Source organism: Bombina bombina, chromosome 9 (genome assembly GCF_027579735.1).
Source record: "Bombina bombina isolate aBomBom1 chromosome 9, aBomBom1.pri, whole genome shotgun sequence".
Classification (NCBI taxonomy): Eukaryota; Metazoa; Chordata; class Amphibia; order Anura; family Bombinatoridae; genus Bombina; species Bombina bombina.
In genome coordinates, this window is record NC_069507.1 from 246,923,618 (window position 1) to 246,995,706 (window position 72,089).

Consider the following 72,089-nt stretch of genomic DNA (forward strand, 5'->3'; position numbering starts at 1 on the left):
AAGCATTTTATGTTTAAATGATTTTTATTAAAATTAGAAATAAGTCAGAAAAAAGGGGAAACAAAAATAACAATAACAATAATATCCTTCCCTCCATTGACCTCTGCAATAGGGTGCTCCGTAGAACAGGCTTACATTAATACATAACTATGGAATGAATGATTCTGAGAAGAAGTTATAACAATCTAACATATTCTGATTATAAATGTACTCCTATTTGAGATCACCGTTATTAGAGTAGTAGCAAAGTCCTGAGATCTCCAAAGTCTGGTGATATTTAGTCTCTCCGTATTCTTCTTTGGTGAGTGTAATACCTAAGAATATTGCACCTTCTGAATGAATGTCCCTTTAATTATTTGTATTAATACGTTTTAACAAACGTTCTTAGACATAATTTTCTTTATCTATAAGTGCCATAATCTAGAGAATACAATAATAAGAGGAGGTAAGGGTGGATAATTTAGACAGGAGGGGGGTAACAAGAATAAGGGAGGGAAGTGACGACACCTCTTAATTTGAATCTATATTATATGTGCATCAATAAATCTATGTTGCTATTGTTGTAGTGACCAACCAGAGCCGGATCTCTCAACAGTCCTATAAAAATAAGACCTATTTACTTATCCAATAAAACCACACCCTTTGAACCACTTCTTTATTATCTAAAATGCCTGACGCTAGCTCATACATGGTATATGTGTGTTGAATTTTATTGTATATCTCTGTCCAAGTAGGAATACCAGTTTTCCAGTGTCTGGCTATGCACGTCCTCGTGACCGTGCACAGAATTCTAATAAATGTGTTGATATGTTTATTATATATGCTGACATGTTCATGTAAAAGGGCCTGTTGAATCGTGAGATCAATAGTTTCATCTAGGGTCTGACTAAGAAAGGAAGACAATTGTCTCCATATCCCTGCGACTTCTCTACAATCCCACCACATATGCCTATATGTTCCTATTTCCCCGCAACCCCTATAACATAGTCTTCTTCCTTGTGGGTACATATGTGCTGTTCTCGTGGGAGTTAGATACCATCGATAAATGGTCTTAGTAACATTTTCCTTAAGATCCACACTTATAAGACCTTTATCTGCATTCTGAAATAGAGCCTCCCACTCCCTCATGTCTTTACAGATATGTAGTTCCTTTTCCCATGCTAACATAGTTGCAGTTTAAGTGGAATTCTGAAATGATTGTATGGCCACATATAGGATAGAGATGGTATGTTTATTACGGTCTTCTGATTTACAGAAAATCTCTAATGGTGTAGTAATTTCCCCCTCATGGGTTTTTCAAGTAGGTTTGTATAGCGAGTTCACCTGTAAATACATGTACCAGTGCAGTTTCAATGGGTCTAATCTTGTCTGTAATTGGTTGTATGAAAGTGTTGTTCTACCCACCATATTGTCTGCCACTCTATATAAGCCCTTATTTTCCCACTTCTTAAGTTGAGCCCAAAGGTCGCTAGGTAATATATATCGAATCGGGATATATAAGGAATGTTGTGGTAGAAGATTGTATTTAGTTTTTGCTGTCTTCCAAGTCGTGACCATAAGATCTGTAGTGTAAGGCCCAGGTGTCTCCTTATTGGTTTGTACTTTCCCGGGATCCCAAATAATTGAGTCTGTCTCGCCCCAACCGCCTAGTCTCGCTTCAAGGGTAGGCCAGACAACATCTCTAGTTCTTTTCAGAAGCAAGATGTCTTGAGCCAACCTGGCAGCATTATAGTAATCCATTAAGTTTGGAGCCCCAATCCCCCCAAGTGTTTTATGTCTATTTAAAATCGATTTTGCTATTCTAGTCATTTGTTTTGCCCCTAATGTATATTAGTATCTCCTTTTATAATGTATCTAGATCCGCTTTTACTATTTTAATGGGTAGAGTTCTGAACAAATATAAAATCCGTGGCAGGGAGTTCATCTTCACCACAGCCACTCTACCCAGCCATGAGAAATTAAAGCTCTTCCACTTCAACAGGTCATGCTTTATTTGTTGAAACAGTGGAATATAATTAACCTTGTATAATTGTTTGGAATAAGTCGGAAGGTAGATTCCCAAGTATTTTAGGGTATGTTTCATCCACTTAAAATTAAAGTTTGTTTCTAATAATGTCTGAGTCTGTCGGGGGATCGCAATGGGTAGAACTTCACACTTTTCTTCATTTATTTTAAATCCCGAGATGGCTGAAAAAGTCTTTAATGTATGATAGAGATTAGGTAATGATATCAGTGGGTTAGTCAAAGTCAGTAAGCTATCGTCAGTGAAGAGAGCTAACTTGTATTCCGCCGCATCTATCTTGACCCCTGTTATATCTACCTGTGAGCGAATCTTGGCTGCAAGTGGTTCTATAGGGCGAAAAGTAGTGGAGACAGAGGGCAGCCCTGTCTGGTCCCGTTGCGAATTGGAAAGGGTTTAGATTTATAGCCCGCTGATGAAAACTTGTGCTCCCGGAAAAGAGTATATAGTTTTTAATGCTTTTATAACTGACCCCTCAAACCCCATCTTATATAACATGTAAATCCCAGTCGATTCTATCAAACGCCTTCTCCGCATCTAGAGATAGAAGCAGAGAAGGCGTTCGTTTTCTCCCCCAAGGTCTAAATAAAGCTCACTTGATCTGGGTGAACCAGATGGGGTATAATGTGCCTTGAGTCGATTCGCTATTATTTTTGTAAAGATCTTGAGATCCTGGTTAATTAGGGATATTAGGCGATAGTTTTGGCATTTCCTATGATCCCCTCGCTGGTTTAGGGATTACTACTATTTTAGCAGCCAATAGTTCAGGTGGGATAGTCCCTCCTTCCATAATATAGTTACAAAACTTGACTAGGTGTGGGACCAATGTTGTTTTAAATAATTTATAGTATTCGCCCGGAAAACCATCTGGACCCGCTGCTTTTCCCAATTTGAGGTCTTTAATGGCCCCTATACTTCTATAGTAGAGATAGGTGCATTCAATACTTCCCCCTGTTCTTTGGATATAGTTTGTAGCATGTTAGGAGTAAAAAAAGCTGAAGCAAGGGACTCTGTCTCTGCGTTGTGTGTAACTTTTCTCCCATCATATAATTCCCCATAATAGGCAGCAAAGGTGTCTAATTTCCTGCGGGTGTGAAGTCACAGTGTTATTTGGTGTTTCAATTGAAGGAATCACGGAGGCTCTACATCCGTTCCCTAATTTTGTACGCCATGTATCTGTCCAGTTTGTTCGCGAATATAAAATATTGTGATTGCAATTTTTGAATTGCCCTAGTGGCCTGTGAGTGAAGGAGGGCAGCTAATGCAGTTTTTTTAGAGTGAAGAGCTTGTTGGATGGTTTTTGTTCTGGTGAGTTTATGTCGTCTTTCTAAGTCTTCAATTTCTGTGTGCAGTTGTGTCAGATGTTGCCTATATTTCCTGTTCTGTAATGCTTTTTCCCTTGATAAGTATCCCCCGTAAGACCGCCTTGTGTGCTGCCCATGTTATCAACGGGTTGGTCGTGGTGTCTGTGTTTATATGCCAGTATTCGGTTAATAGTTTGAGTATGTTGTCGTGTGTTTGAGGATTTCTAATATACGATGTTACCCGAATTATACTATTCGGGTAACAAAATCCCTCAACCTGTAAGGTGATGATTGAGTGATTCAGACCATACACAGGCATTAATCTGAGAACTACTTAATAGAGGTTGTAGGATCTGGCTTGCATATATGTAATCTAGTCTAATATAGGATTTGTGCGCTGCCGAATAGAATGTTGTATCATTGGTCAAGCCATATAAGGTAGTCCACATTTCTATCAGTGAGTGAGGTAACAGGCACTCCTTATTGATTTTACAATACGGTTATGCCTTATTTGTTTGTTGGTCAAGGGTTTGGTGTCAGTTGGTTAATAGGCGTCATGGTGATGTTGAAATCCCCTGCTAATAATATTTTAGTGTGTGAGCATTGCGTAAGTAGGTGTGAGATATGCTTAAAGAAGCTATGTTGATTCTTGTTTGGCGCGTATATATTGCATAGAGTGATTTCCGAGTCTAAATTTGGCCCATTACAATCAGGTATCTCCCTTCAGTGTCTATTATTGTATCTTCATGTATAAAGTTAAGTGAAGAGTGTATAAGGATGGATGTACCTCTTTTTTTGGAGGATGCTGTTGCATGGTAGTGAGTGTTAAAGTGTTTTGCCCAATATTTTGGAATGTTATCCTTAAAGGGACAGTAAACCTTAAAAATAATGTTATATAATTCTGCACATAGTGCAGAATTATATAACATTATTTAGGTGCTATAGCCATAAAAGCATTTTTTACCGTTTAATTTGCTAAAATACGGCGCTTTTACAGACCCGCTCTCTGCTCTCTGCTGAGCGGGTCCGTTATTTTTAGTCAGCGCATCGGGCCAGCTGTATAGTCACAGCCCGGCCCGACCACGCCATACCACTAAGTGCAGCTCGCTCCTGTCACAGTAAACTGGAATGTAATATATATATATATATATAAAGTGCATATCTGCCAAAAGGGCATCTAACATTTGTGTATTGAGGAGGTAACATTTCTGCATGGTTTTAAATATAGAATTTCTACAGTATTGTCAAAGAATCATAAATACACTGCTGCTAAAAAAAAATTGTTTTTATGGACCCCTAGCCCCACCATACAACTACTACCACACTGAAGTTACAATCCAAAATTGCACAAAGAAATAAAAAACATTTGCTAAGTAAGTCCTACCTCCTCTTTTAATGAAAGTGATCTGCCGTCTGACTCAGGCACACACTGTACAAAGTACCAAGTCTGTCTCACACTGAGCATAGTGGTTTAGTGCACACTAAGAAATCATCTCAAATGATAATACTTTACTCCTTGTAATAACATTTCCCATGCTCAATTAGCACTCTGCTGTAGTACCCACTGGTGGCTGCCAAAATTGAAAAAAAAAAAAAAATTTTTTTTTTTTAGTTCTTTCCTCCTGGGGCCCCCTGGCTCATTGGGCCCCTGACAGGAGTCACCCCTGTCACCCCCTGATGGCGGCCCTGCTTGCCGCTATGCACGATATTTAATGCTCGTCATACTATACGTCACTCAAACCTGCAGACCCGCTTTATCTAGATCAGACAGAGCTGATGACCATGCTGAAAATAGCAGGTAATAAAGGAGCGCTGCGCTGCAAGAATCTCCCTAACAATAACTAGCATTTGCAAAACATTGCCAGTTAATGAGATGCACAAATTCTAAATACTATTGGAAAGTGAGTTGGATCGTGCACGGCCCATATTTGAGGGTTGGCTGATATGACGTCATTGTAGAAAATAAAATAAAAAATTTCTAATGTTACGAAACTTCGTTTGACTGTAAAAATAGGTATGTGATGATATATGAACGTGTAGTATATGAAATATGCAAAAAAAAACAAAAGTGTTGGAATCCTTTAAAGTCTACACGGGTTTGCAAACACTTTGTTGGGATTGTTGTGCCGCGGGTACCCCACGCCGTCCAGTGGCACCTCATACAGGGCAAAAGGGAAAAGTATTTTAAAAAATACCTTCACATTCGGCCGTTGTAGGATGGCAGCATAACTCCTCCCAGAGAATCCGTGGTCTATTGTGTAGCAGTATCCAATGATCAGGCTCTCACTTGTAAAATTGATGACACGCACTGTAGTTTTGTCACTAACACACACACTTGGCTGCCTAATGATTCTTGTTTGCATAGCTTTTCTTTATATAATACAACATTATTTAATTTGTCAGTATAGATGGTGATTTTAACAGATAAAATTAGATATTTCAAATGACACAGCATAAGTAAATGATCTATTTGTAAACCCTTTTTTTACACTCTTGTAGATCAAACAGATCATTGGGAAAGGGGGGAAATTGGACATTACAATGTCCCTTTAAAGAGTAAAAAAATACACATGCACACAACACATGCACTACTCGTGCATGCACACACAATAGCTATCAGACAAACAATGGCATTAATGACATCATTCAGCCCTTTGTGTTGCTTAGGGAGAAAGAGGAAACCTCTGTAAACACATAGAAATACTCACGCAGGTGTCTGAAGTTATCTGATGTTAGCATTTCACCAGGGCCGCCACTAGAAATTTTGGGGCCCCTGACTTAACCATTGATCAGGGCCCCCCCCCCTCCTTTGACATGTGCAATTTTTTCCAAGTGACTAAAACGTATATGCACTTTTTTCTTAATTGTCTATTTAAACTTGGAAATGTTTTAAAGGTAGAAACATACACTGAAACACACACACACACTCACACATAAGGATTCACATACAGACTCTCTAGCAAACACGCAAAGAAACTCAGACACAGACACCCAAACAGACACTTAGCACTTGTTTACATTGCCCTGACAAGTAATGAGGTAAACTACAGTTTTGTAAAAAATGGAGATTTAGAAAACAAAATATGGAGTTCTGATTATCTTTTTGTAAAGGAAGATGCCAACTAAATGATGACAACATCTTTACAGTGGCTGAAAGGAAGGGCCCTGAACTGCATAAACAATAATTTAAAGGTTAAATGGTAGATTGGTGACTTCCGGAAAGGTCTCGTTAGTCTCAAAGTCTGTAGAAAGATGTGAATAATCAGTAGTAAGGTCAAAATGTCCTAAAAAGGAACATACAATGGACACCCACACACAAACTCAAACTTGCACATGCACCCAAGGAAACACCAACAGAGACAGCCTCAGAAAACACACAAAGACATACACACACACAGAGACACCCACAGAAAACACATAAAGACATACATACACACCCTCACGGAGACATCCACAGAAAACACACAAAGACATACACACCCTCACAGAGACACTCACAGAAAATACACACCGTCACAGAGACATCCACAGAAAACACAGACATACATACACACACACACACAGAGACATCCACAGAAAACACAGAAAACACACCCACCCTCACAGAGGCATCCAGAGAAAATACACAAAAGACAAAAACAAGCCCACCCTCACAGAGACACCTATAGAAAAAGCTCAAAGACATATGCACACACCCTCACAGACATCCACAGAAAATGCACAAAGACATACACACCCACCCTCACAGAGATACCAACAGAAAAAAAATACATACACACTTATAGAGACACAAACCAAACCACAAAGACATAAACACATACACCCACAGAAACACTCACATGAGGAAACATTTATGCACCTTGCATCCCCTAAATCAACAGTGTGTGACATGCATGATAAAAAAATGCAGAAATTAAGAGATCACTTTTTAAAGAATCATATTTGTAAATGTGCAAACAAAAATAATTCTGTGAATTCAAAATTGTACATTAATGATCTGGGTAGATGGCTAGATGAAGAAAAGTACTTTTAAAAGGTTGACATATGTTTGTTTGATATTTTCCCCATTTTCCCCAACCAAGAGCACCACTTCAAATATAGTGTTCAAATGTTCCCATCTGTCAGCTGTACTTGTGGATTTTGAAAATTCTGTACTCTATATGGTCTTGGTGGAACCATAAGCTGTGGTACTCATACCATTAGATCTGGTTAAATGCAGGATTTAAGCTTGTTGGTATGCATTTCAAAATTAAGTCAGCTGTAGAGTAAACTGAACACTGAGCAATCTTAGGCCTAGATTTAGAGTTCGGCGGTAAAAGGGCTGTTAACGCTCCGCGGGTTTTTTTCTGGCCGCACCATAAATTTAACTCTGGTATCGAGAGTTCAAACAAATGCTGCGTTAGGCTCCAAAAAAGGAGCGTAGAGCATTTTTACCGCAAATGCAACTCTCGATACCAGAGTTGCTTACGGACGCGGCCGGCATCAAAAACGTGCTCGTGCACGATTCTCCCATAGGAAACAATGGGACTGTTTGAGCTGAAAAAAAACCTAACACCTGCAAAAAAGCAGCGTTCAGCTCCTAACGCAGCCCCATTGTTTCCTATGGGAAACACTTCCTACGTCTGCACCTAACACCCTAACATGTACCCCGAGTCTAAACACCCCTAACACTTACACTTATTAACCCCTAATCTGCCGCCCCCGCTATCGCTGACCCCTGCATTACACTTTTAACCCCTAATCTGCCGCTCCGTAAACCGCCGCCACCTACGTTATCCCTATGTACCCCTAATCTGCTGCCCCTAACACCGCCGACCCCTGTATTATATCTATTAACCCCTAACTTGCCCCCCACAACGTCGCCGCAAGCTACTTAAAATAATTAACCCCTAATCTTCCGACCGCAAATCGCCGCCACCTACGTTATCCCTATGTACCCCTAATCTGCTACCCCTAACATCGCCGACCCCTATGTTATATTTATTAACCCCTAATCTGCCCCCCACAACGTCGCCGACACCTACCTACACTTATTAACCCTAATCTGCCGAGCGGACCTGAGCGCTACTATAATAAAGTTATTAACCCCTAATCCGCCTCACTAACCCTATCATAAATAGTATTAACCCCTAATCTGCCCTCCCCTAACATCGCCGACACCTAACTTCAATTATTAAACCCCTAATCTTCCGATCGGAGCTCACCGCTATTCTAATAAATGTATTAACCCCTAAAGCTAAGTCTAACCCTAACACTAACACCCCCCCCTAAGTTAAATATAATTTTTATCTAACGAAATAAATTAACTCTTATTAAATAAATAATTCCTATTTAAAGCTAAATACTTACCTGTAAAATACATCCTAATATAGCTACAATATAAATTATAATTATATTATAGCTATTTTAGGATTAATATTTATTTTACAGGCAACTTTGTAATTATTTTAACCAGGTACAATAGCTATTAAATAGTTAAGAACTATTTAATAGTTACCTAGTTAAAATAATTACAAATTTACCTGTAAAATAAATCCTAACCTAAGATATAATTAAACCTAACACTACCCTATCAATAAAATAATTAAATAAACTACCTACAATTACCTACAATTAACCTAACACTACACTATCAATAAATTAATAAACACAATTGCTACAAATAAATAAAATTAAATAAACTATCTAAAGTACAAAAAATAAAAAAGAACTAAGTTACAGAAATAATAAAATATTTACAAACATAAGAAAAATATTACAACAATTTTAAACTAATTACACCTACTCTAAGCCCCCTAATAAAATAACAAAGCCCCCCAAAATAAAAAATTCCCTACCCTATTCTAAAATACAAATATTACAAGCTCTTTTACCTTACCAGCCCTGAACAGGGCCCTTTGCGGGGCATGCCCCAAGGAATTTCAGCTCTTTTGCCTGTAAAAAAAAACATACTATACCCCCCACCCCCCCCAACATTACAACCCACCACCCACATACCCCTAATCTAACCCAAACCCCCCTTAAATAAACCTAACACTACCCCCCTGATGATCTTCCTACCTTGTCTTCACCATGCCAGGTTCACCGATCCGTCCTGGCTCCAAGATCTTCATCCACCCCAAGCGGGGGCTAGACATCCACTGAAGAAGTCCAGAAGAGGGTCCAAAGTCTTCCTCCTATCCGGCAAGAAGAGGACATCCGGACCGGCAAACATCTTCTCCAAGCGGCATCTTCTATCTTCTTCCATCCGATGACGACCGGCTCCATCTTGAAGACGTCCAGCGCGGATCCATCCTCTTCTTCCGACGACTAGACGACGAATGACGGTTCCTTTAAGGGACGTCATCCAAGATGGCGTCCCTCGAATTCCGATTGGCTGATAGGATTCTATCAGCCAATCGGAATTAAGGTAGGAATTTTCTGATTGGCTGATGGAATCAGCCAATCAGAATCAAGTTCAATCCGATTGGCTGATCCAATCAGCCAATCAGATTGAGCTCGCATTCTATTGGCTGTTCCGATCAGCCAATAGAATGCGAGCTCAATCTGATTGGCTGATTGGATCAGCCAATCGGATTGAACTATATTCTGATTGGCTGATTCCATCAGCCAATCAGAAAATTCCTACCTTAATTCCGATTGGCTGATAGAATCCTATCAGCCAATCGGAATTCGAGGGACGCCATCTTGGATGACGTCCCTTAAAGGAACCGTCATTCGTCGTCTAGTCGTCGGAAGAAGAGGATGGATCCGCGCTGGACGTCTTCAAGATGGAGCCGGTCGTCATCGGATGGAAGAAGATAGAAGATGCCGCTTGGAGAAGATGTTTGCCGGTCCGGATGTCCTCTTCTTGCCGGATAGGAGGAAGACTTTGGACCCCTCTTCTGGACTTCTTCAGTGGATGTCTAGCCCCCGCTTGGGGTGGATGAAGATCTTGGAGCCAGGACGGATCGGTGAACCTGGCATGGTGAAGACAAGGTAGGAAGATCATCAGGGGGGTAGTGTTAGGTTTATTTAAGGGGGGTTTGGGTTAGATTAGGGGTATGTGGGTGGTGGGTTGTAATGTTGGGGGGGGGTATAGTATGTTTTTTTTTACAGGCAAAAGAGCTGAAATTCTTGGGGCATGCCCCGCAAAGGGCCCTGTTCAGGGCTGGTAAGGTAAAAGAGCTTGTAATATTTGTATTTTTAGAATAGGGTAGGGAATTTTTTATTTTGGGGGGGCTTTGTTATTTTATTAGGGGGCTTAGAGTAGGTGTAATTAGTTTAAAATTGTTGTAATATTTTTCTTATGTTTGTAAATATTTTATTATTTTCTGTAACTTAGTTCTTTTTTATTTTTTGTACTTTAGATAGTTTATTTAATGTTATTTATTTGTAGCAATTGTGTTTAATTAATTTATTGATAGTGTAGTGTTAGGTTAATTGTAGGTAATTGTAGGTAGTTTATTTAATTATTTTATTGATAGGGTAGTGTTAGGTTTAATTATATCTTAGGTTAGGATTTATTTTACAGGTAAATTGTAATTATTTTAACTAGGTAACTATTAAATAGTTCTTAACTATTTAATAGCTATTGTACCTGGTTAAAATAATTACAAAGTTGCCTGTAAAATAAATATTAATCCTAAAATAGCTATAATATAATTATAATTTATATTGTAGCTATATTAGGATGTATTTTTACAGGTAAGTATTTAGCTTTAAATAGGAATTATTTATTTAATAAGAGTTAATTTATTTCGTTAGATAAAAATTATATTTAACTTAGGGGGGTGTTAGTGTTAGGGTTAGACTTAGCTTTAGGGGTTAATACATTTATTAGAATAGCGGTGAGCTCCGGTCGGAAGATTAGGGGTTAATAATTGAAGTTAGGTGTCGGCGATGTTAGGGAGGGCAGATTAGGGGTTAATACTATTTATGATAGGGTTAGTGAGGCGGATTAGGGGTTAATAACTTTATTATAGTAGCGCTCAGGTCCCGCTCGGCAGATTAGGGGTTAATAAGTGTAGGTAGGTGTCGGCGACGTTGTGGGGGGCAGATTAGGGGTTATAAATATAACATAGGGGTCGGCGATGTTAGGGGTAGCAGATTAGGGGTACATAGGGATAACGTAGGTGGCGGCGATTTGCGGTCGGAAGATTAGGGGTTAATTATTTTAAGTAGCTTGCGGCGACGTTGTGGGGGGCAAGTTAGGGGTTAATAGATATAATACAGGGGTCGGCGGTGTTAGGGGCAGCAGATTAGGGGTACATAAGTATAACGTAGGTGGCGGTCGGCAGATTAGGGGTTAAAAATTTTAATCGAGTGGCGGCGATGTGGGGGGACCTCGGTTTAGGGGTACATAGGTAGTTTATGGGTGTTAGTGTACTTTAGGGTACAGTAGTTAAGAGCTTTAGAAACCGGCGTTAGCCAGAAAGCTCTTAACTCCTGCTATTTTCAGGCGGCTGGAATCTTGTCGTTAGAGCTCTAACGCTCACTGCAGAAACGACTCTAAATACCAGCGTTAGAAAGATCCCATTGAAAAGATAGGCTACGCAAATGGCGTAGGGGGATCTGCGGTATGGAAAAGTCGCGGCTGAAAAGTGAGCGTTAGACCCTTTCCTGACTGACTCCAAATACCAGCGGGCGCCCAAAACCAGCGTTAGGAGCCTCTAACGCTGGTTTTGACGGCTACCGCCGAACTCTAAATCTAGGCCTTCGTCTGAGAGTATAACATGTTATGCAGATGTAAAAATCTTAGATAAAATGCCTCCTTGTATCTGAAAAGTCCTTGCATAAAGGGGCAGTAAACTGGAATGCAATATATATAATTTGTGTATTGAGGAGGAAACATTTCTGCATGGTTTTAAATATAGAATTTCTACAGCATTGTCAAATAACCATAAATACACTGCTGCTAAAAAAAAATTGTTTTTATGGACCCCTGGCCCCACCATACAACTACTACCACACTGAAGTTACAATCTTAAATTGCACAAAGAAATAAAAAACATTTGCTAAGTAATTCCTACCTCCTCTGCAAATGAAAGTGATCAACCGTCTGACTCAGGCACACACTCTACAAAGTGCCAAGCCTGTCTCACACTGTGCATAGTGGTTTAGTGCACACTCAAAAATCCTCACAAATGCTAATACTTTACTCCTTGTTATAACATTTCCCATGCTCAATTAGCACTCTTCTGTAGTACCCACTGGTGGCTGCCAAAATTTAAAAAAAAAAAAAAAATAATAATAATATTTTTTTTGTTTTTTTTGTTTTTTACTTCTTGCCTCATGGGGCCCCACTAGCCCATTGGGCCCCTGACAGGAGTCACCCCTGTCACCCCCTGATGGCGGCCCTGCATTTCACTAAGTGCTTTTTCTGTGGTCGATTCACAAACTTATTCAGGTTTATACGTAAAAAGGCATCACGCTGAGACATAAACTCAGTTATAGAGAAATAACCTGACAATTGGCTGATATTTTCATTGATTTATTGATTGTTCCCAGGAGTGGCTGCACTTTTATTTCATCTCAATCTCATACATAGCAGTGCCATATAAAGCGCTATTATGTATAATCTCATACATAGCAGTGCCATATAAAGTGCTATTATGTATAATCTCATACATAGCAGTGACATATAAAGCGCTATTACGTATAATCTCATACATAGCAGTGCCATATAAAGCGCTATTATGTATAATCTCATACATAGCAGTGCCATATAAAGCGCTATTATGTATAATCTCATACATAGCAGTGCCATATAAAGCGCTATTACGTATAATCTCATACATAGCAGTGCCATATAAAGCGCTATTACGTATAATCTCATACATAGCGGTGCCATATAAAGCGCTATTACGTATAATCTCATACATAGCTGTGCCATATAAAGCGCTATTACGTATAATCTCATACATAGTGGTGCCATATAAAGCGCTATTACGTATAATCTCATACATAGCGGGTGCCATATAAAGCGCTATTACGTATAATCTCATACATAGCAGTGCCATATAAAGCGCTATTATGTATAATCTCATACATAGCCAGTGCCATATAAAGCGATATTACGTATAATCTCATACATAGCAGTGCCATATAAATCGCTATTACGTATAATCTCATACATAGCAGTGCCATATAAATCGCTATTACGTATAATCTCATACATAGCAGTGCCATATAAATCGCTATTACGTATAATCTCATACATAGCAGTGCCATATACAGGGAGTGCAGAATTATTAGCAAATGAGTATTTTGACCACATCATCCTCTTTATGCATGTTGTCTTACTCCAAGCTGTATAGGCTCGAAAGCCTACTACCAATTAAGCATATTAGGTGATGTGCATCTCTGTAATGAGAAGGGGTGTGGTCTAATGACATCAACACCCTATATCAGGTGTGCATAATTATTAGGCAACTTCCTTTCCTTTGGCAAAATGGGTCAAAAGAAGGACTTGACAGGCTCAGAAAAGTCAAAAATAGTGAGATATCTTGCAGAGGGATGCAGCACTCTTAAAATTGCAAAGCTTCTGAAGCGTGATCATCGAACAATCAAGCGTTTCATTCAAAATAGTCAACAGGGTCGCAAGAAGCGTGTGGAAAAACCAAGGCGCAAAATAACTGCCCATGAACTGAGAAAAGTCAAGCGTTGCAGCTGCCAAGATGCCACTTGCCACCAGTTTGGCCATATTTCAGAGCTGCAACATCACTGGAGTGCCCAAAAGCACAAGGTGTGCAATACTCAGAGACATGGCCAAGTGTCACACCCGTATGCGTATCTGAGGAATACAAAATAATTTCGCTATAAATGGTAAGACATCAATTGCCGAGACAAATAAAATCAAAATTAATGTAGCAGAAAGTTACTGAAGAGTACAATGAGTGGTTGTATCTTCATTGTAACACCAAGCTGTGATTTCTATAATGGTGGTGTAAATAAGATTACCCTATAGCTGCCACATGTGCATAGGAGTGCACTGAGGAAATGCAGCAGGGAAATTGGTTTACACCCCAGAGGTCAGATAAAGCATATAGGGCAGAACTAAATAAAATAAGAAGCAGAAACTTCTATGAATAATAAACAATTGTTAGTGCAGGAAATATAAGCAGATGAGGTGTAATTGAACCTATTAAAAATAAAGTCTTATAGAAAAATATGAAGGTTGTATATTGTCCCAGTAGCATAAAATCTCAATAGGAGTGGAATTTAGGTGCAGGATACCACAAGCATAATACTTATGAAGTTTAGGGCTTACCGGAGATCAAATCGTTGAGAGAGCTGTGCGATACAACGTGTGGTTACAGAGCGCTGTGTCAGTCCGACTGTGCTGAAGTCGGCGTGGTGACGTCACCGCCGCCTGGCTTGGATGAGCGTGGTTGAATCCCAGCTGACTGCCGATGCAGTGTAATCCGGAGCAGAGAAAATACAGAGCAGTAGAGATGACAAAGTGTTAGAGAGCGCTGTGGATTAATAGCAGAAAGTAATTTTGTCAAATGCTGAATCGTAGGAATGTGAACAGCGTTCACTTTGGCAGTTTGTGATCAGGTCGCGTGGATCCGTCTGTTGAAACAGAGTACACAGCAGGAGTTGGCTTGTAGTGTATCAGAGGTATAACTTCAATACTAAGCAACTTGTGAAGTGGGAGGCAACCTTAAATAGGGTGGAGAGGATAAGGTGAGCAGAAAATTAAAGGAACAGTGATTACTGACAGGTAGTATGAGAGGAATCCCCTGACAGAATCCCCCATCTAATGAGCAACTCCCGGGGCTCATGGTCCAGGACGGTCAGGGTTTCTTTGATGGAAACTGGAAACCAGACGCGGTGCTGAAATGTTGCTGGCAGGTTCCCAAGAGTTTTCCTCCTTGGAGTAACCCTTCCAGCTGATGAGGTATTGTAGAGCTCCTCGGTACAGGCGGGAGTCGAGAATAGATCTTATTTCATACTCGACATTTGGATCAATGGTAACGGTTGGAGTAGACCGTTGATTTGAGATGCGTCTTACCTCCCTATAGGGTTTTAATAGGGAGACGTGAAATGTTGGGTGAATCTTTAATGTGTCAGGTAACTTGAGGCGGACAGCATTTGGATTGATCACTTTCTCAACTGGATATGGTCCAACGAAAAGAGGGGAGAGTTTTCTGGAGTATTCATTCTCAGGTTTTTTGTAGAGAGCCATACTAAGTCGCCTATTTGGTAGACTGGAGGAGTTCTTCTGTGTTTGTCATAGTAATGTTTTTGTATGTCTTTGGCTCGTTTTATGGAGGATTCGATAGAGCTGAAGTTTGAGGAGATGGAGTCAGACAATTCTGAGATGCTGGGAGAGAGGGACTGTGAAGTAGGTAACAATTGGAAAGAAGGGTGAAAACCATAATTTGCAAAGAACGGGGTTTGATTGGTAGTGGAATGTAACGTATTATTGTAACAGAATTCTGCATAAGGTAAAAGTTCAGACCAATGGTCTTGTTGTGTTGAACAGAATGCTCTCAAGAATTGCTCAAGCCACTGATTACATCTTTCCGTCTGTCCGTTTGTTTGCGGATGATACGCAGTGGTAAGTCTCCTGTCGATGTTGAATATTTTACAGAATTGCGACCACAACTTGCTGGAGAATTGTGTGCCCCGATTGGAAAGGATAGTAGTGGGTATACCATGGTATTTGATAACATTGGAAATAAGTAAACGGATAGTCTCCATAGCAGTAGGTAGTTTGTGAAAAGGAATAAAATGACACATTTTTGTGAACAAATCCACAACAACAAGAATGGTGGTGTTTTTTGAGGAAAGAGGCAGGTCAACAATAAAATCAAGTGCAATGTCGGACCATGGCCTCTTTGGTGTAGGTAAAGAAAGTAGCAAGCCATAGGGGGGATGTTTTTCCTTTTTTGAAACTATACATGTACTACAAGTCTGAACATGGTTTTTTATGTCAGTGGTCATGTGAGGCCACCAATAGTTCCTGTTAACTAATTCTAAAGTCTTGGTAATCCCTGGATGCCCAGCGAGTAGAGAGTCATGTACAGAGTGGAGGAGAGTAGATCTGAGAGTAGGTGGGATGTATAATTTAGAGTTAAAGTAGTAGCAGCCGTCAGGTTTGATAGTAAGATCAAGCTCCGCCTTTGTTTGATCCTTTCTTTGTTCGATTTTTAGGATAGGCAGGGAGTCAGTGGTGAAACAGAGAAAATTTTGAGGTGGGATAAGAGATTGTTGAAGGGATGGTGAAGGTTTGTCCACTGGCATACGTGAGAGGGCATCCGCCTTCTGATTTTTTCCAGATGGACGAAAAGTAATTAGGTAATTAAACCTTGATAGGAATAGATTCCAGCGGACTTGTCTAGCAGATAAGGTCCTAGTAGACTTTAGGTACTGTAAGTTCCTATGGTCGGTATAGATGAGAATAGGAATAAGAGTCCTTCCAACAGGTGTCGCCAATGTTCCAAAGATAGCTTTATAGCGAGTAACTCTTTATCCCCGATGGGATAGTTTTGTTCAGCCAAATTCAGGGTTCGTGAGTAGTAGGCGACAGGGTGTAGGGGTTTTTTCAAGTCTTCCCTCTGAGACAAGATTGCGCCTACTGCATAGTTGGATGCATCGACTTCCAGAACAAATTGGTATTTTGGGTCGGGGAACCGGAGGATGGGAGCAGTGGTAAATTTTTCCTTGAGGAAATCAAATGCTTTTTGAGCATCAGAGGACCATTTGAAAGTTCTATTGGATTTTGTTAATGAAGTAAGTGGAACTGTGAGGTTGGAGAAATTTTTTATAAACTTTCGATAAAAGTTCGCAAATCCCATAAAACTTTGTACTGTTTTTTTGGTTTTAGGGATGGGCCACTGTAGAATTGTATTGATTTTGTTGTCCTCCATACGAATGCCTGCTGGGGAAATTTCGTAACCTAGAAATGAAATAGACTGCGAATTGAATATACATTTTTCAGCCTTTGCGTATAGATGGTTACTTCTAAGTCTGGAGAGAACTTGTTTTACATGGGTGATGTGTTCAGGTAAGGACTTGGAGTATACTAGTATATCATCCAGGTAGATGACAATGTAAACATCCAGGATATCTCTGAACACGTCGTTGATAAGATGTTGAAAAGTAGCAGGGGCATTACATAACCCAAATGGCATGACGACGTATTCGAACAATCCGTAGCGAGTTCGAAACGCCGTCAACCATTCATCCCCAGATCTTATTCGGATTAGGTTGTTAGCCCCCCTTAGGTCCAATTTAGTGAAGTATTTGGCCCCTTCAAGTCTCTCTATGAGCTCCGGAATCAACGGCAAAGGGTACCTATTTTTTATGGTAATCTGATTCAATTTTCTATAGTCGATTATGGGTCTTAGTGAACCGTCTTTATTTTTCATGAAAAATATCCCCGCACCTGTGGGAGAAGTAGAGGGGCGTATGAAGCCCTTTTTTAGATTTTCATGGATATAAGTTTTTAGATGCAGAAGTTCGGGGTTCGACAGAGGGAATATATGCCCACAGGGTATTTCAGATCCTGGAATGATATCAATGGGACAATCGTATTTACGATGAGGGGGTAGGTTTTCACTTTCTGTCTTACTAAAAACATCAATGTACTCTTTGTACACATCAGGTACAAGGTTTTCAGGTGAGACTTCGGTTGTCTGTAGGACAGTGACCGGAAAACAATTGTTAATACAGTAAGGAGAAGAGAAGGTCAGTGAGTTGTTAGACCAGTTTATAGTTGGATTGTGAGTTTTAAGCCATTGAATACCCAGAACCACAGGGGAAACAGGTGAACAGATTACATCAAAAGTAATAAACTCTCTATGGTGGTCAGTGGTACTCACCAGGAGGGGTACGGTTTCATAGACCACAGGACCAGTAGTGATTTCTCTACCATCTATCCCCCTAAGAAAAACAGGAGACTTTTTCTGAGTTAGTGGTATTTTATTTACAGTGACATATTCCTTATCTATGTATGAGGCAGTGGCTCCGGAATCAACTATCGCGGATGCGCTGGCCCGCTGTTGTTCCCACTGTAAGAGAAGAGACAGTGTTAAATAAGAATGAGTTTGTACCTGGGTAGTACAACAAAAAGGCTGGTATGAAATCTTACCCTTATTCTGTCTAAGAAGGGATGGACAATCTTTTACTGTGTGATCGTCAGAAGCACAGTATAGACAAAGATTTAGGTTGCGTCGTCTGAGCTTTTCTTGGGGAGAGAGAGGACCTTTACGAATCCTATGTCCATAGGTTCGGGCAAGCTTTTAGTAGAGGAAGTAGTATGTGAGGTAGTGACTTGTTTTTTGTAAGGGAAATCATGTGAAGACCTCTCTTGCTGCCTTTCTCTGAGGCGTCTGTCTATGGTGATGGACAGGGTCATCAATTCTTCGAGTGTAGGGGGTAGATCTATTCGTGAAAGTTCATCTTTAATAGCGTCAGACAGACCCAATCTAAACTGGTTCCGCAATGATAAGTTGTTCCACTGTGAATCTTTTGCCCATTTCTTGAATTCGGTGATGTAGTCTTCTACAACCCTCTTTTTTTGTTTCAACCCTCTCATGGCTGTTTCTGCCGTAATCTGTTTGTATGGGTCCTCATACAACTGACCCATAGCTGTGAAGAAATTCTCTAATGAGTTTAAGATTTCTTCATTGTTCTCAAAGAATGTGTTTGCCCAAGTACGGGGTTCACCTCTTAAGTATGATATCGTAGTAAGAACCCTCACCCTATCAGTAGGATAGGTATGGGGTTTTAATGCAAACATGAGCAAGCATGCATTTTTGAATTCTCTATACTGGGATCTAACCCCCATGGAATTTCTCTGGGGGACTAACTTGGGGCTCAGTGCCAGGAATTCTTTTGTCAACCACATCCCTAATATAAGCTTTTATAGTCTCATTCTCTGTTTTGAGGGAATTGAGACCATCAGTTAATAGATCAACCCTTTGTTGAAGGGCAATTATGTGTGGGTTAGTCTCAGCTGGGTCCATATTACTTTAGGGCTTAGTATTCTGTCACACCCGTATGCGTATCTGAGGAATACAAAATAATTTCGCTATAAATGGTAAGACCTCAATTGCCGAGACAAAATAAAATCAAAATTAATGTAGCAGAAAGTTACTGAAGAGTACAATAAGTGGTTGTATCTTCATTGTAACACCAAGCTGTGATTTCTATAATGGTGGTGTAAATAAGATTACCCTATAGCTGCCACATGTGCATAGGAGTGCACTGAGGAAATGCAGCAGGGAAATCGGTTTACACCCCAGAGGTCAGATAAAGCATATAGGGCAGAACTAAATAAAATAAGAAGCAGAAACTTCTATGAATAATAAACAATTGTTAGTGCAGGAAATATAAGCAGATGAGGTGTAATTGAACCTATTAAAAATAAAGTCTTATAGAAAAATATGAAGGTTGTATATTGTCCCAGTAGCATAAAATCTCAATAGGAGTGGAATTTAGGTGCAGGATACCACAGCATAATACTTATGAAGTTTAGGGCTTACCGGAGATCAAATCGTTGAGAAAGCTGTGCGATACAACGTGTGGTTACAGAGCGCTGTGTCAGTCCGACTGTGCTGAAGTCGGCGTGTGACGTCACCGCCGCCTGGCTTGGATGAGCGTGGTTGAATCCCAGCTGACTGCCAATGCAGTGTAATCCGGAACAGAGAAAATACAGAGCAGTAGAGATGACAAAGTGTTAGAGAGCGCTGTGGATTAATAGCAGAAAGTAATTTTGTCAAATGCGGAATCATAGGAATGTGAACAGCGTTCACTTTGGCAGTTTGTGATCAGGTCGCGTGGATCCGTCTGTTGAAACAGAGTACACAGCAGGAGTTGGCTTGTAGTGTATCAGAGGTATAACTTCAATACTAAGCAACTTGTGAAGTGGGAGGCAACCTTAAATAGGGTGGAGAGGATAAGGTGAGCAGAAAATTAAAGGAACAGTGATTACTGACAGGTAGTATGAGAGGAATCCCTGACACCAAGGTAAGAAAGGCTGAAAGACGACCACCACTGAACAAGACACACAAGCTGAAACGTCAAGACTGGGACAAGAAATATCTCAAGACTGATTTTTCTAAGGTTTTATGGACTGATGAAATGAGAGTGAGTCTTGATGGGCCAGATGGATGGGCCCGTGGCTGGATTGGTAAAGGGCAGAGAGCTCCAGTCCGACTCAGACGCCAGCAAGGTGGAGGTGGAGTACTGGTTTGGGCTGGTATCATCAAAGATGAGCTTGTGGGGCCTTTTTGGGTTGAGGATGGAGTCAAGCTCAACTCCCAGTCCTACAGCCAGTTTCTGGAAGACACCTTCTTCAAGCAGTGGTACAGGAAGAAGTCTGCATCCTTCAAGAAAAACATGATTTTCATGCAGGACAATGCTCCATCACACGCGTCCAAGTACTCCACAGCGTGGCTGGCAAGAAAGGGTATAAAAGAAGAAAATCTAATGACATGGCCTCCTTGTTCACCTGATCTGAACCCCATTGAGAACCTGTGGTCCATCATCAAATGTGAGATTTACAAGGAGGGAAAACAGTACACCTCTCTGAACAGTGTCTGGGAGGCTGTGGTTGCTGCTGCACGCAATGTTGATGGTGAACAGATCAAAACACTGACAGAATCCATGGATGGCAGACTGAGCATAGTGGTTTAGTGCACACTAAGAAATCATCTCAAATGATAATACTTTACTCCTTGTAATAACATTTCCCATGCTCAATTAGCACTCTGCTGTAGTACCCACTGGTGGCTGCCAAAATTGAAAAAAAAAAATTTTTTTTTTTAGTTCTTTCCCTCCTGGGGCCCCCCTGGCTCATTGGGCCCATGACAGGAGTCACCCCTGTCACCCCCTGATGGCGGCCCTGCTTGCCGCTATGCACGATATTTAATACTCGTCATACTATACGTCACTCAAACCTGCAGACCCGCTTTATCTAGATCAGACAGAGCTGATGACCATGCTGAAAATAGCAGGTAATAAAGGAGCGCTGCGCTGCAAGAATCTCCCTAACAATAACTAGCATTTGCAAAACATTGCCAGTTAATGAGATGCACAAATTCTAAATACTATTGGAAAGTGAGTTGGATCGTGCACGGCCCATATTTGAGGGTTGGCTGATATGACGTCATTGTAGAAAATAAAAAAATATTTTTCTAATGTTACGAAACTTCGTTTGACTGTAAAAATAGGTATGTGATGATATATGAACGTGTAGTATATGAAATATGCAAAAAAACCCAAAAGTGTTGGAATCCTTTAAAGTCTACACGGGTTTGCAAACACTTTGTTGGGATTGTTGTGCCGCGGGTACCCCACGCCGTCCAGTGGCACCTCATACAGGGCAAAAGGGAAAAAGTATTTTAAAAAATACCTTCACATTCGGCCGTTGTAGGATGGCAGCATAACTCCTCCCAGAGAATCCGTGGTCTATTGTGTAGCAGTATCCAATGATCAGGCTCTCACTTGTAAAATTGATGACACGCACTGTAGTTTTGTCACTAACACACACACTTGGCTGCCTAATGATTCTTGTTTGCATAGCTTTTCTTTATATAATACAACATTATTTAATTTGTCAGTATAGATGGTGATTTTAACAGATAAAATTAGATATTTCAAATGACACAGCATAGGTAAATGATCTATTTGTAAACCCTTTTTTTACACTCTTGTAGATCAAACAGATCATTGGGAAAGGGGGAAATTGGACATTACAATGTCCCTTTAAAGAGTAAAAAAATACACATGCACACAACACATGCACTACTCGTGCATGCACACACAATAGCTATCAGACAAACAATGGCATTAATGACATCATTCAGCCCTTTGTGTTGCTTAGGGAGAAAGAGGAAACCTCTGTAAACACATAGAAATACTCACGCAGGTGTCTGAAGTTATCTGATGTTAGCATTCACTAAGTGCTTTTTCTGTGGTCGATTCACAAACTTTATTCAGGTTTATACGTAAAAAAGCACACGCTGAGACATAAACTCAGTTATAGAGAAATAACCTGACAATTGGCTGATATTTTCATTGATTTATTGATTGTTCCCAGGAGTGGCTGCACTTTTATTTCATCTCAATCTCATACATAGCAGTGCCATATAAAGCGCTATTATGTATAATCTCATACATAGCAGTGCCATATAAAGTGCTATTATGTATAATCTCATACATAGCAGTGACATATAAAGCGCTATTACGTATAATCTCATACATAGCAGTGCCATATAAAGCGCTATTACGTATAATCTCATACATAGCAGTGCCATATAAAGCGCTATTATGTATAATCTCATACATAGCAGTGCCATATAAAGCGCTATTATGTATAATCTCATACATAGCAGTGCCATATAAAGCGCTATTACGTATAATCTCATACATAGCAGTGCCATATAAAGCGCTATTACGTATAATCTCATACATAGCGGTGCCATATAAAGCGATATTACGTATAATCTCATACATAGCTGTGCCATATAAAGCGCTATTACGTATAATCTCATACATAGTGGTGCCATATAAAGCGCTATTACGTATAATCTCATACATAGCGGTGCCATATAAAGCGCTATTACGTATAATCTCATACATAGCAGTGCCATATAAAGCGCTATTATGTATAATCTCATACATAGCAGTGCCATATAAAGCGATATTACGTATAATCTCATACATAGCAGTGCCATATAAATCGCTATTACGTATAATCTCATACATAGCAGTGCCATATAAATCGCTATTACGTATAATCTCATACATAGCAGTGCCATATAAATCGCTATTACGTATAATCTCATACATAGCAGTGCCATATACAGGGAGTGCAGAATTATTAGCAAATGAGTATTTTGACCACATCATCCTCTTTATGCATGTTGTCTTACTCCAAGCTGTATAGGATCGAAAGCCTACTACCAATTAAGCATATTAGGTGATGTGCATCTCTGTAATGAGAAGGGGTGTGGTCTAATGACATCAACACCCTATATCAGGTGTGCATAATTATTAGGCAACTTCCTTTCCTTTGGCAAAATGGGTCAAAAGAAGGACTTGACAGGCTCAGAAAAGTCAAAAATAGTGAGATATCTTGCAGAGGGATGCAGCACTCTTAAAATTGCAAAGCTTCTGAAGCGTGATCATCGAACAATCAAGCGTTTCATTCAAAATAGTCAACAGGGTCACAAGAAGCGTGTGGAAAAACCAAGGCGCAAAATAACTGCCCATGAACTGAGAAAAGTCAAGCGTGCAGCTGCCAAGATGCCACTTGCCACCAGTTTGGCCATATTTCAGAGCTGCAACATCACTGGAGTGCCCAAAAGCACAAGGTGTGCAATACTCAGAGACATGGCCAAGTGTCACACCCGTATGCGTATCTGAGGAATACAAAATAATTTCGCTATAAATGGTAAGACCTCAATTGCCGAGACAAAATAAAATCAAAATTAATGTAGCAGAAAGTTACTGAAGAGTACAATGAGTGGTTGTATCTTCATTGTAACACCAAGCTGTGATTTCTATAATGGTGGTGTAAATAAGATTACCCTATAGCTGCCACATGTGCATAGGAGTGCACTGAGGAAATGCAGCAGGGAAATCGGTTTACACCCCAGAGGTCAGATAAAGCATATAGGGCAGAACTAAATAAAATAAGAAGCAGAAACTTCTATGAATAATAAACAATTGTTAGTGCAGGAAATATAAGCAGATGAGGTGTAATTGAACCTATTAAAAATAAAGTCTTATAGAAAAATATGAAGGTTGTATATTGTCCCAGTAGCATAAAATCTCAATAGGAGTGGAATTTAGGTGCAGGATACCACAGCATAATACTTATGAAGTTTAGGGCTTACCGGAGATCAAATCGTTAAGAGAGCTGTGCGATACAACGTGTGGTTACAGAGCGCTGTGTCAGTCCGACTGTGCTGAAGTCGGCGTGTGACGTCACCGCCGCCTGGCTTGGATGAGCGTGGTTGAATCCCAGCTGACTGCCGATGCAGTGTAATCCGGAGCAGAGAAAATACAGAGCAGTAGAGATGACAAAGTGTTAGAGAGCGCTGTGGATTAATAGCAGAAAGTAATTTTGTCAAATGCTGAATCGTAGGAATGTGAACAGCGTTCACTTTGGCAGTTTGTGATCAGGTCGCGTGGATCCGTCTGTTGAAACAGAGTACACAGCAGGAGTTGGCTTGTAGTGTATCAGAGGTATAACTTCAATACTAAGCAACTTGTGAAGTGGGAGGCAACCTTAAATAGGTTGGAGAGGATAAGGCGAGCAGAAAATTAAAGGAACAGTGATTACTGACAGGTAGTATGAGAGGAATCCCTGACAGAATCCCCCATCTAATGAGCAACTCCCGGGGCTCATGGTCCAGGACGGTCAGGGTTTCTTTGATGGAAACTGGAAACCAGACGTGGTGCTGAAATGTTGCTGGCAGGTTCCCAAGAGTTTTCCTCCTTGGAGTAACCCTTCCAGCTGATGAGGTATTGTAGAGCTCCTCGGTACAGGCGGGAGTCGAGAATAGATCTTATTTCATACTCGACATTTGGATCAATGGTAACGGTTGGAGTAGACCGTTGATTTGAGATGCGTCTTACCTCCCTATAGGGTTTTAATAGGGAGACGTGAAATGTTGGGTGAATCTTTAATGTGTCAGGTAACTTGAGGCGGACAGCATTTGGATTGATCACTTTCTCAACTGGATATGGTCCAACGAAAAGAGGGGAGAGTTTTCTGGAGTATTCATTCTCAGGTTTTTTGTAGAGAGCCATACTAAGTCGCCTATTTGGTAGACTGGAGGAGTTCTTCTGTGTTTGTCATAGTAATGTTTTTGTATGTCTTTGGCTCGTTTTATGGAGGATTCGATAGAGCTGAAGTTTGAGGAGATGGAGTCAGACAATTCCGAGATGCTGGGAGAGAGGGACTGTGAAGTAGGTAACAATTGGAAAGAAGGGTGAAAACCATAATTTGCAAAGAACGGGGTTTGATTGGTAGTGGAATGTAACGTATTATTGTAACAGAATTCTGCATAAGGTAAAAGTTCAGACCAATGGTCTTGTTGTGTTGAACAGAATGCTCTCAAGAATTGCTCAAGCCACTGATTACATCTTTCCGTCTGTCCGTTTGTTTGCGGATGATACGCAGTGGTAAGTCTCCTGTCGATGTTGAATATTTTACAGAATTGTGACCACAACTTGCTGGAGAATTGTGTGCCCCGATCGGAAAGGATAGTAGTGGGTATACCATGGTATTTGATAACATTGGAAATAAGTAAACGGATAGTCTCCATAGCAGTAGGTAGTTTGTGAAAAGGAATAAAATGACACATTTTTGTGAACAAATCCACAACAACAAGAATGGTGGTGTTTTTTGAGGAAAGAGGCAGGTCAACAATAAAATCAAGTGCAATGTCGGACCATGGCCTCTTTGGTGTAGGTAAAGAAAGTAGCAAGCCATAGGGGGGCTGTTTTTCCTTTTTTGAAACTATACATGTACTACAAGTCTGAACATGGTTTTTTATGTCAGTGGTCATGTGAGGCCACCAATAGTTCCTGTTAACTAATTCTAAAGTCTTGGTAATCCCTGGATGCCCAGCGAGTAGAGAGTCATGTACAGAGTGGAGGAGAGTAGATCTGAGAGTAGGTGGGATGTATAATTTAGAGTTAAAGTAGTAGCAGCCGTCAGGTTTGATAGTAAGATCAAGCTCCGCCTTTGTTTGATCCTTTCTTTGTTCGATTTTTAGGATAGGCAGGGAGTCAGTGGTGAAACAGAGAAAATTTTGAGGTGGGATAAGAGATTGTTGAAGGGATGGTGAAGGTTTGTCCACTGGCATACGTGAGAGGGCATCCGCCTTCTGATTTCTTCCAGATGGACGAAAAGTAATTAGGTAATTAAACCTTGATAGGAATAGATTCCAGCGGACTTGTCTAGCAGATAAGGTCCTAGTAGACTTTAGGTACTGTAAGTTCCTATGGTCGGTATAGATGAGAATAGGAATAAGAGTCCCTTCCAACAGGTGTCGCCAATGTTCCAAAGATAGCTTTATAGCGAGTAACTCTTTATCCCCGATGGGATAGTTTTGTTCAGCCAAATTCAGGGTTCGTGAGTAGTAGGCGACAGGGTGTAGGGGTTTTTTCAAGTCTTCCCTCTGAGACAAGATTGCGCCTACTGCATAGTTGGATGCATCGACTTCCAGAACAAATTGGTATTTTGGGTCGGGGAACCGGAGGATGGGAGCAGTGGTAAATTTTTCCTTGAGGAAATCAAATGCTTTTTGAGCATCAGAGGACCATTTGAAAGTTCTATTGGATTTTGTTAACGAAGTAAGTGGAACTGTGAGGTTGGAGAAATTTTTTATAAACTTTCGATAAAAGTTCGCAAATCCCATAAAACTTTGTACCTGTTTTTTGGTTTTAGGGATGGGCCACTGTAGAATTGTATTGATTTTGTTGTCCTCCATACGAATGCCTGCTGGGGAAATTTCGTAACCTAGAAATGAAATAGACTGCGAATTGAATATACATTTTTCAGCCTTTGCGTATAGATGGTTACTTCTAAGTCTGGAGAGAACTTGTTTTACATGGGTGATGTGTTCAGGTAAGGACTTGGAGTATACTAGTATATCATCCAGGTAGATGACAATGTAAACATCCAGGATATCTCTGAACACGTCGTTGATAAGATGTTGAAAAGTAGCAGGGGCATTACATAACCCAAATGGCATGACGACGTATTCGAACAATCCGTAGCGAGTTCGAAACGCCGTCAACCATTCATCCCCAGATCTTATTCGGATTAGGTTGTTAGCCCCCCTTAGGTCCAATTTAGTGAAGTATTTGGCCCCTTCAAGTCTCTCTATGAGCTCCGGAATCAACGGCAAAGGGTACCTATTTTTTATGGTAATCTGATTCAATTTTCTATAGTCGATTATGGGTCTTAGTGAACCGTCTTTATTTTTCACGAAAAATATCCCCGCACCTGCGGGAGAAGTAGAGGGGCGTATGAAGCCCTTTTTTAGATTTTCATGGATATAAGTTTTTAGATGCAGAAGTTCGGGGTTCGACAGAGGGAATATATGCCCACAGGGTATTTCAGATCCTGGAATGATATCAATGGGACAATCGTATTTACGATGAGGGGGTAGGTTTTCACTTTCTGTCTTACTAAAAACATCAATGTACTCTTTGTACACATCAGGTACAAGGTTTTCAGGTGAGACTTCGGTTGTCTGTAGGACAGTGACCGGAAAACAATTGTTAATACAGTAAGGAGAAGAGAAGGTCAGTGAGTTGTTAGACCAGTTTATAGTTGGATTGTGAGTTTTAAGCCATTGAATACCCAGAACCACAGGGGAAACAGGTGAACAGATTACATCAAAAGTAATAAACTCTCTATGGTGGTCAGTGGTACTCACCAGGAGGGGTACGGTTTCATAGACCACAGGACCAGTAGTGATTTCTCTACCATCTATCCCCCTAAGAAAAACAGGAGACTTTTTCTGAGTTAGTGGTATTTTATTTACAGTGACATATTCCTTATCTATGTATGAGGCAGTGGCTCCGGAATCAACTATCGCGGATGCGCTGGCCCGCTGTTGTTCCCACTGTAAGAGAAGAGACAGTGTTAAATAAGAATGAGTTTGTACCTGGGTAGTACAACAAAAAGGCTGGTATGAAATCTTACCCTTATTCTGTCTAAGAAGGGATGGACAATCTTTTACTGTGTGATCGTCAGAAGCACAGTATAGACAAAGATTTAGGTTGCGTCGTCTGAGCTTTTCTTGGGGAGAGAGAGGACCTTTTACGAATCCTATGTCCATAGGTTCGGGCAAGCTTTTAGTAGAGGAAGTAGTATGTGAGGTAGTGACTTGTTTTTTGTAAGGGAAATCATGTGAAGACCTCTCTTGCTGCCTTTCTCTGAGGCGTCTGTCTATGGTGATGGACAGGGTCATCAATTCTTCGAGTGTAGGGGGTAGATCTATTCATGAAAGTTCATCTTTAATAGCGTCAGACAGACCCAATCTAAACTGGTTCCGCAATGATAAGTTGTTCCACTGTGAATCTTTTGCCCATTTCTTGAATTCGGTGATGTAGTCTTCTACAACCCTCTTTTTTTGTTTCAACCCTCTCATGGCTGTTTCTGCCGTAATCTGTTTGTATGGGTCCTCATACAACTGACCCATAGCTGTGAAGAAATTCTCTAATGAGTTTAAGATTTCTTCATTGTTCTCAAAGAATGTGTTTGCCCAAGTACGGGGTTCACCTCTTAAGTATGATATCGTAGTAAGAACCCTCACCCTATCAGTAGGATAGGTATGGGGTTTTAATGCAAACATGAGCAAGCATGCATTTTTGAATTCTCTATACTGGGATCTAACCCCATGGAATTTCTCTGGGGGACTAACTTGGGGCTCAGTGCCAGGAATTCTTTTGTCAACCACATCCCTAATATAAGCTTTTATAGTCTCATTCTCTGTTTTGAGGGAATTGAGACCATCAGTTAATAGATCAACCCTTTGTTGAAGGGCAATTATGTGTGGGTTAGTCTCAGCTGGGTCCATATTACTTTAGGGCTTAGTATTCTGTCACACCCGTATGCGTATCTGAGGAATACAAAATAATTTCGCTATAAATGGTAAGACCTCAATTGCCGAGACAAAATAAAATCAAAATTAATGTAGCAGAAAGTTACTGAAGAGTACAATGAGTGGTTGTATCTTCATTGTAACACCAAGCTGTGATTTCTATAATGGTGGTGTAAATAAGATTACCCTATAGCTGCCACATGTGCATAGGAGTGCACTGAGGAAATGCAGCAGGGAAATCGGTTTACACCCCAGAGGTCAGATAAAGCATATAGGGCAGAACTAAATAAAATAAGACGCAGAAACTTCTATGAATAATAAACAATTGTTAGTGCAGGAAATATAAGCAGATGAGGTGTAATTGAACCTATTAAAAATAAAGTCTTATAGAAAAATATGAAGGTTGTATATTGTCCCAGTAGCATAAAATCTCAATAGGAGTGGAATTTAGGTGCAGGATACCACAGCATAATACTTATGAAGTTTAGGGCTTACCGGAGATCAAATCGTTGAGAGAGCTGTGCGATACAACGTGTGGTTACAGAGCGCTGTGTCAGTCCGACTGTGCTGAAGTCGGCGTGTGACGTCACCGCCGCCTGGCTTGGATGAGCGTGGTTGAATCCCAGCTGACTGCCGATGCAGTGTAATCCGGAGCAGAGAAAATACAGAGCAGTAGAGATGACAAAGTGTTAGAGAGCGCTGTGGATTAATAGCAGAAAGTAATTTTGTCAAATGCGGAATCATAGGAATGTGAACAGCGTTCACTTTGGCAGTTTGTGATCAGGTCGCGTGGATCCGTCTGTTGAAACAGAGTACACAGCAGGAGTTGGCTTGTAGTGTATCAGAGGTATAACTTCAATACTAAGCAACTTGTGAAGTGGGAGGCAACCTTAAATAGGGTGGAGAGGATAAGGTGAGCAGAAAATTAAAGGAACAGTGATTACTGACAGGTAGTATGAGAGGAATCCCTGACACCAAGGTAAGAAAGGCTGAAAGACGACCACCACTGAACAAGACACACAAGCTGAAACGTCAAGACTGGGACAAGAAATATCTCAAGACTGATTTTTCTAAGGTTTTATGGACTGATGAAATGAGAGTGAGTCTTGATGGGCCAGATGGATGGGCCCGTGGCTGGATTGGTAAAGGGCAGAGAGCTCCAGTCCGACTCAGACGCCAGCAAGGTGGAGGTGGAGTACTGGTTTGGGCTGGTATCATCAAAGATGAGCTTGTGGGGCCTTTTTGGGTTGAGGATGGAGTCAAGCTCAACTCCCAGTCCTACAGCCAGTTTCTGGAAGACACCTTCTTCAAGCAGTGGTACAGGAAGAAGTCTGCATCCTTTAAGAAAAACATGATTTTCATGCAGGACAATGCTCCATCACACGCGTCCAAGTACTCCACAGCGTGGCTGGCAAGAAAGGGTATAAAAGAAGAAAATCTAATGACATGGCCTCCTTGTTCACCTGATCTGAACCCCATTGAGAACCTGTGGTCCATCATCAAATGTGAGATTTACAAGGAGGGAAAACAGTACACCTCTCTGAACAGTGTCTGGGAGGCTGTGGTTGCTGCTGCACGCAATGTTGATGGTGAACAGATCAAAACACTGACAGAATCCATGGATGGCAGGCTTTTGAGTGTCCTTGCAAAGAAAGGTGGCTATATTGGTCACTGATTTGTTTTTGTTTTGTTTTTGAATGTCAGAAATGTATATTTGTGAATGTTGAGATGTTATATTGGTTTTACTGGTAAAAATAAATAATTGAAATGGGTATATATTTGTTTTTTGTTAAGTTGCCTAATAATTATGCACAGTAATAGTCACCTGCACACACAGATATCCCCCTAAAATAGCTATAACTAAAAACAAACTAAAAACTACTTCCAAAACTATTCAGCTTTGATATTAATGAGTTTTTTGGGTTCATTGAGAACATGGTTGTTGTTCAATAATAAAATTAATCCTCAAAAATACAACTTGCCTAATAATTCTGCACTCTCTGTAAAGCGCTATTACGTATAATCTCATACATAGCAGTGCCATATAAAGCGATATTACGTATAATCTCATACATAGCAGTGCCATATAAATCGCTATTATGTATAATCTCATACATAGCGGTGCCATATAAAGCGCTATTACTTATATTATCATACCTAACGGTTCCATATAAAGCGCTATTATGTATAATCTCATACCTAGCGGTTCCATATAAAGCGCTATTACGTATAATCTCATGCCTAGCGGTTCCATATAAAGCGCTATTACGTACAATGTCATACCTAGCGGTGCCATATAAAGCGCTATTATGTACAATGTCATACCTAGAAGTGCCATATAAAGCGCTATTACGTACAATCACAGGTCAGGTGGGCTTATGAGCTTATATAATGAAACATGACACAGGTCAGGTGGGCTTATGAGTTTACACAACATTACACAGGTCAGGTGGATTTATGAGCTTATATAATGAAACATGACACAGGTCAGGTGGGTTTATGAATTTACACAATGAAACATGACCCAAGTGGGGTGGGTTTATGAGCTTACACAATGAAACATGACACAGGTCAGGTGGGCTTATAAGCTTACACAATGAGACATGACACAGGTCAGGTGGGCTTATGAGTTTATTCAATGAAACATGGCACAGGTCATGTGGATTTATGAGCTTACATAATGAAACATGACACAAGTAAGGTGGGCTTATGAGCTTTCATAATGAAACATGACACAAGTGGGGTGGGCTTATGAGTGTATGTAATGAAACATGACACAAGTCAGGTGGGCTTATGAGCATATATAATGAAACATGACACAAGTGGGCTGGGCTTATGAGTGTATGTAATGGAACATGACACAAGTCAGGTGGGCTTATGAGCTTACATAATGAAACATGACACAAGTCAGGTGGGCTTATGAGCTTACATAATGAAACATGAGACAAGTGGGCTGGGCTTATGAGTGTATGTAATGAAACATGACACAAGTCAGGTGGGCTTATGAGCTTACATAATGAAACATGACACAAGTGGGCTGGGCTTATGAGTGTATGTAATGAAACATGACACAAGTCAGGTGGGCTTTGTAACAACCATTACAAAGACTTATAGCACAGGAAAGAAGTTGGTACCAGGTTGCAGGGACAGTAGCAGAGATGTGTTAGATGTGAATCAGAATCAGCTAATGACCTGCAATGCTTGTGGCTCCTGAGCATGAGTTTACCAACTTGTTTAACCCCTTTGCTTGCGTCAGTATTGCACAAATTAGATGCGTCAACGAATGAGCATTTTATTTTTCCATCGGAACGTCCCTTTAAAGGAAAAAAATATATGCTTTTTTATATTGAAGCATTTTATTATTCCATTATTTCTTGTATATAACTATGTAGTTAACCCCTGAAAGGGACCTAAAAGCATAGTTAAAGTCAGCTTCAGAGCATTGATGCACTAGCTGAATACATTGGGTGAGCCAATGACAAGAGGCATATGTGCAGCCACCAATCACCAGCTAGCTCCCAGTAATGCAATGCTGCTTCTATGCCTACCTTGGTATGCTATTCCACAAAGGATACAAATGAAATTAAGCAAATGTTATAATAATCATACATTAAAACTGTATGCTCTATCTGAATCATGAAAGTTTAATACTGACTTTCATGCCCATTTTTACTATAGAAAAAGAGGGCAAAATAAATAATGAAACTACATTACATTTTTACTGTGCATCATAAAACAATGACCTTTTGAGTTGCATGTTCTTTTTAAGTCTAAAGTGAATAAAACGTGCGCACTATTGAGTATTATATTGCAACGCATTTGTCTCTCCTTCAGTAAGAAAAAAAAAGAACGTCCTAAATCATGCCACAAACATTCAAAGGAAAATGTTCCTTTCATGTATCCCACAAGGGACCTCATAATTCAGTTGGATCACGCAGAGCCACAAGCTTTATTGAATCTAGGCCAATGACCCTTACTTGTCACAGGACGTCTGTAATTAAAATGATTTAACAAGACTTTGGAACCATTTTCTGTGCACACCTATTTCTGTGACCCCAGGTCAGTCATCAGGGCTATATACACACTAGATGGTTTGGTTCAATATCAGTTAAAGCACTAAGCAAACAAGAAACATGCCTGCTCACTGCAAATGAGGAATGAACTTGTTCCTATTGAACTCAGTGTCTGGGTAAATAAATGTGCAGCAAGCTAAAGAAGTCACTGCCAACCAATCATGCCAATCCAAGATATATATATATACATCCATTCTCCAATTTGTGCTGTATTCTAGTGTAATCTGCTGAGAGGATGACACTGCTAATATCTTATTTATACATTTGGAGACAGCATTTGTTTGTAGCTTGGTACAAATGAGAGATAAAACAATGCTTTATAAAAATTAAAATATGTCATTTACTGAATGGGAGGCGAGGGAATCTGTAAACGTGCCAGTGTTTGATTATAGAAATAATTCCATTCTATACATTTGTAAACAATAATATAGATTTGAAAAGTATGTTTACTTTGTTATCACAATGTCCTTGTAGAGAAATATTTTATTTATTTTTGTCTGTAGTTCCATTGGACAAGTATAAACAGAATCACAACTAAATGAGTATTTACAAATAAAACATCAGTTGGTTTAAAAGCAATCATAAACTCTTTCTTTCCTTTCCCCTCTCTCCCCCCCCCCTCCCTTTTCCCTTTTTTTTTTTCCTCCTCCTCCCCCCCTTCTTTTTCCCTTAATCCTAGTGGCTGGCACAGATTTCATAATAGTGTTTACAACACCCCTTCCCCTTTTTGCACACCGTTGCTTTTTTCCCGTTTTTTACTTATCTATTTCTCTTTATAACTCCGAGAGAAATGGTAATAATACACCACTTATACTAAATATTTCTAGTTCATACATCATACTATATCGTTAACCCTTTAGTCAAGATTTTAAATATCCTACCCCGATTATAGTATTAAATGGAGAAAGAGATTCTTCATTTAAGGGCCCGCGGGTTGCCCTTTCATATTATTGCCTACCTACTTTGTAACTTACTTACTGTCACTGTATGGTCCACGAGTGGCCATTCCTATTATAATGTGGGCAATTTGGTGGAGTAACAATGATTATTTGTTTTGAGAATGCAATTTGTCATTTCCCTATATTATGTTCTTATTTGATGGACTTGGAAATTTATTCTTTGACAACTTGTTTTACCTTGCAATGTGTATTGACATTCACCTTTTGTTTGTATCGCAAAGAATCTCAATAAAAATATATAAATAAGGGAGGAGACAAGGCTGGGAAACTCTTGGCGAGAACGCTTCGAAGATCCCAGCTTAAAGCGTATGTTTATTCTATGAAAGATCACACAGGCACAGTTCATAAGGATAGCCAGGGCATAGCAGAGATTTTCCGGCTTTACTATGGTGGTCTCTATATCTTGAGTCCTACAACGGTGTCTCATGAAAACGCGGGTCTTTCTCGGAGACTACTGGTCCGAGAATATCTTAAGGGTACTAAAATGAAAGCGCTGGACATAGAGGCAGCTGATAGCCTTGACTCCCCCTTGACTAAGGAGGAGATAGAGGACGCTCTGAAGAGTCTCCCAAGTGGGAAGTGCCCTGGTCCGGATGGACTGGGCTCAAAATACTATAAGACCTTTTTGTCAATACTCTTGCCACACCTACAATCCATGTTCAATTCTTTGTCTGGTAATAAGACTCTACCTCCTTCTATGCTTGCTGCATATATTACGGTAATCCCGAAGCCGGGAAAACCGCCCGATAAACCGCAAAGTTACAGACCAATCTCTCTGCTAAACGCAGATGTCAAGATCTTGGCTAAGGTGTTGGCGAACAGAGTCAATAAGTATCTTCCCGGGCTGATCGATTTAGACCAGGTTGGGTTTGTTCCCGGTCGAGAGGCCAGGGACAATACCCTCAAAGTCATGCAGCTGATCTCGCACTCGGTCAAAGGGGGGCTGCCGCTCGCCCTGTTATCAACAGATGCAGAGAAAGCTTTTGACAGGGTGAGCTGGCAGTTCCTCAGGGATACCTTGAGGGAGGTGGGCTTTGGAGATCGGTTTATAGAGATGGTTTTCTGCCTTTACTTGAGGCCTACCGCGAGGGTCAGGGTGAATGGCCTTTTGTCTGAGCCATTTGCTATTTCCAATGGGACCAGGCAGGGGTGTCCCCTGTCTCCCTTGCTATTCTCCATTTCGGTTGAGGCATTGGCATGCAACATCCGAGACAACCGCAGCATAACGGGATACTTAATAGGAGACCGAGAATACAAAATAAGCATGTACGCTGATGATCTGCTTTTCACTTTGAGTGACTTGAGGACATCTGTCCCTGCCCTTTTGTGGGAGTTTTCTAGATACGGTGAAGTGTCTGGCTTTCTGTTAAACGCCACCAAATCAGAGGTTTTAGGGGTCAACCTAGAACAGTCTGTTAAAGACTGGCTACGCGACTATAGTCCGTTTCAGATAAAAGACAAGCATCTGAAATATCTAGGAGTCTATCTTGCTGCTTCCACCCAGGTTATATTTGAATCCAACTATGCGACACTCCTACGTGAGGTCGCAGCAGACCTATCTGTATGGAAACACAAACACATCTCATGGTTGGGGCGGATCAGTGTAGTGAAGATGAACGTTCTTCCTAGACTGCTATACCTGTTCCAGACATTGCCCATCCCGCTCCCACAAGCTTTCCTCCTACAGTTCCAAAACCTTCTTGAGGAATATATATGGCAGGGAACTAGGCCGAGGATTAATAGGCAGACTATGTATAAACCCAGAGAGGGGGGCGGACTAGCCCTCCCAGACATAAAGCTTTACAGAAAAGCCGTGATTCTACAGAGAGTGGTTGAGTGGTGCCAGGGAAACCCACAAAAAGACTGGATTTCTATGGACAGAGTGATCCTTCAGGTCAGTGACCTGAGGCCTTTGTTGTGGATCAACGGTAAATACAGACCCTCGCAGATAGAGGGGTTCCCCCTTTTGGAGGAGCTATTTGTCACATGGGATACCACATTGCGCACTGACTCCCACATTTTCACCCCAGTTTCGCCTCTTACGCCCATTTTTGGCAACCCAGACCTGCCTCTACAGTTCAGGGCGTCAACGGAACGGAGCACCCCCTTTATTAATCGGGTGTCTAGCCTAGTCCATGGGGGGCGACTAAAATCAAAAGACAATATAATGCTGGACTCCCCGGACCTCTCCCTGACATGGTTCTCTTACTTACAGATAGGCCACTTTATCAACACCCACAAACACAAACAGCAGTTGTTGAGGGACCCCTCCCCGTTTGAGTCTTTATGTATTCAAAGTAATGTGGCTGGGCATCTGGTCTCCCTCATCTATACTCTACTCCTACAGCCGAGAGATAGCCCCCTTCCAAACTACACAAGAGCATGGCACAAGGAGCTGGACTCCGAGCTTTCTAATGAGGATTGGCAACGGATTTTCCGAGCCGTAAAAACACTGTCGGTCTCTGCCCGTATGCAGGAATCACATTATAAATTCCTGAGCCGGTGGTACCTTACGCCTTCTAGGCTTAAGACAATTTATCCAAGAGTCTCTGAGAAGTGCTGGAGGGGGTGTGGTGGCACAGGCTCGGTATTGCACATTTGGTGGGACTGCCCGCTCTTGCTGGACTTCTGGTCTTCTGTTTGGCAGGAGATTCAGAAATTGCTGGATATTGACATTCCGAAACTCCCAGAAACTTTGCTTTTCCATTTCCCCACCAAGGTGGAGAATAAGGCGAAAAAGAACCTTCTAATGCTGATGTTGTCGGGGGCTAAGAACCTGATACCTCGGCATTGTAAATCCCCCCAAATACCTACCCTTGCGGAGTGGAGACAAAATGTGCAGAGTATCCTTCTTCTGGAGAAATATCACTATGTTAAGACTGCGACACTGGGAGCATACACAGAAATGCTATTGCTGTGGGAGGGTGCTGGGACAGAGAGAGACTAGCGGGTCCTGTGGCTTAAAATAGTAGACCGTCCTGGAGTGTTGTATGCCCAATGCTTTAAATTTTTTTTTTTTTCCTCTCCTTCCCCTGATTCCGCCCTCCCTTCCCTCTTTTCTCCGGATATCCTTCTCTTTCCCTCTTTTCCCTTGCTTGCCCCTTTTTTACCCATCTATAACCTTCTCTCCCTGGCCTCCTTGAATGTGTATATGCTGAGAGGTTAGGGAAACTGGAACACAGGCACTGAGCGGCAAACCGGGTAATATTTAATATTTAATATGTCTGTATATCTTAGACTTGTATTGTCTATGTTTGCTTTAGTCATTTAAGCATCATGTCTTTGCTGTAAAAGACATGTCATTAGTTGTTGGAAAATTTTTGAAAAATGTAAATGAAGAGCTAATCATTACTCCTGATCTTAAAGGACATTCAATTGCTGGTAGAATGCTGTACTCAACTACTTACTGCTCGGGGACCCCGAGTTATTTTAGTCCCACAGACTGTTAAGCATAGCTACTGTCATAATTGTACTTATTGACTTTCTGTAAGTTTCTTTTTCTCAATAAAGCTCTTTTGAAAAAAAATAAAATAAAAAAAAATATATATATATAAATAAAAAAAGATGGAGCATTCCTAACCTTAAAAAAAAAAAAAAAGCAATCATAAATAAAAAGACAAAATTACATTATGAGCAATTAAATGATTCCTTACAGATGCGTTTTGTTGTTAAATTATTATCTTATAACAAATAGCTTTTTCTTTATATACAAACATATTAAAAAAACAATATATGAATGTTTTAACATTAAATTCAAATATTTCTTTCATGAATACTGAAAATCAACACTTAAATATATTAAAGTATACACTTTTGTTTGTATATACAGTTGATCTAAAGCTGCTTAAATTGAAATGTATGTTTGCTCACAGCATATACTAAAGTACGATATTGGTGAACATGGAAACCTTAGAAAGCAGGACACTATTCAGATAGAGAACACAATTTAGAAAAACTTTCCAATTCACTTCCATTATCTAAATATGCAGTCTTTTTATATACACACTTTCTGAGTCGCCAGATCCTACTGAGCATGTGCAAGAATTCACAGTATATAAATATATGTATTTTGTGATTGGCGGATGCCTGTCACATGATGCAGTGGCAAGGAAAATTTAGCAAACTTTCACCTAGATTACGAGTTTTGCACTAAACAGGGTACGAAACTAACGCCAAAAAAATTGCGTTATTGCACTCTCCATAGCGCTACCATTACGAGTTACTGATAAACCTCCTTGTGCTGTGCGTTATGCTCCATACCACACAAAAGCCAAGGGCTGAGTTTACGTGCTTGTGCACGCTTTCCCCCATAGACATCAATGGGGAGAAAGTTTTAGAAAACAAACTAACACCTGAAGTGCAGAATGGCAAATCGCCGTAACGCAACCCCATTGATGTCTATAGGGAAAAGAAAGTTACATTTAAACTTAACACCCTAACATAAACCCCTAGTCTAAATACCCCTAATCTGTCGCCCCCGACTTCGCCGACGCTAATAAAAGTTATTAACCCCTATAACGCAGCTCCCCGACATCGCAGACACTAATAAAAGTTATTAACCCCTATTCCGCCGCTCCCTGACATCGCTGACACTATTAAAAATGATTACCCCCTAATCCGCCGCTCCCCGACACTAAATATAATTATTAACCCCTATAACACCTAAATAAACCTCTAAACGCCCCCCCCCCCCACATTGCAAAACACTAAATTAAACTATTAACCCCTAAATGTAACACCCCCTAACTTTAAATTAAAATTAAAATATAACAATCTTAAAATAAATAAAAACTTACCTGTGAAATAAAAAAAACTAAATTTAAAACAATAAATTAACCTAACATAACTATTCTAAATGAAAAAAAAACCTACTAATTAAAAAAATTTAAATTACAAAAAAAAACTAACACTACGAAAAATATACAAAAAATAATAAACACTAAATTACGAAAAATAAACGAAATTATCAAAAATAAAAAAACAATTACACCTAATCTAATAGCCCTATAAAAATAAAAATGCCCTGCCCAGGGGGGCGTGTCCAAGCTACAGCCATGTTCAGATGCTAATTGCAATGGCTCCTAAGGAATGGTAAATAATTCATGGTTTATCGCACAACTACTTAGCCATCCTAGTTTAATATACTAACTATTCGCCTGTGGTGATCATTCTGTGTCGGATGATACTACTATCTTTGTGTTTTGACCATTGGAAGATCCTTACCGACTAGGGACGCATTCACAGGTCTGAATCGTTTATCTAACACCACCCCCCCCTGTCTTATATCTGACCGGGTGAATCTATCTTTTCGTTGTTTCATAATGGAGGAGCCCTTCCTAAGTATACTTAAATTGCTAGAGGAGCTGGAGAGCAATGTGGAAGAAAGCTTTATTGATCTTCGGTCTACTATTAGATCTCTAAGGGATCAAGATGACACCGGCAACTGACATGTTACAGCCGTGGCATTGCGGAACAAACTGGGAACCTATTGCCTGCAACAGAATCTTTAACGTCGATGGAGGAGAACTATGGCAGAGATCCGGACTGTTTTACAGATACCAGTACAGTGTGCCGTAACGAATGCCATTGCGTTTCCGGCCTAACGTCCTGCACTAAAATAGTTGTGAAGAGGAATTGGGTTAAATCCGTGTCTGACAGGCAAAGTTTACAGTACTCGATTCCCCCCATCCAGTAACCCTGCAAAGTAAAAAGTCTTGACCATCTACATTTGAGTCCAAACAAGGGAGGTGCGGCCGACTCCAGATGGCTTGCCCTGGAATATGAGCCCCATGCAGCTAAGGGTCATATAGACTAGGAGGTAATGGTTTTGATGGCTGGACTTTTCCTTATGTATGCACCGGGTATCACATTCGCAAACATTGAATTGGTGACTGGACTAGTACACTCTTGTGAACTGAGTTTCTCATTTAAAGGCACAGCCTCCTACCGTTTCGTCCAGGTCATCTTTAGATCCGGCAAGGGCTAAAGGAACTCTGTTACTCACTTTTCAGGACCTCTCTTCATACACCTGAGCTTGAGAGGCTGCATATACATTAGACCCTTTCTTATGTTTATCAATATGTGCTATAAGTTACTGTTTACTTAGACTATAGTAAGCCATGCGAAGTGGCTAGCCTTAGACACTATCTGACTATTTGAAGTTTGCTCTATACGACACTGTCTTGACATCGATAGTTAATGTATGGGAATATGGATTTTACTGTATATTGCAATGAGGGGTGTAGCATTATGAGCTTTTATATAAGCTAGTATTAACTAGCTGACACCAAAATTTATATCATTCACTATACTGAAAATGTTGACTAAACGGCCCTTTTGTTATCAACGTTTTAGAAGCTTAGTTCCCATATATAGGAACACTTTTATATCCAATATTTAAGATAGATTACTATGAAGTAGTTAGGTTATGGTACATGGAATCTTTATGAGAACCAAACTAAGGCGGTTTGTCCTAGATCATGCCTGACCTTCTGTGATGTGAATAGCTATCATACTAGACAGCTGATTTCTATACTATTACTTAAACATAATTAGTTCTTTACTCTAGTTATTTGCTAATGGGAGGTTTAGACTATATAATGCTGTCTTATTGCTACAAGCTCTTAACCGATTGCAATAATAGATTATCATGAGGCTACCTGGTTATAGTATAAAAGGTCTCCAACACTCCAATATAAAAGGCAATTTTAGTAGATAAAGCAACGTTTCGGGGTCACAGCCCCTTATTCATGCTTCATAAACATTAACAACACACAATGGCTTTTAAAAGTGCTGGAGACCTTTTTTGCTATTTCTATTGCTGGAGGGTTGTGGCAGTACCCTTGGCCTTACGTGCACCCTATCCTCTGTGCTGTACTCATTTTGGACTTTGTGGTTATAGTATAGGGTCTCCCTATGAAATCCTATTTTATGTTGCTAGCTTCAGAACTTGTTTATACAACCGGGCTCTGAATGCCTATTATACTAGACGCCCATCCCCTATATTCCTACATGAATGTGGATAGCTCTCTATTTTAGACACCTGCATATTAGAAGATTAGACTATATGCCACTGTCTTGCCTACAGTAGATTATGTCAGGGAATACAGTTTTCATGCCACCAAGGGGGATGAGGTATTGCAAGCTTTTATGAATATCAGCTTTAGTTGACCGACTTTAGTACCTGTATCTTTCACTATAATGAAAATGATGCCCATATTAGATAGCCAGATACTATGCTAGCAATGTCTTTGAAGTTCTGACTCTGTAATGGAGTAAGCTGACATACTCAATTTTTTTTGTTCTGATTAATAGGTAAAGTACTATTTTGGTCAGACTTAATGATAGTTTGTTGTGAGGCAGACAGGCTGTATAACACTGACTCTTTGAATTTTTATAATAACTCCTTTTGTCAGTCATAATGCTATATTTGTCCATCCCATTAAACCTCGAGTTGCAGATTTAGAACATCAGCAAAAGATCTAAATCCTTGAAGGCAATAATCTGTCTACACTATCCGATAAATGAAACAAAAAAGAAAGGGCGCCTCCTAGTGTAGCCAGTATATATAAGGATAAATAGAATGAGATATAGATTTTGTGCTCACATGTAGTGAAGGCAAAGATAATGCCTAGATGAGCAGTCTGGAAACTTATCAGTGTCCCAGTTGACTGTGCATAAGAATGCTAGGGCAGCTCCTCTTAGTAGATTTCCAAAATCATCTGAAAAGTAAAAAGATATACAGAGGGCGACTCCTAGTGTGGAATTAGTAAGCAGAGTGTGAACCCACCAGCTTTACCCTTCAGAGATATACTCACAAAGTATAGAGCACACTGTAGTGCTAATGAAGCAAGCTGGGTATATTAAAAGTGGCCCAGCGCACATACCACTCCGGTGAAAGATGGTCCAATGTATTAAAAATGTTCAGATAAAAAATCCAGGAGACTCCAGATATATATAAAAAAACACTTTATATGAAGATATAACAGTGTACAATAAAAATCAGTAGAATTCGCGAATTCTACTGATTTTTATTGTACACTGTTATATCTTCATATAAAGTGTTTTTTTTATATATATCTGGAGTCTCCTGGATTTTTTATCTGAACATTTTTAATACATTGGACCATCTTTCACCGGAGTGGTATGTGCGCTGGGCCACTTTTAATATACCCAGCTTGCTTCATTAGCACTACAGTGTGCTCTATACTTTGTGAGTATATCTCTGAAGGGTAAAGCTGGTGGGTTCACACTCTGCTTACTAATTCCACACTAGGAGTCGCCCTCTGTATATCTTTTTACACTATCCGATAGCCTATGATACAGTTATAGTATATTTTGATACTAGCCTATGTGCCATGTACATAGTGTTCCAAGGGAAACATAGCTCAGCCCGGCCCGTTTGATCCTTATAAGTTTTCAGTTTTAAGTTTTAGGGCTTCTTGGCTTGCTTTATAATCCTCCACTCTCTTTATCCTAGGTATTGCTAGACCTTTAAGTATTCTATATATATGTTTATATTCGTGTGGCTCCTCCTCCACTAGTCTCCGCTAATCCATACCTTAATTTAACCTTTAATATTATACATCTATTTTTATATACTATTCATACAATATGTTAGTTTCTAACCCCAAAGTTACTAATCCCTCTAGTATACTATAATATAATAGTATATGATCACTATATCCACATAGCGGTGCTTACCCGCTGATAACCTTTCCCTCTCCCTCCATAGCGGTGCTTATACACTGATAACCTTTCCCTCTCCCTCCATAGCGGTGCTTATACACTGATAACCTTTCCCTCTCCCTCCATAGCGGTGCTTATACGCTGATAACCTTTCCCTCTCCCTCCATAGCGGTGCTTATACGCTGATAACCTTTCCCTCTCCCTCCTCTCCCTCCATAGCGGTGCTTATACGCTGATAACCTTTCCCTCTCCCTCCATAGCGGTGCTTATACGCTGATAACCTTTCCCTCTCCCTCCATAGCGGTGCTTATACGCTGATAACCTTTCCCTCTCCCTCCATAGCGGTGCTTATACGCTGATAACCTTTCCCTTCCCCTCTCTCATTCACTTTACACAATTGTGCAAGACCTTTAACCTCAATGGGTTGCGTGGATACTTATTTTACTTTGTAAAGGGGTAATCCTAACTGCTTCTTTAGTTACTGTAAATAGCCATTATAGACCCTTAGTTATCTTATTTATGAAACAATTCAGGTCAAAATTGTAGCTATCAAGATTTTTATTTTTCCGGCTCAGCTGGCCCAATAGTGGCCTTGATAATAGCTACTTATTTTGTGATGTGTAAATATGTAAAATGAGGATTCCACACAGCTACTTCTGATTGAATCTCTATGTTACGTTTCCATACTCAGAGTTGACAATATATCATTGTGTAACGTCTCTATGATTTTACATATTTGTAAGTTGGAAAAAAAAATAAAAAAATGCCCCCCCCCCCCCCAAATAAAAACACATCCTAACCTACAATAAACTACCAATAGCCCTTAAAAGGGCCTTTTAGGGCATTGCCCTAAGTTAAACAGCTCCTTTACCTGTAAAAAAATACAAAGTGTAAAAGAGCTGAATGCCCTTTTAAGGACAGTGAAAAAGAGCTGAATGCCCTTTTAAAGGCAATGCCCATAAAAATGCCCCTTTAGGGGCAATGGGTATCTTAGGTTTTTTTAGAGTTAGGATTTTTATTTTGGGGGGTTGGTTGGTTGGTGGGTTTTACTGTTGGGGGGACTTTTTGCCAGGTAAAAGAGCTGTTTAATTTAGGGCAATGTCTTTCAAAAGGTCTTTTTAAGGGCTATTGGTAGTTTATTGTAGGTTAGGAGGTGTTTTTATTTTGGTGGGCTTTTTTATTTTTATAGGGCTATTAGATTAGGTGTAATTGTTTTTATTTTTGATAATTTTGTTTATTATTTTTGTAATCTTAGTGTTTTTTTATTTTTCGTAATTTTAGTGTTTATTATTTTTTGTAATCTTAGATTTTTTTAAATTTTTAAGGAGGATTATTTTTTTTTTAATTTGTAATTTAGGTTTTTTAATTGGTATTTTTATTTTATTTTATTAGAATAGTAATGTTAGGTTTATTTTTATTTCACAGGTAAGTTTTTATATATTTAAATATAGTTATATTGTAATTTTAATTTAAAGTTAGGGGTGTTAGGTATAGGGGTTAATAGTTTAATTTAGTGTTTTACGATGTGGGGGGCCGGCGGTTTAGAGGTTAATAGGTTTATTTAGTAGCGGCAATGTGGGGGGCCAGAGGTTTAGGGGTTAATAGGTTTATTTAGTGTTGGCAATGTCGGGGAGCGGCGGTTTAGGGGTTAATATATTTACATAGTATTGGCGATGTGGGTGGGCGGCAGATTAGTGGTTAATAGGTTTATTTAATAGTCGCGATGTGAGTGGACGGCAGATTAGGGCTAATAGGTTTAATATAGTGCTTGTGATGCTGGAGGGTGGCAGTTTAGGGGTTAATAGGTAGTTTATGGGTGTTAGTCTACTTAGTAACATTTTAGTTATGAGTTTTGAGAAACATTTTTGTTACTCAAAATCCATAACTACTGCTCCAGATGGCGCTATGGATAGTGTCGGTATAGGCTGTAATGCAAGCATTTTAGCAGTACCGCACAACCTGTAAAACGGCGCAATGAAAATCCTGCACTCAAACGTCCTTTTTTTAAAATGCGGAATGGACTTTGCGTTACAGGCTAAAATGCTTGCGGTATAGCTAAACCGCCATGACTCGTAATATGCGTTCCTGGCCATTCCAGCGTAATGGTCAATATTTCAGCGTCAAAAGCCGTACCACAAAAATCGTAATCTAGCCTTTGAAATTTATCAAACAAAAATCTACTACTCGTGAAATTCAAACTAAGTGCTTTTTCATAGTCTTTTTATTATGCATGTACTTATTATGCTATTCGACTGTGCTTAGTGGTCCTTTAAAAACAAAAACGTTGTTGTTTTCTATACATAAACATATGTTTAAAAAAAGAAAAAAACAACAAACTAATACATTTCAAACTCCCTATTTTAGATAGAACAAAGAAAATATTTTAATATCCTTTTCATTTCTTTATTAAGGTTTAATGACTGCTATGTTGATACCGACAGAGGCTCTTATTGCCAGCAGTGCAGCATACTCCAGGTGCTCTTTTACATTTACAGAAATAGAAAAGAGAAGTGCTCAGCTGTGGATAGACAGAGTTCAGTAGTTTGCCCTATGGTATTGTGCCCACCCAGGGTGTTGTCTCACTTGTGCATTTCACAGGATTTCAGTAGAAAAGTTCTGAACTGTGAAAAGCACAAGTGGGCTATAGGAGACACCACCCTGGGTGGGTTTCATACCATGGGGCAAGTAACTGAGCTTTGCCCATTACCAGCTGATCACTTATGTTCTCAGCTAAGTTTTCATAGGATTCTTGTGTCAGGTGGTTGGATAAGATTATAGAGTGAGAAGAATTAATTTGTAAAGGGACATTCTGCAGCAAAAATGCTAAGCACTTATTCATTCTAGCAACACTGATGCAAAATTACACACTCAAAGCAAAATAGAGCATGAGGTTTTCTTTTCTTCCATCAGGGCATCCCTTTAAACATTATTTTTTGTCTGATTCATCAAAAACTAAGGCCTAGATTTGGAGTTTGGCGCTAGCCGTGAAAACCAGCGTTAGAGGCTCCTAACGCTGGTTTTAGGCTACCGCCAGTATTTGGAGTCAGTCAGGAAAGGGTCTAACGCTCACTTTTCAGCCGCGACTTTTCCATACCGCAGATCCCCTTATGTCAATTGCGTATCCTATCTTTTCAATGGGATCTTTCTAACTCCGGTATTTAGAGTTGTGGCTGAAGTGAGCGTTAGAAATCTAACGACAAAACTCCAGCCGCAGAAAAAAGTCAGTAGTTAAGAGCTTTCTGGGATAACGCCGGTTCATAAAGCTCTTAACTACTGTGCTCTAAAGTACACTAACACCCATAAACTACCTATGTACCCCTAAACCGAGGTCCCCCCACATCGCCGCCACTCGATTAATTTTTTTAACCCCTAATCTGCCGACCGCCACCTACGTTATACTTATGTACCCCTAATCTGCTGCCCCTAACACCGCCGACCCATATATTATATTTATTAACCCCTAACCTGCCCCCCACAACGTCGCCGCCAGCTACCTACAATAATTAACCCCTAATCTGCCGACCGCAAAGCGCCGCTACTTACGTTATCCTTATGTACCCCTAATCTGCTGCCCCTAACACTGCCGACCCCTATATTATATTTATTAACCCCAAATCTGCCCCCCACAACATCGCCTCCACCTGCCTACACTTATTAACCCCTAATCTGCCGACCGGACCGCACCGCTATTATAATAAAGTTATTAACCCCTAATCCGCCTCACTAACCCTATAATAAATAGTATTAACCCTTAATCTGCCCTCCCTAACATCGCTGACACCTAACTTCAAACATTAACCCCTAATCTGCCGACTGGAGCTCACCGCTATTCTAATAAATGTATTAACCCCTAAAGCTAAGTCTAACCCTAACACTAACACCCCCCTAAGTTAAATATAATTTACATCTAACGAAATTAATTAACTCTTATTAAATAAATTATTCCTATTTAAAGCTAAATACTTACCTGTAAAATAAATCCTAATATAGCTACAATATTATTATATTTATATTATAGCTATTTTAGGATTTATATTTATTTTACAGGTAACTTTGTATTTATTTTAACCAGGTACAATAGCTAAAATAGTTAAAATAATTACAAAATTACCTTTAAAATAAATCCTAACCTAAGTTACAATTAAACCTAACACTACACTATCAATAAATTAATTAAATAAAATACCTACAATTACCTACAATTAAACCTAACACTACACTATCAATACATTAATTAAATACAATATCTACAAATAAATACAATGAAATAAACTAACTAAAGTACAAAAAATAAAAAAGAACTAAGTTACAAAAAATAAAGAAATATTTACAAACATCAGAAAAATATTACAACAATTTTAAACTAAATTACACCTACTCTAAGCCCCCTAATAAAATAACAAAGACCCCCAAAATAAAAAAATGCCCTACCCTATTCTAAATTACTAAAGTTCAAAGCTCTTTTACCTTACCAGCCCTGAACAGGGCCCTTTGCGGGGCATGCCCCAAAGAATTCAGCTCTTTTGCCTGTAAAAAAACACATACAATACCCCCCCCCAACATTACAACCCACCACCCACATACCCCTAATCTAAGCCAAACCCCCCTTAAATAAACCTAACACTAAGCCCCTGAAGATCTTCCTACCTTATCTTCACCATACCAGGTTCACCGATCGATCCAGAAGAGCTCCTCCGATGTCCTGATCCAAGCCCAAGCGGGGGGCTGAAGAGGTCCATGATCCGGCTGAAGTCAGCCAATCGGATTGAACTTGATTCTGATTGGCTGATAGAAGACTTCAGCCGGATCATGGACCTCTTCAGCTCCCGCTTGGATGAAGACTTCAGCCGGATCATGGACCTCTTCAGCTCCCGCTTGGATGATGACTTCAGCCGGATCATGGACCTCTTCAGCCCCCCGCTTGGGCTTGGATCAGGACATCGGAGGAGCTCTTCTGGATCGATCGGTGAACCTGGTATGGTGAAGATAAGGTAGGAAGATCTTCAGGGGCTTAGTGTTAGGTTTATTTAAGGGGGGTTTGGGTTAGATTAGGGGTATGTGGGTGGTGGGTTGTAATGTTGGGGGGGGTATTGTATGTGTTTTTTTACAGGCAAAAGAGCTGAATTCTTTGGGGCATGCCCCGCAAAGGGCCCTGTTCAGGGCTGGTAAGGTAAAAGAGCTTTGAACTTTAGTAATTTAGAATAGAGTAGGGCATTTTTTTTATTTTGGGGGTCTTTGTTATTTTATTAGGGGGCTTAGAGTAGGTGTAATTAGTTTAAAATTGTTGTAATATTTTTCTGATGTTTGTAAATATTTCTTTATTTTTTGTAACTTAGTTCTTTTTTATTTTTTGTACTTTAGTTAGTTTATTTCATTGTATTTATTTGTAGATATTGTATTTAATTAATGTATTGATAGTGTAGTGTTAGGTTTAATTGTAGGTAATTGTAGGTATTTTATTTAATTAATTTATTGATAGTGTAGTGTTAGGTTTAATTGTAACTTAGGTTAGGATTTATTTTAAAGGTAATTTTGTAATTATTTTAACTATTTTAGCTATTGTACCTGGTTAAAATAAATACAAAGTTACCTGTAAAATAAATATAAATCCTAAAATAGCTATAATATAAATATAATTTATATTGTAGCTATATTAGGATTTATTTTACAGCTAATTATTTAGCTTTAAATAGGAATAATTTATTTAATAAGAGTTAATTAATTTCGTTAGATGTAAATTATATTTAACTTAGGGGGGTGTTAGTGTTAGGGTTAGACTTAGCTTTAGGGGTTAATACATTTATTAGAATAGCGGTGAGCTCCAGTCGGCAGATTAGGGGTTAATGTTTGAAGTTAGGTGTCGGCGATGTTAGGGAGGGCAGATTAGGGGTTAATACTATTTATTATAGGGTTAGTGAGGAGGATTAGGGGTTAATAACTTTATAATAATAGCGGTGCGGTCCACTCGGCAGATTAGGGGTTAATAAGTGTAGGCAGGTAGAGGCGACGTTGTGGGGGGCAGATTAGGGGTTAATAAATATAATATAGGGGTCGGCGGTGTTAGGGGCAGCAGATTAGGGGTACATAGGGATAATGTAAGTAGCGGCGGTTTACGGAGCGGCAGATTAGGGGTTAAAAATAATATACAGGGGTCAGCGATAGCGGGGGCGGCAGAATAGGGGTTAATAAGTGTAAGGTTAGGGGTGTTTAGACTCGGGGTACATGTTAGAGTGTTAGGTGCAGACGTAGGAAGTGTTTCCCCATAGCAAACAATGGGGCTGCGTTAGGAGCTGAACGCAGCTTTTTTGCAGGTGTTAGGTTTTTTTTTCAGCTCAAACAGCCCCATTGTTTTCTATGGGGGAATCGTGCACGAGCACGTTTTTGAGGCTAGGGCGCGTCCGTAAGCAACTCTGGTATCGAGAGTTGCAGTGGCGTTAAATATGCTGTACGCTCCTTTTTTGGAGCCTAACGCAGCCATTCTGTGGACTCTCAATACCAGAGTTATTTTAAAGGTGCGGCCAGAAAAGAGCCAGCATTAGCTACGCGGGTCGTTACCGACAAAACTCTAAATCTAGCCGAATGTGTTTTAAAATGTATGGCATGATTTTTTTTCCTTCTTGTTCTTACTAAATCAAATGTTTATATGTTGCTGGGGTGTGTTGCTGTTCACCAGTATGAGTTCTTCTTTTTAATCTGTGATTTAGCACTATATTTACAGAGGATACTGAGCAATAAGTGCGCACATAAGGGCCTATCTATCAAGCTCTGAATGGAGCTTGATGCCTGCAGGCTCGCCAGAAACAGCAGTTATGAAGCAGCGGTCACAAGCCTGGGCGAAGAGACCTGCTTGGACTGGGCAAAATTTCCCTCTTGTTTTATATTAGAGGAAGTTGAAGCTGCGCCACTCTTGAAATTTCGAAAGGAATGAAAATTAGTCTGTTTGGTCCTTAATTTGTTGGATCTATCTTGAGGAAGGGCGTGACCTTTTCCTCCAGTAATATCAGAAATGATCTCCATCAGTCCAGGCCCGAATAGGGTCTGCCCCTTGAAGGGAATATTGAGAAGCTTAGAATTTGAAGTAACGTCAGCTGACCAGGATTTTAGCCATAGCGCCCTACGCGCCTGAATAGCAAAACCTGAGTTCTTAGCCGTTAGCTTGGTTAAATGAACAACGGCGTCAGAAACAAATGAATTGGCTAGCTTAAGAGCTTTAAGCTTGTCAAGGATATCATCCAATGTGGTTTCTACCTGTAGAGCTTCTTCTAGAGACTCAAACCAGAAGGCCGCAGCAGCAGTGACTGGGGCAATGCATGCAAGGGGCTGCAGGATAAAACCTTGTTGAATAAAATTTTTCTTAAGGTAACCCTCTAATTTTTTGTCCATTGGATCTAGAAAAGCACAACTGTCCTTGACAGGGATAGTTGTACGCTTCGCTAGGGTAGAGACTGCTCCCTCCACCTTAGGGACCGTTTTCCACAAGTCCCGTGTAGCGGCATCTATAGGAAACATCTTTTTAAAAACAGGAGGGGGAGAGAACGGTACACCTGGTCTATCCCATTCCTTAGTAATAATTTCTGAAAACCTCTTAGGTATTGGAACAACATCAGTGTAAACAGGCACTGCATAGTATTTATTCAATTTACACAATTTCTCTGGGACTACAATGGCGTAAACGGTACTGTGCCTTTAAGGGAAAAAAACAAACACAAAAACTGCAAAACAGTGAAAAAAGCAGTTAACTTTATGAAATTTTTACAGTGTGTAAAACAGACTAAAATAGCATTGCACCCACTTGCAAATGGATGATTAACCCCTCAGGCTCAAAAATGAAGCAAAAAAAACGGTAAAACCATTATAACAGTCACAAGCAAACTGCCACAGCTCTACTGTGGCTCCTACCTTCCCATAAAACGAATTTTGTAGGCACAAAAAACGTTACAGAGGTCCAATATGTCAGGGGACTCCTTCAGGGAAGCTGGGTGTCTCAGAATGTAAAAACAACTGCGCAATTAGAGCGCGAAAATAGGCCCCTCCCACCATTCACTCAAAGTGAAAGGGCCATAAAAAACTACTCCTAGGAGAAATCTAGTCAGCCATGTGGAAAACTAGGCCCCAAATAAAGATTTATCACCCTCAGTAAAAAAACGTTCTTTATATATATGCAAACGTTTTACATACTAAGCCATAATAGAAAGTAATATGAATATTACCATTTACTGCAAGCATGATGCCAGTCGTTATTAAATCACTGCAATCAGGCTTACCTTAAATATATCAGGCACTGTCAGCATTTTCTAGTTCTTATCATCCTCTAGAAAAAAATATACTGAACATACCTCAGGGCAGTTAATTCTGCAGGCCGTTCCCCCAGCTGAAGTTTCCCCATACTCTTTAGTTATGTGTGAGAACAGCAGTGGACCTTAGTTACAACCTGCTAAGATCATCAAAAACCTCAGGCAAAACTCTTCTTCTAAGTTCTGCCTGAGGTAAAAAAACAGTACAACGCCGGTACCGTTTAAAAATAACAAACTTTTGATTGAAGATAAACTACACTAATTCACAACATCTCTCTTGATACTTCCCTTGTCGAGAGCTGCAAGAGAATGACTGGAGGTGGCAGTTAGGGAAGGAGCTATATAGACAGCTCTGCTGTGGGTGATCCTCTTGCAGCTTCCTGTTGGGAAGGAGAATATCCCACAAGTAATGGATGAATCCGTGGACTGGATACACCTTACAAGAGAAATACATCTACATGTTATTCTCAGACTAATCTTTTCTTTGAATGCATCATTCTATCTAGCATGTATTTAGTGTTTAATGTCGCTTTAATGGCTTTTAAACTGACTGACTGCATAATGCGGGTAGTCTTGACCAAATTTGCAGGAGGAATTCTACTGATGTTCATTCAATTTTATTTAAATGATGTTTCTGCACATATGAGAAATCTAACAAGTATCATTGATTAACTACTAACAGATTTGGTTCCTGATGATTAAAAAAAACTCACTTTATGGAGAGAAATCTCACAAAGTCTTTGGGGGCTTTTTGAGCATTATATTGTAATGTAAGTGTTTCTCCTTCACATCCACACATGTGCATAGTAAGATAAACTGCTTTTAACTCCTTGAGTACTAACGACGGCTCTGAGTCGTCACAAAGTTTCCCTCTCAAGTGCTAACGACGACTCAAAGCCGTCATTAGCACTCTCCCATCCTTATGGGCTTTTGGGAACCTCCATTTACTGTCAATCTGGCCTGTATAGTGACATGCATCATTGGGGCTTCACGTTTTGTGCAGTGACGTCACTCGCAATGATGCAATGATGTTACGTGCAATGACGTCACTGCGCAACTTTATTTAAAACTGACAATTGTCAGTTATATGGAGATAAGGGTATGTAGCTTAAGCAGTTACAGACCCCCAAGAAAGGTAATCGTCTACCCTTTCCAATGGTATGTCTTGGGGGGTGTACAGTAAAAAATAAAAAAGTGGGAAAAAAAAGGATTTAGGGGTCTCTAAAAATACATGTTCTAAAAATAAACTTGTTTATGTTTGAAAAATAAATATTGGTTTAAGTATTACAGCTAAATGATCACTGTGGTAACCACGTTACCGCAGTGATCACCTAGCTGAGAAATGTCGCATTCCCTTTTACTATACGGAGCAATATTATTTTTGTAATCCCATGATCACCTGGATAATGTGGTTACAAATTAATAAATGGTAGAGGAATGCTATTTAAAAAAAGAAAAATAAAACACCCTCTTTACGCAGCTCTCTCCATCTTTCAAAAGTTTTGTATTTTTTTTGCAAAGAAGCTTATTTTTTGCAATAAAAATTATATATTTTCTAGCGACAAGTCCTTTAAAAATATCTATTTATTTTGTAAAGAGAATAAAAAAATAAATTAAAAAATAGTCTTTCAAATTTACAGGGTTATGTCTGCAATCAGTCAGCTGTAGCCACCTGGGAAATTAAGATACATTAAATAAAGTACACTCTTTGGCGCATCAAATGGGGGGCTACGTATTGCTAGCACAAAAATAGACAATGTAATAATAAGTAGAATATGGCTCTTTGCTAAAAATAAAATATTTTTTATGCAAAGCACCATATTCCATTAATTGTTGCGCACCTCAATTATGTGCTAGAGATACATGTAGCCCCTCATTTGATGCGCCAAAGGGTGTACTTTCTACAAATGTGGGCTTTGTGTACCATATTTTAATTTTCCAAGTGGCTAGAACTGTTTAATTGCAGACATGGCAAGCTTGAAATTGTCTAAAAAATAGCCTTTTAACTTTTATGGGTTATTTCTGCAATCAGACAGCTGTAGAAACCTGGGAAACATAGATATATTGAATAAACTGCACATTATTGGAAAGTACACCCCTTGGCGCATTAAATGAGGGGCTACATGTATTGCTAGCACAAAAATAGGCAATGTAATATGGCTCTTTGCTTAGAATTTTTTTTTAGCAATGAAACTTATTCCATTAATTGCTGCACACCCCAAATTCATGCTAGAAATACTTGTAGCCCCTGATTTGATGCACCAAGGGGTGTACTTTCTGCAAATGTGTGCTTTGTGTACCGCATTTTATTTTCTTAGGTGGCTAGAACTGTTTAATTGCTGAAAACACAGTACAGTAAATTCTAAGATGCTGTTTTTAAAAATGTATCAAATTGACACGTCGGCAATAAAACGGTGGAAAAAAACAGTGAAATGTTCTTAATTTCTGCTTATTCCAGACAGGTTACCTACTACAAATATTTATACACACAGGTTTTGATGATAGAGATTAGAAAAATAAAATTACATACTATTTTATATTGAGTCAGGAGTAAAAAATACACTTTTTTTCACATTTTACATGCTATTTTTTAAACCTGATGAAACATAGACATATAATAATGGTATATTTTGAATCTACTGGGTCTGCTGAAAAAAACAATATATAGTTTGTATAGTTTATTCGCACAAACTTTACTTCTAAAATGGTTTAAACGTGAGCTGCAACAAAACCAGCTTAGCACACAGGTAGGAAATGGCGTAGCAGCCAAAGGGTTAAGCTAAAATGATCACTATTTTTGCAATGCCCAGAACCCATTACCAAATGAATGAATGAATGCCTTTTTTGTTCATGATTAGAATAGAGCAAACAGTTTTAAGCAACTTTACCTCTATTATCAAATTTGCTCCATTCTTTTGGTATCCTTTATTGACGAAGCAGCAATGCAGTACTGGGTGCTAGCTGAACACATCAGATGGGCCAATAACAAGAGGTATATGTGCATCCACCAATCAGCAGCTAGCTCCCAGTAGTACATTGCTGCTCCTGAGTCTACCTAGGTATGCTGTTTAACAAAGAACCAAGAAAACAAGTCAAATTAGATAATAGTTCTAAACTGAAAGTTGTTTAAAATTGCATGCTGTATCTGAATCATAAAATTTTGACTCTTTAAAAGTTGATTTATTCCTGCACAGACAATAGCCAATCTTGACACCAAATCTTTTTTTTTTTTTTTTTTGCTGTTGCTGGCTTGTTGCAGTAGCAGACAACACTGCTTTAACTTTATTCAAGTTTAGGCTCCTGTGCTGCCCTGAAGACATTAGGAAATAACAGGTATATCAGACAAAGATAAATGTATTATTTATTCTGTGATGAACGATTTGTCAGATTTTGTTTTTTGTCTGTGCACATGCCTATTAATGTCACGCAGTGATCCATGTTTCACAGTATCTCTGCCCTACAAAACCAGTTATATAATCAAAACCAAATGCTGTATAATAATATATTTTGGAGCTATGAGCTTTTGATAAGAGATCTTTATTGGCACAAGTTATAGCCAAATTCAGAGGTCACCTTGTCTCATGAAACTTTGCTTGTCTCTATACACAGAGAGCTGGAAATATTTGTTCACGTGGCTTTAAGGGTAATGTTACTGCAGTTTAATAGAACTTCAGGCAAGGAGAAAAATCTGGATCATGCGAGACATAATGAGAGATTTCTTACAACTCAACCTGTTGTTCCAACCTTGTTGTAGTGTTATTTACCCCGAAGTAATAAAAGAAACAGGAACTCAGATCATTTATTAACACAGGGAAGGGCTGTGACATATTTTTGGCAGTGAACTAATTAATCAAGAAGGAATTAACCTTTTGGCTGCTAGAGAGAATGAAGCACTCTATAACACAGCTCTCTGTGGCAGCCAATGGGTTAAAGATCGCAGTTGTCAGAATTTCAGAAACACTGTGGCCTAGATTTAGAGTTGGGCGGTAGCCGTCAAAACCAGCGTTAGAGGCTCCTAACGCTGGTTTTTACCGCCCTCTGGTATTTGGAGCCAGTCATTAAAGGGTCTAACGCTCACTTTGCAGCCGCGACTTTTCCATACCGCAGATCCCCCTACGCCATTTGCGTATCCTATCTTTTCAATGGGATCTTTCTAACGCCGGTATTTAGAGTCGTGTCTGAAGTGAGCGTTAGACATCTAACGACAAGACTCCAGCCGCAGAAAAAAGTCAGTAGTTAAGAGCTTTCTGGGCTAACGCCGGTTTATAAAGCTCTTAACTACTGTGCTCTAAAGTACACTAACACCCATAAACTACCTATGTACCCCTAAACCGAGGTCCCCCCATATCGCCGCCACTCTATTAAATTTTTTTAACCCCTAATCTGCCGACCGCACACCGCTGCCACCTACATTATCCCTATGAACCCCTAATCTGCTGCCCCTAACACCGCCGACCCCTATATTATATTTATTAACCCCTAATCTGCCGCCCCCGCTATCGCTGACCCCTGCATATTATTATTAACCCCTAATCTGCCGCTCCGTACACCGCTGCCACCTACATTATAGCTATGTACCCCTAATCTGCTGCGCCTAACACCGCCGACCCCTATATTATATTTATTAACCCCTAATCTGCCCCCCTCACCGTCGCCTCCACCTGCCTACACTTATTAACCCCTAATCTGCCGAGCGGACCGCACCGCTACTATAATAAAGTTATTAACCCCTAATCCGCCTCACTCCCGCCTCAATAACCCTATAATAAATAGTATTAACCCCTAATCTGCCCTCCCTAACATCGCCGACACCTAACTTCAAGTATTAACCCCTAATCTGCCGATCGGAGCTCACCGCTACTCTAATTTTTTAACCCCTAAAGCTAAGTCTAACCCTAACCCTAACACCCCCCTAAATTAAATATAATTTTATTCTAACGAAATAAATTAACTCTTATTAAATAAATTATTCCTATTTAAAGCTAAATACTTACCTGTAAAATAAACCCTAATATAGCTACAATATAAATTATAATTATATTATAGCTATTTTAGGATTAATATTTATTTTACAGGCAACTTTGTATTTATTTTAACCAGGTACAATAGCTATTAAATAGTTAAGAACTATTTAATAGCTAAAATAGTTAAAATAATTAAAAAATTACCTGTAAAATAAATCCTAACCTAAGTTACAATTAAACCTAACACTACACTATCAATAAATAAATAAAAAAAATTCCTACAAATAAATACAATGAAATAAACTAACTAAAGTACAAAAAATAAAAAAGAACTAAGTTACAAAAAATAAAAAAATATTTACAAACATTAGAAAAAAATTACAACAATTTTAAACTAATTACACCTACCCTAAGCCCCCTAATAAAATAACAAAGACCCCCAAAATAAAAAAATGCCCTACCCTATTCTAAATTACAAAAGTTCAAAGCTCTTTTACCTTACCAGCCCTTAAAAGGGCCCTTTGCGGGGCATGCCCCAAAGAATTCAGCTCTTTTGCCTGTAAAAAAAAACATACAATACCCCCCCCAACATTACAACCCACCTCCCACATACCCCTAATCTAACCCAAACCCCCCTTAAATAAACCTAACACTAAGCCCCTGAAGATCTTCCTACCTTGTCTTCACCATGCCAGGTATCACCGATCGTTCCAGGGTCCAAAATCTTCATCCAAGCCCAAGCGGGGGCTGGCGATCCATAATCCGGCGGCTGAAGAGGTCCAGAAGAGGCTCCGAAGTCTTCATCCTATCCGGGAAGAAGAGGCGATCCGGACCAGCAACCATCTTGATCCAAGCGGCATCTTCTATCTTCATCCGATGACGACCGGCTCCATCTTAAAGACCTCCACCGCGGACCCATCTTCTTCTTCCGACGACTTCCCGACGAATGACGGTTCCTTTAAGGGACGTCATCCAAGATGGCGTACCTCGAATTCCGATTGGCTGATAGGATTCTATCAGCCAATTGGAATTAAGGTAGGAAAATTCTGATTGGCTGATGGAATCAGCCAATCAGAATCAAGTTCAATCCGATTGGCTGATCCGATCAGCCAATCAGATTGAGCTTGCATTCTATTGGCTGATCGGAACAGCCAATAGAATGCGAGCTCAATCTGATTGGCTGATTGAATCAGCCAATCGGATTGAACTTGATTCTGATTGGCTGATTCCATCAGCCAATCAGAATTTTCCTACCTTAATTCCGATTGGCTGATAGAATCCTATCAGCCAATCGGAATTCGAGGGACGCCATCTTGGATGACGTCCCTTAAAGGAACCGTCATTCGTCGGGAAGTCGTCGGAAGAAGAAGATGGGTCCGCGGTGGAGGTCTTCAAGATGGAGCCGGTCGTCATCGGATGAAGATAGAAGATGCCGCTTGGATCAAGATGGTTGCCGGTCCGGATCGCCTCTTCTTCCCGGATAGGATGAAGACTTTGGAGCCTCTTCTGGACCTCTTCAGCCGCCGGATTATGGATGCCAGCCCCCGCTTGGGCTTGGATTAAGATTTTGGAGCCTGGAACGATAGGTGATACCTGGCATGGTGAAGACAAGGTAGGAAGATCTTCAGGGGCTTAGTGTTAGGTTTATTTAAGGGGGGTTTGGGTTAGATTAGGGGTATGTGGGTGGTGAGTTGTAATGTTGGGGGGGGGGTATTGTATATTTTTTTTTACAGGCAAAAGAGCTGAATTCTTTGGGGCATGCCCCGCAAAGGGCCCTTTTAAGGGCTGGTAAGGTAAAAGAGATTTGAACTTTTGTAATTTAGAATAGGGTAGGGCATTTTTTTTTATTTTGGGGGTCTTTGTTATTTTATTAGGGGGCTTAGAGTAGGTGTAATTAGTTTAAAATTGTTGTAATATTTTTCTTATGTTTGTAAATATTTTTTTATTTTTTGTAACTTAGTTCTTTTTTATTTTTTGTACTTTAGTTAGTTTATTTAATTGTATTTATTTGTATGAATTTTATTTAATTTATTTATTGATAGTGTAGTGTTAGGTTTAATTGTAGATAATTGTAGGTATTTTATTTAATTAATTTATTGATAGTGTAGTGTTAGGTTTAATTGTAACTTAAGTTAGGATTTATTTTACAGGTAATTTTGTAATTATTTTAACTAGGTAGCTATTAAATAGTTCTTAACTATTTAATAGCAATTGTACCTGGTTAAAATAAATACAAAGTTGCCTGTAAAATAAATATTAATCCTAAAATAGCTACAATATAATTATAATTTATATTGTAGCTATATTAGGGTTTATTTTACAGGTAAGTATTTAGATTTAAATAGGAATAATTTATTTAATAAGAGTTAATTTATTTCGTTAGATTTAAATTATATTTAATTTAGGGGGGTGTTAGTGTTAGGGTTAGACTTAGCTTTAGGGGTTAATACATTTATTATAGTAGCGGTGAGCTCCGATCGGCAGATTAGGGGTTAATTATTGTAGGTAGCTGGCAGCAACGTTGTGGGGGGCAGATTAGAGGTTAATAAATATAATATAGGGGTCGGCGGTGTTAGGGGCAGCAGATTAGGGGTACATAGGTATAATGTAGGTAGCGGCGGTATACGGAGAGGCAGATTAGGGGTTAAAAAAAATATGCAGGTGTCAGCGATAGCGGGGGCGGCAGATTAGGGGTTAATAAGTGTAAGGTTAGGGGTGTTTAGACTCGGGGTACATGTTAGGGTGTTAGGTGCAGATATATGAAGTGTTTCCCCATAGAAAACAATGGGGCTGCGTTAAGAGCTGAACGCTGCTTTTTTGTAGGCGTTAGGTTTTTTTTCAGCTCAAACTGCCCCATTGTTTTCTATGGGGATATCGTGCACGAGCACGTTTTTGAAGCTGGCCGCGTCCGTAAGCACCGCTGGTATCTAGAGTTGCAGTGGCGTTAAATTATGCTCTACGCTCCCTTTTTGGAGCCTAACGCACTGAAAACCCAGCCATTCTGTGAACTCTAAATACCAGCGGTATTTAAAAGGTGCGGGAGAAAAAAAGCACGCGTAGCTAACGCACCCCTTTGGCCGCCAAACTCTAAATCTAGGCAAGTATGTTTTCCTAATAAGCAGCTGATGGCAGGCTTCCTTAATTTTATATATTTATACTGTATGTACATCATATCAGGAACACTACAAGTTTTGATAATCATTTTATATATTTATACTGTATGTACATCATATCAGGAACACTGTACACGTTCTGAAAATCATTTTATATATTTATACTGTATGTACATCATATCAGGAACACTACACGTTCTGATAATCATTTTATATATTTATACTGTATGTACATCATATCAGGAACACTGTACACGTTCTGATAATCATTTTATATATTTATACTGTATGTACATCATATCAGGAACACTGTACATGTTCTGATAATCATTTTATATATTAATACTGTATGTACATCATATCAGGAACACTGTACACGTTCTGATAATCATTTGATATATTTATACTGTATGTACATCATATCAGGAACACTACACGTTCTGATAATCATTTTATATATTTATACTGTATGTACATCATATCAGGAACACTGTACACGTTCTGATAATCATTTTATATATGTATACTGTATGTACATCATATCAGGAACACTACACGTTCTGATAATCATTTTATGAATTTATACTGTATGTACATCATATCAGGAACACTACACGTTCTGATAATCATTTTATATATTTATACTGTATGTACATCTTATCAGGAACACTACATGTTCTGATAATCATTTTATATATTTATACTGTATGTACATCATATCAGGAACACTGTACACGCTCTGATAATCATTTTATATATTTATACTGTATGTACATCATATCAGGAACACTGTACACGTTCTGATAGTCATTTTATATATTTATACTGTATGTACATCACATCAGGAACACTGTACACGTTCTGATAATCATTTTATGACTTTATACTGTATGTACATCATATCAGGAACACTACACGTTCTGATAATCATTTTATGTATTTATACTGTATGTACATCATATCAGGAACACTGTACACGTTCTGATAATCATTTTGTCATGAGATGCAGGACATATGCAGGACACAGCAATGATGGTACAACTCTATTTTATTACAGAGCATAGAAACATACATCTAGTCAGGTTGATTTCACTAACTAACTGCGACACAGACTACCGGACCTAAGCCCCGCCCCCAAACTAGTGACATCACATCCTGCTCTCATCACATCTTCCCCTTTTTCAAAGGCAAAGCATACATTTGAATATAACAAATAACAAGGTATACGAACAGAGTATACAACAACATTTTTTTTCAAACAACATATAAACAAATAGGTTCAGAAAACATAAACACATAAATTACATCCTGACTTGGACATCGGGGTAGACTACCCTAGTCCACAGTGACCATGGGATTATTCTGCCCATACTTCCGGTCACTGTTCTAGCCAAAGTCAGTTCCTATATCGGGCCGGAAGTTTCACCACTCTTCCGCTTGATGTAACTTTGCATGAACTGTCCTCTGATACAGAAGATGGTGAATAAGAGTCCGCTGGAGGCAAAGATATATCCCCGCTGTGATCTTGCTGAGGGGAAGGCACCTCTCTTAGAACAGGGGATCCCACCGGCGGTGGTACTGAGGCATCCAGTTCCAGACTCTCAGGTACAGGCTGAAGATGTCTTCGGTTACGGCGTGTAACCGTCCCTCCATCAGTAAGGACTGTATAAGACCTTGGTTCTGGAGAGTGTCCAATTACCGTAGCAGGCGTCTTCCATTTCTTCTCATCATCCAGTTTAATTCTGACACTTTGCCCGGCATACAGTTCCGGTAAGGGCCTGACAGAATGTCTCCTGTCGTGGAAGAAACGATAACCCTTTTTGGCCTCTTCATCCCTCCTAAGGACTTCGTCCCAAGGAACAGGGCCAGGCGGCTTAAAGACACCCACTGAGGGTAAAGTGGTGTGAATCTGGCGTCCAAGCATCAGCTGTGCCGGGCTAAACCCGGTGGCTTGAATGGACATTGCCCTGTATGACAAGAGGGCTAGGTATGGCTCAAATTGCTTTAGAATGAATTTTGTTGTTTGAACTGCCCTTTCAGCCATTCCGTTGGCCTGCGGATAATGTGGACTTGACGTGGAATGTACAAAGTCATATTCGCTGCTGAAAGCACTGAACTCTGTAGAAGCGAACTGCATACCATTATCACTCACCAGCTCCATTGGAATGCTCCACTGGGCGAACAAGCTCTTCAGGCGAATGATAACGGCTTGACTTGTGATATCATTCAGGGGTGCAATTTCCAAATACCTGGAATAGTAGTCGATCACAACAAGGAACTTTTTCCCGTGCAGTTCACACAAATCAGCAGCTATTTTCTGCCATGGCTCCACAGGCAGCGGAGTAGAAATCAAGGGCTCCCTTCTCTGAGTAGGCCGGCGTTCCCAAAAAAAGGCACATTTAGACACGTGATTTGCAATGTCGGAGCTGATCCCAGGCCACCACACAGCTGTAGCTGCCCTTTCTCTGCACTTTGTAATGCCTAAGTGGCCATCGTGAATCCTGTTTAACATCTCCTTCCTCATGCTGACAGGAATTACGATGCGGTCTTGGAACAGCACCAACCCCTCCAGCTCCGTGAGCTGCGACCTCTCTGGCTGGTAAGCACTTAAAGACATCCAGGCTGCCCAGCTCTCTGGCCAGCCTTCTTTTATGTACTTTATAATCTCTTGCAGATCTGTGTCCAAATATGTCTCTTTCTTTATTTCCTCCAGTTTCCTTGAAGAAATGGACTTAGAGGCCAGAACTGAATCAACATACACTTTCACCTCAGATTCAGTGGAGGATTCTTCAGCAGCAGCCAGCGGGAGCCTGGATAGTGTATCCGCCACAACCAGTTGTTTCCCCGGCACATGCACTGCCTGAACATTGAACCTGAGCAGTCCCATTAAAAGTCTCTGGCATCTTAAGGGTGTTTTGTCGATATCATAAGAGTTGATTAGAGGGACTAGCGGTTTGTGGTCAGTTTCCAGACTAAATTTCTCCAAACCCACTAGATAACGCTGAAAGCGCTCACAGGCCCAAACTGCAGCCAGGCACTCTTTCTCAATTTGATCGTATTTTGACTCTGCAGCCGTCAGTGTGCGGGAACAGTAGGCGATGGGCTGTAGTTTATTTTCATTCAACTGCAGGTTGAGCAGCCCCCAACCCATAACTGCTTGCATCGGCACTAACCACAGTCTTTTTTAAAGGGTCGTAGAACCCCAGCACCGGGGCAGACCCCAGCAGGGACTTGGCCTGCATAAAAGCTTTTTCTTGTGAAGGTCCCCAGACCCAGGCAACGTCTTTCTTAAGCAACTCTGTGATAGGGTGTAAAACTGTTGATAAATCTGGAAGAAACTTGCCCACGTCATTTACAAGGCCCAATATCTGTCTCAGCTCATGTACATCAGAAGGACTTTTCATCTGTTCAATAGCACAAATGTTCTCGGGGTCTGGCTTGATGCCATCCCCATTGATGATATGCAATGTAACATAATTCAGTTTTCCTAAAATGGCATTTTTCTTTATTCAGCTTCAGCCCAGACTCTTTGATAGCCTGTAGCACACAACTTAAACGCTGATCATGCTTCTCCATTGTAGACCCATACACTAGAATGTCGTCCATGACGACCGCTGTGCCCACGTGGTCACTCAGGAGAGAACTCATTTCCCTTTGAAAGATTTCCGGAGCAGAGGATATCCCAAAGGGGAGTCTGCAGAAGCAGAACCGACCTACCAGTGTGATAAAGGTAGTCAGTTTGCGGCACTTTGGATCCATGGGGATCTGCCAAAAGCCGCTAGAAGCGTCTAATGTGGAAAAGAACTTCGCCCCAGCCAACTTTGGAGCTATATCTTCTAATGTCGGCAGCACAAATCTCTCGCTCTTCACTGCCTCAATTCAACCTTTTCAGGTCCACACAGGTGCGCACCTTTCCATTTTTCTTTGCAACCGGAACAATGGGGGCACACCAATCAGTCGCTTCAACAACCTCTTCAATAACCCCCATAGACTTCATGCGCATAAGCTCCTTCTCCACTTGAGACATGAGCGGGAACGGAATTCTACGGGGAGTAGAAATACTGTATGGGACTGAGTCACTTTTAAGTGCTATACGGACTGGTTTGCAATTCAGTAGGCCCAACTCGCCAAACATATCTTCAGAAATCTCATTCACTCTGGCCACGAGGCCCAAGTCACAGGCTGCTTTTCTGCTCAATAAATTGCTAACACACTGACCTCGAATCACATGCACCCACATAGTGAACTTTCTTTGCTTGTACTCACAGCTGGCAAGAAATTTCCCCACACAATCAATGCGGCCACCAGGACTATGGACGTTTGTAGTAACCTTCGCCAGCTGGGGCTGTCGAGGCAGTTTCATAAATGCAGCAAAAGACATTACAGTGATATCTGCTCCTGTGTCAATCTTAAAATCAGCTTTGGCACCCATTACAGTAAAAGTAACTTTCCAATCTTCCTCTGAGCTTGGCCGTTCCACAACGGACCCCACAAAAGACACTTCCTGACCCTCCTGGTCACTGTCCACCTGGATCTCCTTAATGTATTCAGTTTTACACACCACTTCAAAATGGCCCATTCTGTTACATTTTCTGCATCTTTTATCTCTGGCCGGGCATATAACACTCTGATCATGGGCACGGTAGCATCGGGCATGCTGCGCCCATCCACTTCTAGGCCTTTCCATTATTTTAGATCTACCGCTCACACTGTGCCTTTCACTAGCAGTTTTCCTGGACTGTTGCACTTCATCCACAATACTCTCAGACCTCAGATCAGCACTCTGCTTTTTCACCAGTTCACTCTGGCGGGCCATCCTAATAGCCCCATCTAATGTTAAATCAGGCTCTAACTGCAGCTTCAGTGAGACTTCAGCATCTGCAATTCCAATAACTATTCTGATTTGCTCTTCTTTAGCAACACCAAACTCACAGAATTCAGCTAATTCATACAGGCTGCGCACAAATGACTCCACAGATTCTCCCACACGCTGATTACATTTGTGAAAACAAGCTCTCTCATGAATCACATTTCTTTTGGGCACAAAGTGGGCACTGAGTTTATCCATAACTATATCAAAGTTAAATTCTTCCCCTTCTTGGAAAGTAAAAGCATTGAACACTGGCTCCACATCTTTCTCCATAGAGTATAAAAGAGAATTAACTTGTACTTCACCACTCTCCTTGTTCAGTTTGGAAGCAATCCTGAAGCGCTGAAACCGCTGACGCCATGTGGGCCAAGCTGCAGGGCAGGCTGAGAGAAGTCAAAAGGCTCAGGTGGGGTAAACTTTGACATTGTCATCGATCAGGAACAGAAGCGCAGGCCAGAACTTCTGACACCATGTCATGAGATGCAGGACATATGCAGGACGCAGCAATGATGGTACAACTCTATTTTATTACAGAGCACAGAAACATACATCTAGTCAGGTTGATTTCACTAACTAACTGTGACACAGACTACTGGACCTAAGCCCCGCCCCCAAACTAGTGACATCACATCCTGCTCTCATCACACATTTTATGTATTTATACTGTATGTACATCATATCAGGAACACTGTACACATTCTGATAATCATTTTATGTATTTATACTGTATGTACATCATATCAGGAACACTGTACACGTTCTGATAATCATTTTATATATTTATACTGTATGTACATCATATCAGGAACACTACACACGTTCTGATAATCATTTTATGTATTTATACTGTATGTACATCATATCAGGAACACTGTACATGTTCTGATAATCATTTTATATATTTATACTGTATGTACATCATATCAGGAACACTGTACACGTTCTGATAATCATTTTATATATTTATACTGTATGTACATCATATCAGGAACACTGCACACGTTCTGATAATCATTTTATAAGCTTAAAACTGTCATGTTGTTAGCAACTTTTACATGGTTTTAAAACGAATTCAGTCCAGGAATTTGCTGTTTCTCTCGTTCAGAGGGGGATCGTCTGGTATTTCGGGACTGGACTGCACTGTTTAGTCAGGAGCAGACTGATATACTACAGGAAAGTTCTGTGAAAGGCACAATTTGAGCAAAAAGAGGCTGCTTCTAGGGTGGTAACTCGCCATTAGTTATAGCTAATGTTCTTTCCCAGGTTGAGCGTTTCGCTCTTTTTGTATAAACCCCAACATTTATTAGTACATAGCAATGGTTTTCAAACCACACCTCAGGACTCCGTACCAGGTTTTCAGGATTACCTTGGGTGACAGCAGGTAAAATCAGCATGTTTACTAATCAGCTGATTAGTTCACCTGTGCTCCAGTTCAGATATCCTCATAATGTGTCCTGTTAGGGAGGTCTGAGAACAGGTTTGAAAGCCAGCTGTGTACAGCATGCAGTCCAGACCCTCTGGGGTTGTAGAAAATGTGCATGTTACAGAATGCATATTATAAAGAACGTGTACATAATTGTACCAAGGAAGCAATTAATGCTTTAGTACTGAGAGAGACCCAAACCTGCTACTGATAGCTTTACTGCCTGCATAACCCACTATTATGCTCTTAAAGATAATTAATATGTATCAAGTCTGACAGTTTGGAAACTTTATATACCATTATTAATGTCACACTTTTTCATGTTCTAGCTTAAAACAATGCTGAGTATCTAGACAGTAGCACTTCCATAAATAAAATCTGGGACAAATTCTTACACTGCAGACCTCTGTGCAGGGGCCAGAAAGCTGTTGTTTGGAGGGAGGAGCCAGGGCAGGGAGAGGCGGAGTCAGGTGGAGGGCATGGGGCAGAGATTGGTGGTGTATAGTGTTTTCTAATTGCTCTACTTAACTGTTTCACTGCTGGGCCGCTCACAAAACTGGCCTTAGAGGGAACACTGGTCAAGAGCAATTGTTAGGTATCCCCTGGCCATGTCATGTGGGTAATGCTGAGATTATTAACTAATATGGGGGTTACTTTAAGGAGGGTTTATGTGCTTTAAAACAGGGGGTCTTAGGGGTCTCTAGGCCTTTTTGGTGCCCAGAAACCTCTCGTTAAAAAAAAAATGTAATAAACAAAGTTGTAAACAATAGTGCATTTGTTTTCACTCTAAACTCTATAGACACAAATATAAAGGGTTATTATTGTATAAATAAGGCTCTTTAGGTATAGATATATAACTTTGCACATAAGGAGATATCTGTACATAAGGTCTCCCATGAGCCTCTACTCAAATATATGTTTACTCACAGCAGATGATCACTAGTACCACAATGATCACTATTGAAACCTATGTAGGGGCAGTGGGGCAATACTTATGGATATGCATTCAGCATTTTCGTTAGGCGGTGAATGCAGAAGGATGCAGACGCTTGTGGCATTTGGCTCTTTTTGGAACCGGAATTTTTCTTGGGAAAGTGCAACACACTAAGATCTGTGCAAATCCAAATATTTGGTATTTGCACTTTCACAATTAGTGTTGCGGAATCTGTTGGCGCTCTACAAATACCTGTTAATAATATTAATAACAAGAAGACAATCTGGCTCCGAAAAGAGGCGAAGGTTGTGAGCGGCAGCCTCCCTAGCAATAATATAATAACAGAGCATTTTCTTTTTACAATTTTATGATCGTTTAAAAGGGACGCTGAAGTCAAAATTATACTTTCATGAGTCAGATAGAGCAAGTCATTTTAAACAGCGTTCCAATTTACTTCCATTAACAAAATGTGCACTTTCTTTTTATATTTACAATTTTTGAGTCACCAGCTCCTACTGAACATGTGCAAGAATTCACAGAATACACGTATATGCATTTGTGATTGGCCGATTGCTGTCAAATGGTATGTGTATGCATTTGTGATTGGCTGATGGCTGTCACATGGTACAGGAGTGGAAATAGACATAACTGAAATATGTCAGAAAAAAATCTACTACTCATGTGAAGTTCAGACTAAGTGCTATTGTATTGTTTTTTTATTATGCATTTGTTGTTTATGCAAATCTACAGTATTTACTGGTCCGTTAAGAGCAACAAAATATTGTGTGACTTATTGATATGCACAGCTGTTGTGAAATCCTATACGACACAAATCTTTTGCTGCACAGACCACATTAATTGGGGATGTGAATAAAACTGTGATTTAGAAACCACATTAATTGGGAACTAAGTACAACTTGACTTTAAATGTGTTTTTCTGAGCATCCGCAGCCAGATTGTGTTTTTTACACCAAGAAACTCAGCTTCCAGCCCTAGCACCAAATTCACAGAACTGTAGATTGTTGACGCCAGGAGTTCATGTGACTCAGCCAAGGAACAATTAGTCGGTTCAAGATGTACCAATATTTATTTAGAGCTGTATCTCCCACGCCCCCAGCAGATAACGAAGCCCCAGCCAGGAGAAAATGAGAGCTCTTCCTGAAAATAAGTCACTACCAAGAAAGAATACAATAGTTTTATCTTCTGCTGCCTCCTGGTCAAGAAACCAAGTCCCAAATAGAAAAGTGTTTGTAGACCTGGATTTTATTACAGGTCCTGGCTGACGCTTGGGGCTCACTGTATGTTTATTGGGGTTCTTGCCTGGATTTTATTACAGGTCCTGTAGCTGACGCTTGGGGCTCACTGTATGTTTATTGGGGTTCTTGCCTGGATTTTATTACAGGTCCTGTAGCTGACGCTTGGGGCTCACTGTATATTTATTGGGTTCTTGCCTGGATTTTATTACAGGTCCTGTAGCTGACGCTTGGGGCTCACTGTATGTTTATTGGTTTCTTGCCTGGATTTTATTACAGGTCCTGTAGCTGACGCTTGGGGCTCACTGTATGTTTATTGGGGTTCTTGCCTGGATTTTATTACAGGTCCTGTAGCTGACGCTTGGGGCTCACTGTATGTTTATTGGGTTCTTGCCTGGATTTTATTACAGGTCCTGTAGCTGACGCTTGGGGCTCACTGTATGTTTATTGGGTTCTTGCCTGGATTTTATTACAGGTCCTGTAGCTGACGCTTGGGGCTCACTGTTTGTTTATTGGGTTCTTGCCTGGATTTTATTACAGGTCCTGTAGCTGACGCTTGGGGCTCACTGTATGTTTATTGGGGTTCTTGCCTGGATTTTATTACAGGTCCTGTAGCTGACGCTTGGGGCCCGGCTCACTGTATGTTTATTGGGGTTCTTGCCTGGATTTTATTACAGGTCCTGTAGCTGACGCTTGGGGCTCACTGTATGTTTATTGGGTTCTTGCCTGGATTTTATTACAGGTCCTGTAGCTGACGCTTGGGGCTCACTGTATGTTTATTGGGTTCTTGCCTGGATTTTATTACAGGTCCTGTAGCTGACGCTTGGGGCTCACTGTATGTTTATTGGGGTTCTTGCCTGGATTTTATTACAGGTCCTGTAGCTGACGCTTGGGGCTCACTGTATGTTTATTGGGGTTCTTGCCTGGATTTTATTACAGGTCCTGTAGCTGACGCTTGGGGCTCACTGTATGTTTATTGGGTTCTTGCCTGGATTTTATTACAGGTCCTGTAGCTGACGCTTGGGGCTCACTGTATGTTTATTGGGGTTCTTGCCTGGATTTTATTACAGGTTCTGTAGCTGACGCTTGGGGCTCACTGTATGTTTATTGGGGTTCTTGCCTGGATTTTATTACAGGTTCTGTAGCTGACGCTTGGGGCTCACTGTATGTTTATTGGGGTTCTTGCCTGGATTTTATTATAGGTCCTGTAGCTGACGCTTGGGGCTCACTGTATGTTTATTGGGGTTCTTGCCTGGATTTTATTATAGGTCCTGTAGCTGACGCTTGGGGCTCACTGTATGTTTATTGGGGTTCTTGCCTGGATTTTATAACAGGTCCTGTAGCTGACGCTTGAGGCTCACTGTATGTTTATTGGGTTCTTGCCTGGATTTTATTACAGGTCCTGTAGCTGACGCTTGGGGCTCACTGTATGTTTATTGGGGTTCTTGCCTGGATTTTATTACAGGTCCTGTAGCTGACGCTTGGGGCTCACTGTATGTTTATTGGGGTTCTTGCCTGGATTTTATTACAGGTCCTGTAGCTGACGCTTGAGGCTCACTGTATGTTTATTGGGGTTCTTGCCTGGATTTTATAACAGGTCCTGTAGCTGACGCTTGAGGCTCACTGTATGTTTATTGGGTTCTTGCCTGGATTTTATTACAGGTCCTGTAGCTGACGCTTGGGGCTCACTGTATGTTTATTGGGGTTCTTGCCTGGATTTTATTACAGGTCCTGTAGCTGACGCTTGGGGCTCACTGTATGTTTATTGGGTTCTTGCCTGGATTTTATTACAGGTCCTGTAGCTGACGCTTGGGGCTCACTGTATGTTTATTGGGTTCTTGCCTGGATTTTATTACAGGTCCTGTAGCTGACACTTGGGGCTCACTGTATGTTTATTGGGTTCTTGCCTGAATTTTATTATAGGTCCTGTAGCTGACGCTTGGGGCTCACTGTATATTTATTGGGTTCTTGCCTGGATTTTATAACAGGTCCTGTAGCTGACGCTTGAGGCTCACTGTATGTTTATTGGGGTTCTTGCCTGGATTTTATTACAGGTCCTGTAGCTGACGCTTGGGGCTCACTGTATGTTTATTGGGGTTCTTGCCTGGATTTTATTACAGGTCCTGTAGCTGACGCTTGGGGCTCACTGTATGTTTATTGGGGTTCTTGCCTGGATTTTATTACAGGTCCTGTAGCTGACGCTTGGGGCTCACTGTATGTTTATTGGGGTTCTTGCCTGGATTTTATTACAGGACCTGTAGCTGACGCTTGGGGCTCACTGTATGTTTATTGGGGTTCTTGCCTGGATTTTATTACAGGTCCTGTAGCTGACGCTTGGGGCTCACTGTATGTTTATTGGGGTTCTTGCCTGGATTTTATTACAGGTCCTGTAGCTGACGCTTGGGGCTCACTGTATGTTTATTGGGGTTCTTGCCCTGGATTTTATTACAGGTCCTGTAGCTGACGCTTGGGGCTCACTGTATGTTTATTGGGTTCTTGCTTGGATTTTATTACAGGTCCTGTAGCTGACGCTTGGGGCTCACTGTATGTTTATTGGGGTTCTTGCCTGGATTTTATTACAGGTCCTGTAGCTGACGCTTGGGGCTCACTGTATGTTTATTGGGGTTCTTGTCTGGATTTTATTACACGTCCTGTAGCTGACACTTGGGGCTCACTGTATGTTTATTGGGGTTCTTGCCTGGATTTTATTACAGGTCCTGTAGCTGACGCTTGGGGCTCACTGTATGTTTATTGGGGTTCTTGCCTGGATTTTATTACAGGTCCTGTAGCTGACGCTTGGGGCTCACTGTATGTTTATTGGGGTTCTTGCCTGGATTTTATTACAGGTCCTGTAGCTGACGCTTGGGGCTCACTGTATGTTTATTGGGGTTCTTGCCTGGATTTTATTACAGGTCCTGTAGCTGACGCTTGGGGCTCACTGTATGTTTATTGGGTTCTTGCCTGGATTTTATTACAGGTCCTGTAGCTGACGCTTGGGGCTCACTGTATGTTTATTGGGGTTCTTGCCTGGATTTTATTACAGGTCCTGTAGCTGACGCTTGGGGCTCACTGTATGTTTATTGGGGTTCTTGCCTGGATTTTATTTTAGGTCCTGTAGCTGACGCTTGGGGCTCACTGTATGTTTATTGGGGTTCTTGCCTGGATTTTATTACAGGTCCTATAGCTGACGCTTGGGGCTCACTGTATGTTTATTGGGTTCTTGCCTGGATTTTATTACAGGTCCTGTGGCTGACGCTTGGGGCTCACTGTATGTTTATTGGGGTTCTTGCCTGGATTTTATTACAGGTCCTGTAGCTGACGCTTGGGGCTCACTGTATGTTTATTGGGTTCTTGCCTGGATTTTATTACAGGTCCTGTAGCTGACGCTTGGGGCTCACTGTATGTTTATTGGGTTCTTGCCTGGATTTTATTACAGGTCCTGTAGCTGACGCTTGGGGCTCACTGTATGTTTATTGGGGTTCTTGCCTGGATTTTATTACAGGTCCTGTAGCTGACGCTTGAGGCTCACTGTATGTTTATTGGGTTCTTGCCTGGATTTTATTACAGGTCCTGTAGCTGACGCTTGGGGCTCACTGTATGTTTATTGGGGTTCTTGCCTGGATTTTATAACAGGTCCTGTAGCTGACGCTTGAGGCTCACTGTATGTTTATTGGGTTCTTGCCTGGATTTTATTACAGGTCCTGTAGCTGACGCTTGGGGCTCACTGTATGTTTATTGGGGTTCTTGCCTGGATTTTATTACAGGTCCTGTAGCTGACGCTTGGGGCTCACTGTATGTTTATTGGGTTCTTGCCTGGATTTTATTACAGGTCCTGTAGCTGACGCTTGGGGCTCACTGTATGTTTATTGGGTTCTTGCCTGGATTTTATTACAGGTCCTGTAGCTGACGCTTGGGGCTCACTGTATGTTTATTGGGTTCTTGCCTGGATTTTATTATAGATCCTGTAGCTGACGCTTGGGGCTCACTGTATATTTATTGGGTTCTTGCCTGGATTTTATAACAGGTCCTGTAGCTGACGCTTGAGGCTCACTGTATGTTTATTGGGTTCTTGCCTGGATTTTATTACAGGTCCTGTAGCTGACGCTTGGGGCTCACTGTATGTTTATTGGGGTTTTTGCCTGGATTTTATTACAGGTCCTGTAGCTGACGCTTGGGGCTCACTGTATGTTTATTGGGGTTCTTGCCTGGATTTTATTACAGGTCCTGTAGCTGACGCTTGGGGCTCACTGTATGTTTATTGGGGTTCTTGCCTGGATTTTATTACAGGTCCTGTAGCTGACGCTTGGGGCTCACTGTATGTTTATTGGGGTTCTTGCCTGGATTTTATTACAGGTCCTGTAGCTGACGCTTGAGGCTCACTGTATGTTTATTGGGTTCTTGCCTGGATTTTATTACAGGTCCTGTAGCTGACGCTTGGGGCTCACTGTATGTTTATTGGGGTTCTTGCCTGGATTTTATTACAGGTTCTGTAGCTGACGCTTGGGGCTCACTGTATGTTTATTGGGGTTCTTGCCTGGATTTTATTACAGGTTCTGTAGCTGACGCTTGGGGCTCACTGTATGTTTATTGGGGTTATTGCCTGGATTTTATTATAGGTCCTGTAGC